Raw genomic sequence first — 72089 nt, forward strand, 5'->3', positions numbered from 1 at the left:
ACCTCTGGATGGACAAAGGTCACCGGCACAAGTGTCTTGCCCCTCTTAGAAGGAGGCCACCTGCCCGAACCCGGAACCACTGGAGGTTCCGACGTGGTGTTCGGCTGAGGGCCGAACTCGGAGCTCTCAGGGGCCCCGTCCCCTCGGCTCCCGAAGTCCAGAAGGTCGCCTTGAGGCGCCTCCAGGACTGTCTCCCCTCCACCTTGTGCCTCTTGAGACAGCACCTCGGCGTCGTCAGCAGGATGAGGGGAGGTGGCGGTGGGGACTGGATCGCTATCCATGTCCGACGAGCCCAGGGAGCCGTCCGATGATACATTGATACTGGCTCGTGGGGGCCTACATAATGTTCAGTGTTAGGGAAAGCAGTGCGATAAAGGAATACTATGTGTTACTCTGGTACCCGAATACTTACGATCTCCCCAGGGGCTTGGCCCTGGGCAACCACTCGTCTTCATCTTCATCGGCGGCAGTGGAGCTGTCCAGAAGGAGAGTCCTTCCCTTCTTGGACCCTTCGGCCCCCTCAGTAGGGACGACCTTCCTTTTCTTGTCTCCCCCGCGTGGAGGGGGAGCATCTTCTTCCTCCTCCTCGTCTTCGGGGGAGGAGTGTGCCGCAGAGTTATCGGACGATGAGTCCGATAACACCTGGCGCCGGCAACTCTTTCGAGTTCCCTTGGCCTTCTTGGTCTTCTCTGGCACCTTGTAAGGAGCCGGAGTCAGCATCTCCGTTAGGAGAGCACCCGCAGTGTCTTCGGGCAAAGGGCCGGACAGTTAATCTGCCCCGATGTCTCCACCCAGTCATGTCAAAGGCATGGAGATTAGACCCTGCACATGGTTAAGCTAGGGGAAATAAATGTCCTACGGGACGTATTAAACTCACCGAACGTGCTAGGCGCTTTGCGCTTAGTCCGCGGTCCTCGGTGAGAGAAGGAGGGACCTCGGCGCCCTTTAACAGCACCTTCCAGACGTCCTTGTGCGTCGTATCAAAGAGCTCGCTCAGAGTATGGTGCCGGGCCGGGTCGAACTCCCACAAGTTAAAATCCCGTTATTAACACGGGAGGATCCGGCGGATGAGCATAACCTGGACTATGTTGACAAGCTTGAGCTTCTTGCTTTCCATACTCTGGATACATTTCTAGAGTCCAGCCAGCCCCACCGATGAACCCCACGACAAGCCCTTCTCTTTCCAGGAAGTGAGCCATGTAGGGAATCCGGATCGAAACTCGGGGGCTGTCGCCCATTTGGCATCGCGCGGCTCGGTGATGTAGACCACGCCGATTGCCATCCCTTTATTGTCTCCACAAAGGAGCCTTCAAGCCATATAATGTTGGGCATCTTGCCCACCATGGCTCCGCCGCATTCTGCTTGTTGGCCTCATACCACCTTCGGCTTGATATTGAAGGTCTTTAACCACATGCTGAAGTGGGGCCGGATGCAGAGGAAAGCCTCACACACGACGATGAACGCCGAAATGTTGAGGACGAAGTTCGGGGCCAGATCATGAAAGTCCAGCCCGTAGTAGAACATGAGACCACGGACGAATGGATGGAGGGGAAACCCCAGTCCGCGGAGGAAGTGGTGGAGGAAAACTACCCTCTCGTGAGGTTCCGGGGTAGGGACGATCTGCCCCGCAGCGGGCAGCCGATGCGCGATATTCGCGGCTAAGTATCCGGCTTCACGCAGCTTCTTGACGTCTCCCTCCATGACGGAGGAGACCATCCACCTGCCTCCCGCTCCGGACATGGTTGGAGAAGGTGGAGGTGGGAAGTGCGGACTTGGGCGCTAGAGCTCAAGTGTGCGAAAATGGATGAGCAAAGGAGGAAGAAGGCGTGGATGAAAAGGTGAATCCTTATCCCTTTATATGGGCAGACGAAACTATGCACTCCCCACTAGCCTGGTAAAACTCGCTTATCCCCCAAGCGCCGTAATCGATGGCGCGGTTGGGTTACCCATGCCCGTATTGATGAGAATCCCGTAATAAGGGGACACGATCTCTGCTTTGACAAGACGTGTTAAAAAACTGCCTCGCATTATGTGCGGGGCTAGTTAAAGGAAACGGTTCGAATAATCATCGGGCCATGACATAACATCATGCTGCCAAAACAAGTCAGCAAATTAGATTTGCGAAAATATTATTCTCTCTACGGTGGTATGTGGAACTTATTTTGCAGGGTCGGACACTATCCTTGTATTCAAATCCTTCCATGGTGTATTCGGAGGAGGAACCCGCCTTGCAATGCCGAAGACAATACTGCGCGCCGGACTCATCGTCATTGAAGCCTAGTTCAGGGGCTACTATGGGAGCCCTGGATTAGGGGGTCCCCGGACAGCCGGACTATCTCCATTGGCCGGACTGTTAGACTATGAAGATACAAGATTGAAGACTTCGTCTCGTGTCCGGATGGGACTCTACTTGGCGTGGAAGGCAAGCTAGGCAATACGGATATGAATATCTCCTCCTTTGTAACCGACCTTGTGTAACCCTAACCCTCTCCGGTGTCTATATAAACCGGAGAGTTTTAGTCCATAGGACACAACAACTACAACAGACAATCATACCATAGGCTAACTTCTAGGGTTTAGCCTCTCCGATCTCATGGTAGATCTACTCTTGTACTACCCATATCATCAATATTAATCAAGCAGGACATAGGGTTTTACCTCCATCAAGAGGGCCCGAACCTGGGTAAAACATTGTGTCTCCTGCCTCCTGTTACCATCTGGTCTAGACGCACAGTTCGGGACCCCCTACCCGAGATCCGCCGGTTTTGACACCGACACCTCAACTTTGGGAAAAGGTAACTTGGTATTGTTTATCTATTTTCCTACTCACCTCTACTCGAGTCTTGTGATGGATAGGTAAGGCATTTGACCTACGGTCTATAACAATAATGACGAGTTCGATGCCATTAACAACTCCAACGACGCCAAGATGCAAGCTCAAATGGAGGAGATCAAAGCCCTCATCAAGTCCTACAAGCGGTCTTCCTCATCTTCGAGAAGACGCTCAAGAGCACATGTCTCCGAGCTACCATCTCTGGCAAAATCACATCAGCATCGACACCATCACCAACAAGAACATGAAGGTCAAGAGCTCAACACCAACAACCGCTCAACGACTTCACCATCTCCCTTGGAATCTTCACCAAGCAACTTCAAGCCATCTTCTCCTAGGGACATACGACATCTTCACCCACAAGCATCTCAAGAGAAGCTCCCCAAGCTCAAGTCCGCGACTTCCACGAGCTACTACGACCTCGACATCGACCACGCAATTCCTTTCTATGGGACTCAAGAACCCAAGGAGTATCTCGAGTGGGAGCAATTCATGGACGACTACCTCAAGCTACATCAAGTTCCTCCCAAAGATCAAGTGAAGTGTGCCACAAGGAACTTCAACGACTACGCGTCCACATGGTGGCTTCACGCACCTTCGGAGACCTACGACATGAGTTGGCCCAAGATGAAGAGAGATTTGCGGCGAGAGTTTGTGCCTCCAACCTACATGGAACAACTTCTACACCAATTGGAGAACACCATCCAAGGATCCAGGTCCATCGGCGAGTACTTCAAGGAGATGAAGATTGCCTTGCGACGAGCCGGCGTGGATGACCCCATTTCATGAAGTTCCACTTCATGATGGGATTGCACAATGACATCTCCAAGACGATCCTCCTCGAGAACTACAAGTCCCTCGATGACAAATACATTGGTGCTCTCAAGGCGGAACAAGAACTCATGACGGCCAAAGCTTCTCCACCCCAAGCTCACTTCGTGATGACCAAGCTCCATGAGAACGAGCATGAGGCTAGTACCACCATGATGTCCAAGCCCGACGAGCTCCAAGACGATGCTCCCAAGTTCGACTTCACCGCCATCCCTCTTTGTGGTATTGATGATGCCGAGTCTACTTCAACTCTTTTTCAAGATGGTGCGGCGATAACTATGACTACGGAGACCATCAAGGACCAAGCTTTGGAGGCGAGCGACATGGTGATGAGTAAGGATGATGCTTCCATCTTAGGAGGTGAGAGTGATGATGTGCCATCTTCGGCCTTCTTCCACGGCGACGGCAATGAGATGGTTGAGCATGGGATTTTCCCTTCGACCACGGCGACATATGATGACTTGAGTGACTTTTGCCACCATATTGAGAGTGAAGTGACTTCACCACTAGCCCCATATATGATGTGTTACCACAATTCCCATGTGAGGAGAGCCACAACCCCCACCACTTGAGTGAGATGAGTGACTCCACCATACGTGAGATTGAGTGCACCTACCTTGAGGGAGTGAGTGAACCACCACATAGAGAGAGAGAGAGAGTGATAGTTGATAGGGCATGTGAGGCCATTTGCATTTCTAACAACTTGACCTCTACCTCTATTGTGTCTTCTCATTTGGTGCTAGGTCCCAAATATGATGACGCGCCGATTCGAGACAACTACGTCCTACCTTTGGATAAGACAATGGCCATGATGGAATATGATGCACCCCCACATGGTTCCATCAAGATGAAGATGACCACCATTTGGTCTTCCCCACCTCCCCTACACCACTTGAGTGGAATGAACAAGGTAACATAGGTGAAGGTGATGCTCTAGTCCCACTAGTGGACATTCTGGACATTGATTGCTTGCATGATGTTGATCAACCTATTACCATGCTTCATGCTAGTGCGACTTCCCCATGCGATGATTTACCCATTTATGATGAGTATGATGATTGCCATGTGGAGTCTATTAGTTGTGATGCCATGTTACATATGATTTCTTGTGCTAATTCTCTCGGTCACATCATGTTTGCCAATCTGCTTGACTTGTAATATGCTATGCATGTGATCAATCCTATGCCATATTTGCAATCTCTTCATAGTGACTATGCATATGCTATTAAAATAAACCCAATTTGCACATATGGCATAGATGATAAGCCTATGGTTATTGGCATTTGTTTCTCTTGTGATGATATTGACATGCTAACTTTGCATCATTTATCTCATATGCCATGCTGATGCGGAGCATACCACGATCATCCCCATGGACATACCTACACCTCCAACGACACCACTTGGACCAATGACAAGAGCCAGAGCCAAGGTTATCGAAGATAAGGAGAACTCTCTCCTCTACGAACTTCCACTTTCTATGCATGAGACATGGCTACTACCTAAGTCTGAGTTGTTGTGCATGATTAAGTACCAAGAGGACCCTCCCGAAGATGCACATGAAGATGTACAAGTCCCCAAGTTCACTGATGAAGAGGAACGCCAAGAGGAGAAGAAGGCAGCTCCAGGACCCGGACATCCGGCCCCAAGCCCAGACATCCGGCCGCTGGAGACCTCGACCACAACAGCCTACCAGCCACCGCGCATCTACAGGCCCCGGACATCCGGTCCGTCCCGGATATCTGGCCTCGAGCCCGGATATCCGGACACCACCTACCCGAGAGCGACATGGCTAGCTTCACCAGCCCGGAGATCCGGCCTCCACAGCCCGGACATCCGGCCCTCCGCGAACGCCCGGACATCCGGCCCGATGCCCGGACGTCTAGCCTGCCCTGTCTGCGCACAGTGTAAGGGTCGAGGCCCGTGTATCCCTTCACCCCCCTAGACTATATATACTCATCTCCTACCTACGTTTTAGGGTTAGCATTGGTTTAGCTCATATTTAGAGATAGAGCATTGCTCATCCACATCGGATCTACTCCACGAGAGAGACCGCGACCCCTCTTCGGAGAAGATCCCTTTGGATTCAAGACCCCGCTACGGGAAGATCCCCTTGTAGATTCAAGACCTCCTCACGGAGAAGACCGGCTACCTTTGTATCGTCCTTAGTTGTCCGTGGATCGTGTGATTTCCAATGTACTCGAGGATCTAGCACATGTGTGACTATTTCTTGTTGGTTTAGTGTTTCCCTTGCATTTGTTCGTGGATCCGCTCTTTTTGTGAAAGATCGGTCGATTAGGGTTCCACCCTACATCATCTTGGTATCTAGAGCCACGTTGATCATGATTTCGCAGCCTCCCCATTGTGTTTGATAGCCTTGTTTTTGTTGATTTTGTCCCTAATTCAAAAATTCCCCACAAAAATAGCCCCAATTTTTTTTGTGATTTCTTGGTGTGATGAAGTTTTGTTGGATTTGATCCGCGGATTTCGTGTGTTGCAGGTAGATCTAGCTTTCCTTCCACTTTTCCCCAATTTCCATCCACAAATTCCTCTGAATTTTGCCCGGATTTGACCTCCCCACGCGGTGTTCATCACATTCGTCCCTGGATCTCGAGCCCGAACATCCGGCCATCAAGCCCGGACATCCGGCCCCTCGCAGCATCACTTCCTCTCCACCGCTCGTTTTCCGTCCATATTTCACCAAATTTTGTTCCGGTGCCCACATATACTTCCGCATACCTCCACCACTTCCGCATAACACAACAATATACCACATACACAACCACCGCTTACTAACACCAACTCCAACAATTTTGGTCCAATTTTGCTTTGAAAATTTGAGTTGCGATTCCGTGTCCTACTTGTCTTTCGGCTATTTAGGTATGGTTCGACATCAACAGCACCGCCGCCCATCTTTGCCACGGATGCATCATCAACAACGACCACCTCGACTACATCTTGGTATTCGTGCCACAATTTTGACACAATACCGTAAGCAAGAATGGTAACCTCACCTTGGTATTGGACATATCACTCTTGCCATTACATTGATAGCCATCATAGCCTTACTCCTTTGCGTCGCTTACCCATCGAGACTAGCTTTTGAGTATTGCCGGCAACGAGACTTGTGAACATTAGTGATCATACTTCCCATAGCATACATACATATTTTTTGCATATCTTGGTATCATCTCTTGTGTCACAAGGTTGTCATCGCATACACAATTGCTATCTTGGTTCGTGAAGCATTGCATGAGAAAAGAGCTCAAACAACAAAGAGCCCAACAAGTTTTTAAGCAAAAGGGAGAGATAAACAAAGAGCTTTGAAGCAAGAACCATAGCATCATACAACAATAAGATTGTTATATTAGATCATCTTGGATCATCTCATAGAAACACCTTGCATACTTCGGATAGAAGTCATTGCATTTTTTTCTTAGTAGGTTGTGCACAAGTCTTTGTATCCGCCTATTGTGCAATCGTGATAGCGTCTCTCTAGTGTTGTGCAACAAGAGCATTTTTGTGGATTCCACATTTTGGCTCATCCTTGGTTGCACGACCCTACTTATCTTTTTGGTGTGTTTCCGTGTACCTTATCTTGCTTGGTCTACTTGTTGCATTGCGAACTTGCGACTCTTTTCCAACATTATTGAAGCTCACTTCCAATTGCATTAAATTTTGTGCCACCATCCTAACCAAGCTCCACCATAAGCTTTTACTTGTGTAGGTGTGAGAAACCAACAAGAATTGGTACCAATTGTGCCATTTCCTTGTCCACATTGGAGTGATCATTGATCCAATTTCAACTTCGGGCAAGGTACATTTGGTATTTGTTCTTCTCTTTCTACCACTCACATTTTTCTCTTGGAATGATGGATAGGCCAAGTACTTCTACCAACCCACTCTTCATTAAGCACGATGACGATATGAACTCCTACGTCACAAAGAGCCACCTCTTTGGTGCACAACTTGCTTTGCATCAAGAGCAACAAGAAATGAGTGAACGCATCAACAACCTCGCCGCCGACTTGCGCCTCACCATGCAACGTACAAGGGACTACTTCGACCACAAGCTCGACGATCACAAGCAAGAGAATGATGCAAGAATGGACAGGATTCGTGCTTTGTTGCTCAACCACTCTTCTTCCACTTTGTCTTCATCAAGAAGGAGCCGCTCAAGTCGATGCTTCGACTTCACCCTCTCCGGCTCAAGTACACCGACATCGAACACTCTTTGACGTGCCGCGCACAACGATCGTCAAGGAAGCCTCAATCCTCTATGTGACACCAACTCTCAAGAGCACCGACAACATCAAACCCAAGAGGCTTTTGCGCTAGCACAAGAACGACATCGACAACGCCAACATGAAGCGGAAGAGCGAGCGCGTCTACACCAAGAATCACAAGATGCCGAGGCACAATGTCAAGAGCAACAATTGCGAGATGCTCAAGCACTTGAGGTGCAACAAGCCCTCCAAGATGCAAGTCAGCCATACCCAACCGAGGCCGACAAGCTCGTGAACATGAAGAAGCACTTCGCGAAGAAGCCAACGAAAGAAGATTTCAAGCTCGCGTGCACCGTCAAGTTCCTCAAGTTCCTCCCCGAGATCAACAAGCTCCTCCACAAGCTCGCAAAGAACATCAAGAGCATGAAGAAAATGGAAATCCTCCACGACAAGAGCAACATGAGGTTGACAACCCTCCTCACCGAGAGCAACACGAGTTTGACAATCATCAACAACATGGCCGTCATCATCACCGACCCCAACACAATGAAGAGCAATGCTACGGCAAGATCAAGTTCACCATGCCCAAGTTCAGTGGAAGCAACGATCCCGAAGAGTATATTTCATTGGCATTGAAGATCGACAAAACCTTCCATTTGCACAACTATGAAGAAGAGAAGAAGATCGCAATGGCATCCCTTGAGATCCAAGACTATGTGCTCGTTTGGTGGGAACAAGTTATCAAGCGCCGAGAGGCAAGAGGTGAACCACCCATCACTACTTGGGCACAAATGAAGGATGTCATGAGAGCTCGCTTCGTGCCTACCTACTACAACAGCGACCTGTTCAACAAACTCCAACTACTCAAGCAAGGAACCAAAAGCATTGAAGAGTACTACAAGGACATGGAGATTGCCATGATATGAGCCAATGTCACTGAAGATGATGAGCAAACTATGGAACGTTTCTTGAATGGACTCAACCGTCCTATTAAGAAGATCGCCAACTTCCAAGCATACTCGAACCTCATCGAGCTAGTGCATCAAGCTACCAAAGCGGAACGTCAAGTGCAAGACGATTACAAGTATGCCAAGTTCTCATCCAAGTCATACGGCTTCTCCAACACCCAAGATTCAACAAATCCAACACCATCTACCAAGCCTTCTGCAAGCAACGTCGACAAGTCGAGTTCCAAGAAAGCTTCATAAACTCCAAGTCATCCTCCTACAACGAGAAACTTGAAGCCGAGGGGTTCATCATCCTCAACCCCAACCGATGAGACCGTCAAGACAAGTTCCTTCAAATGCTTCATATGGGGAGGCCGAGGCCACAAGTCCTATGAGTGCACCAACAAACGGACCATGATCCTCAATGATGATGTAACTTATGACTCAATGAGTGAAGGAGAAATGGACGCTCTTGAGCAAGTCGCCATGCACCGGCAAGTGAGCGGTGAAGTGGAACAAGTATTTTGCGATGAAGATTCAAGTCCCGCTCTTGTTGTCTCCAAGGTCTTGACTCTCCAACATCACCAAGAAGAAGACCAACGATGCCACATCTTTCATATGAAGGCCGGCATCAATGGACGATCCGTCAAGGTCATCATCGATGGAGGGAGTATTCATAATCTCGCAAGTGAAGAACTTTGCTCCAAGCTCCAATTGCCCAAGACGAAGCACCCACATCCTTACAAAGATCAATGGCTTAGCGACTCCAGCACTATCCAAGTCGAGCATCGAGTACAAGTCTCCTTCAAAATTGACGCCTATGAAGACACTTTGGAGTGCGACGTCGTTCCAATGACCGTTTGCCACCTTCTCCTTGGACGCCCATGGGAATTTGATAGAGGTGTCATCCACAACGGCCGACCGAACCACTACATCTTTAATATGAAAGGAAAAGAGTACGTACTTTGTCCCATGTCTCCCAGCCAAGTGATCGCTGACAAGGAAGCCACCCATCATGGAGAGCATAGTGAGAGAGTGAGCCACCAAAATGAGAGTGAGCACCACAAGCCCAAATCGAGCGCCTCTACGATGAGCGAAAAGAAAAACTTGGTCCTATTTCCCACCAAAAGTGAGATAAGAGGAGTGTGTGAGAACCCATCTAGTGTCCTACACTACGTACTTTTGTGCAAGGACAATGAAACACAAGCTAACACCTCTCACACTCTACTTTTAGTGTTATCTTCTCTTTTGCAGGAATTTCACGATGTTTTCCCCGACGATCTTCCTCCGGGACTACCTCCATTACGAGGCATCGAGCACCGCATCAACCTCATCCCCGGAGCACCTCTTCCGAACAAAGCTCCTTACCGCGTCAACCCCGAAGAAACCAGAGAAATACAGAGGCAAGTAAAGCATCTCATAGACCATGGACGTGTGCCTGAAAGTTTGAGCCCTTGTGCCGTCCCGGTCATTCTTGTGCCAAAACGAGACGGTAGCTTCCGCATGTGCTCTGATTGTAGAACTATCAATGCTATTACCGTTTGTTATAGGTATCCCTTTCCACGCCTTGACGATATGGTTGATGAACTTAGTGGTGCCACTATCTTTTCAAAAATTGATCTTAAGACTGGTTACTATCAAATCCACATACAAGAGGGTGATGAATGGAAAACTGCTTTCAAAACCAAGTTTGGCTTGTATGAGTGGTTAGTCATGCCTATGGGTCTATCAGAAGCACCGGGTACTTTTATGCATCTTATGAATCATGTATTTCACCCTTACATTGGTGTGTTTGTTGTTGTCTACTTCTATGATATCCTTGTTTTTAGCAAGTCTCTCAAAGAGCATGTCACCCATGTCCGAACCGTTTTACAAACTCTTCAAAAAGAGCGTCTCTATGCTAATATGAAGAAATGCCTTTTTGGCGTTGATAAGCTTGTTTTCTTGGGTTTTGTTGTTTCTTCTAAGGGTGTTCATTTTGATGAGTCCAAGATCAATGCTATTAAGACTTGGCCACAACCAACCAACTTGCAACAAGTGCGTAGCTTTCTTGGCCTTGCGGGTTTCTATCGTCGCTTTGTGAAAGATTTTAGCACCATTGCTTTGCCTTTGCATGCTTTGAGCAAGAAGAATGCGACTTTTGTTTGGGGACCATCCCAAGATACATCTTTCAATGAGCTTAAGAATTTGCTTACTCATGGTCCCGTGCTTGCATTACCCAACTTTGACAAACCCTTTGAGATTCATTGCGATGCTAGCGGTAATGGCATAGGAGGTGTGTTAACGCAAGAGAAGCACCCCATAGCTTACTTTCATGAGAAACTTTCTGGAGCGCAACTCAATTACCCCATCTATGACAAAGAGCTATATGCTTTAGTCCGCGTTTTGCATGAATGGGAACACTATCTTTGCCCTCATGAATTCATCATTCATACCGATCATGAAACGCTCAAGTACCATAAGGGCCAAACCGAGTTGAACAAGCGTAATGCTAAATGGAGTGAATTTATTAAGTCTTTTCCTTATATCATCAAGTACATCAAAGGTAAGGAAAATGTTGTGGTGGACGCCCTTTCCCGCATATGCATGCTTGTTACTCAACTTGAGTTGAATGTCATTGGCTTTGAGCACATAAAAGACTTGTATGAGTGAGGGAGTCCTGGATTAGGGGGTGTTCGGATAGCCGGACTATACCTTCAGCCGGACTCCAGGACTATGAAGATACAAGATTGAAGACTTCGTCCCGTGTCCGGATGGGACTTTCCTTGGCGTGGAAGGCAAGCTTGGCGATGCAGATATTCAAGATCTCCTACCATTGTAACCGACTCTGTCTAACCCTAACCCTATCCGGTGTCTATATAAACCGGAGGGTTCTAGTACATAGGACAACTTCATCATACAACAATCATACCAGAGGCTAGCTTCTAGGGTTTAGCCTCCTTGATCTCGTGGTAGATCTACTCTTGTACTACCCATATCGTCAATATTAATCAAGCAGGCGTAGGGTTTTACCTCCATCGAGAGGGCCCGAACCTGGGTAAAAACATCGTGTCCCTTGTCTCCTGTTACCATCCGCCTAGACGCACAGTTCGGGACCCCCTACCCGAGATCCGCCGGTTTTGACACCGACATTGGTGCTTTCATTGAGAGTTCCTCTGTGTCGTCGCAATCAGGAAGGATGCCTCTTCCCATCTTTAAAGACGACACCGTTGCTAAGGGAGCTTTGGCTATCGGCCAAACTCTCCGACTCGGCGGTTTTCTTATGACCGCCTGTTCGGCGGTTGCACCGACGATGACCTCTCGGGTCATCAAAAGCAATCTTCACGTCAGCTCGAAACTCGCCAAGCAGTTAGATCCAATGGAGCTCTCTTCCGTAAACGAGCTCTTGGATCGCATCGCCGCCCTGGGGGTCACTACGGATTACGACCAGGTTGGGCTTAAACCCGATCTAAGAGAAATTAACTCTCCCCAGGCCACCCACCACGTCGCCGTGGTAGAGGCGCGGTGCGGCGACCCTTCATCAATTTTAAGGACTAGTTACGTCCGAATTCCTGACCCCTCCAAGCCGGATACCCGTGGAGGGGAGGATGTAACTCGAGACTTGAGCTTAAAATCAAGCAACGGGCTAGACTCATTGGACAACATCCAAGAATCCGGACCTCAGAGTTCGGAAGCTCTTCAGCCTCTGAATCTTAGATTGGGCGAGGTTTCAGAATCAACGCCAGCCGCCCACCTGAACATAAGCGATCTTTCCCAAATCAGGCAAAAGCCTGAGGAAACAGTACATCATTACTGGGCCAGATTCCTCCTGGTTATGAACAGGATAAAGGATTGCCATGAGGGAGATGCAATATCAATCTTCTGCAGTAATTGCACGGACGAGGGAATCCTTAACGCCATAAGTCATCGTGATATTACACGCTTCGCTGACTTGGCATCCATAGTACAAAAGTACTGTGCGATGGAAAGTGCCTGGAAAACCGAAATAAAATTTTGGGATAATCCGGCCTTGAATAGCAATCCCGTCCGCACTAAGAGGGTGCATCATCATAAGACACCCGGGTTAAACACCAAAAAACCAAAACCCTCTACAGAGCATGGAACCGTACTGGAAAGATGGCTTGATGGACCCTGTAAAATTCACAGTACAGAGGACGCCACACCAACTCACAGCCTTAGAGCATGTTGGATACTCCGGCAGGTGGCCAAAATTGGCGAGGACCTCTTAATTTCGGAGGCCACAGAAAACCACCCCGGAGACACCAGTACCGTTCTCATAGTCTTCGAGACCTTTGCATCAAATAATACGCGAAAAAGAACACTCCACAGCCTTGCCGAAGTCTATCAAGTAGCAACAATAAACCCATGGAGCGACATGGCTATTACCTTCAACGCAAGCGATGAACCAAAATTCTGAATAGCCCAAGCACCAGCCGCATTGGTCCTCAGTCCGATAGTGGATGACTTTCGCCTCACCAAGGTACTCATGGATGGAGGCAGCGGATTGAACCTCATTTATGAGGAAACTCTTCAAAAAATGGGACTAGACTGGAGCCGCGTTGAGCGAAGTAGCAACCTTTAGAGGAATAATCCCCAGTCAGGAAGCGCACTGCACAGGAAAAATCACACTAGATGTGGTGTTCGGCATGCCGGATAATTACAGATCCGAAGAGGTCACACTTCTGGTGGCCCCGTTCAGTAGCGGATATCACGCCCTACTAGGGCGGGAAGCATTTACAATTTTCCAAGCAATACCCCATTACGGGTACATGAAGCTCAAGATGCCCGGGCCGAACGGTATTATCACTCTCGCTAGTGATCCGTACATAGCACTCCGCGCCGAAAACAAGACAGCCGCATTAGCCCTGGAGGCATGTAACACCCTCGATGCGACTATATCTCCCACGTGTCGAGGCACGACTTAGAGGCATAATCGCATTGAAGGCATATGTCGCAAGTTAGGCAATCTTCACAACATCCCATGTAATATAAATCATAAAGGGGAGATAACATAGTTGGCTTACACTCGCCACGTCAATCAAGTACATAAATAACATTACATCAACCAAACACTCATGGCCCGACTACGGCGCCAAAATAAAAGATAACCCAACATGCGACATGGTCCCGATCACCCCCAACTATGCACCACTACTGATCATCAGGAAAGGAAACATAGTAACATTGAGAGTCTTCATCGAACTCCCACTTGAGCTCAAATGCGTCTCCTGGAGCGGAATCATCAGGCCCTGCATCTGGTGTAATAGTAATCTGTGAGCCACAGGGACTCAGCAATCTCGCACCCTCGCGATCAAGACTATTTAAGCTTATAGGTAAGGCAAGGTAAAAATATGTGGAGCTGCAGCAAGCGACTAGCAAATATGGTGGCTATCCTGTTCGCAAAAGAGAGCGAGAAGAGGAGGCAAAGCGTGAGCGAGAAACTAGAGAGCAACCTGCGCAAACATTACTCCAACACCGTGTCCACTTTCCGGACTCCGCCGAGAAGAGGCCATCACGGTAACACACTCAGTTGGTTCATTTTAATTAAGTTGAGGTTCAAGTTATCTACAAACGGACATTAACAAATTCCCATCTGCCCATAACCGCGGGCACGGCTTTCGAAAGTTCAAATCCCTGCAGGGGAGTCCCAACTTAGCCCATGACAAGCTCTCATGGTCAACGAAGGAATAGACCTCCTCCCAAGACGTTCTGATCAGACTCGGTATCTCGGTTCTTCAAGACATTTCGACAGGTTAAAACAAGACCAGCAACACCGCCCGAATGTGCTGACAAATCCCGATGGGAGCTGCACATATCTCGTTCTCAGGGCACACTCAGATGAGCAAGACGTTGGGTAGGCCAGCCCAGAGTTGCCCCTGGTAGCCCCGGACATCGCTCGGTTGGACCAACACTCAGAGGAGCACTGGCCCGGAGGGGGGCTAAAATAAGATGACCCTCGGGCTCCGGAAACCCAAGGGAAAAAGAGGCTAGGAGGCAGATGGTAAAACCAAGGTTGGGCATTGCTGGAAAAGCTTTAATCAAGGCGAACTATCAAGGGGTTCCCATTATAACCCAACCGCGTAAGGAACGCAAAATCCGGGAACATAACACCGATATGACGGAAACTAGGGCGGCAAGAGTGGAACAAAACACTAGGCGAGAGGCCAAGCCTTCCACCCTTTACCAAGTATATAGATGCATTAAGATAACAAGATAATATAATGATAACCCAACAAGTAAATAAATGTTCCAACAAGGAACGGCCTTCAATCTTCACCTGCAACTAGCAACGCTATAAGAGGGGCTGAGCAAAGCGGTAACATAGCCAAATAACGCTTTGCTAGGACATGGTGGGTTAGAGGTTTGACATGGCAATTTGGGAGGCTTGAAAGCAAGTGGTAGGCATCATAGCATTGGCATAGCAAAAGAGCGAGCAAACTAGCATAGCAAAGATAGTAGTGATTTCGAGGGTATGATCATCTTGCCTGCACAGTTGTGAGAGTTGACTGGATCCTCGAAAGCAAACTCAACGGGCTCCTCGTTAGCGAGCTCGTCTCCCGGCTCTACCCAAACAAGACAAACAAGCAACAAGGACACAATCAACCACGTGCAAGGATCAAACAAGATGATGCAAAGATGGTATGCTATGCGGGATGCGATGCGGGATGCAAATGCAAGATCTGACAAGGAATGCATGAACCTGGCCTCAACTTGGGAATCCAAGTGTGCCACTGGAAATATGAGATGAAATCGCTTGAAAACGATATAAAGAATGCCGGAATCAGAGTTACGGTTTGGAAATGGCGAGCGATTCAAATATGACACCGGTCTGCGGTTTACAGCAAGTAGCCATCTAAATGCAATGAGATGAACATGCTACAGCACCCAAACATGACAAAAAAATACATGGCAGGGATGCATACAAGATGCTTAACAAAAGTCTAGCACTGAGCTACGGCCAATTCATCCATTAACAGGTTCAAACAAGCATGGCAAAAATGCATATGGCAAACAGATCTCAGACTTAGTGAAATTAAAACTTGTCTGGAATTTCAGATCAGGTAGCACTCTTCGGAGCAACAAAACTATATGCTACAGGACCTGAACATGGCAAAGTAAAGCATGGCATGGAGCTACTCAAAGAGCTTAACAAAAGGCCCTTAGTGACCTTGAGCCAAAAGGGATCCGAAAATACAATTGCAAGCATGTGAACATAGCAAAAACATAATCAGATCACAGACTTAGTGAAAACTGGAGCATGCTGAAAACAGATATCAAGTAGGCATGTTTACGAGCTCGATGCACTCACTACGGTGCAAGTCATGATAATCTAAGCATACACCCATCAAGATTACACAAAATGCAAACTAGACATGGCAAGAACAATAGCATAGCATGCACGGATCAACTACAACATCATCGGCAAAATTGCAAACAAGTTGACAATCTGCCAAGATTCACAAAGTAGCAAAAGTAGAGCTCGATTGACTCAAGCTAGGGTGATCCATAATTGCAAAAAAAGACATGGATGGAAAGAGCACTACAAAATTAACAAAACATCCTTACTGATCATCCTCAAAAGAGGCACAGATCACTAGGAAACAACATGAAGATATGGCCATATGAGATAAACAGATTAATGACTTGGTGGAATTGCTAAGTCCCTGAAATCAGAATTATCAAGTGCACCACATTGCAAGCTTGTGCTAGTTACCACACACATCACAAAAATACATGGGTTGCACCTATTGAAAGATGACAAAACCCTTAACAAAATATATGTAGAACATCAGGGCATATCATGCACACATTAATCATGGCAAAAATGACAAAAGGCTAAATAGAGTAGCAGATCTGACAATAATCTCAAGTAGCCCTCTTCTAACAGCATTTCGGGCATCAAGATGAACTCAAATGAAAATGACACAATGGAATGAAATGATGTACTCTCTGAGGTGAACATTTTGATATGCTATATGCCAAAAACGGAGCTACGGATGCAAAGTTACGGCATGATGAAATGGGCACTTGAAACGGAAAATATCAGGGACTTAGTAGAATTTTCGACCTCCGGATCTAGGGTTCGTCCGGCGCGCGAACCGAGGTGGCGGCGCGGCTTGCCGGAGAGGGGTGCCGGCGCCGGATCCAGGCGTGGGGATGCCGTATCTGGCCGGCGGCGGGGCGGCGACGGCGGAGCGCGGCGTCGGCAGGGGCGGCGCGGTCGAGGCGGCGGCGCGGGGCGGCGTGGCGATGCGGCAGCGCGGCGGCGGAGCTCGGGCGCGGCGGCGGAGCGGCGAAGGAGGCGGGCAGCGGCTCGCGGGCTCGCGGGGGCCGGCGTTGGGCCTGGCGGGCCGCGGCGGTGGAGGTGGTGGCGGCGCCACTTGGCGCGACGGGAGTGGGCAGCGGCGATGTGTCCGGCCAGGGCGGACGTGTCCGGCCGGCACGGAGATGATTTTTAGGGTTTCAGACGAGGGGGATCCGGATTTTCGGGGAGAGGCCTTTAGATAGAGGTAGAGGGAGCTAGGAGAGTCCAAATGAGGTGCGGTTTTCGGCCACGCGATCGTGATCGAATGCTCTAGATGATGGAGCAGGTTTAGGTGGGTTTTGGGCCAAATTGGAGGGGTGTTGGGCTGCAACACACACGAGGCCTTTTCGGTCCCTCGGTTAACCGTTGGAGTATCAAACGAAGTCCAAATGATACAAAACTTGACAGGCGGTCTACCGGTAGTAAACCAAGGCCGCGTGGCAAGTCTCGGTCCAATCCAGAAATGTTTAATCCCCACACACGAAAGAAAGGTAGAAATGACCACCGGAGGAGAACGAAGCGCCGGAATGCAAAACGGACAACGGGGAAAATGCTCAAATGCATGAGACGAACACGTATGCAAATGCAATGCACATGATGACATGATATGAGATGCATGACAACGATAACAACACACGGAGACAAAGACCCAAACCCGAGAAAATATAATAACTTAACGCCGGAAACGGCAAGAGTTGGAGTACAAATTGGGAAAGTTACATCCGGGGTGTTACAACACTCCACCACTACGAAAGGATCTCGTCCCGAGATCTAGGACTGAAAGAACGCCGGGTACTCAGAACGGAGGTGATCCTCGTGTTCCCAGGTAGCTTCACGGTCGGAATGGTGTGACCACTTGACTTTGAGAAATTTGCTTGACTTGTTGCGAGTCTTGCGTTCAGTCTCTTCAAGAATAGCAACTGGGTGCTCAAGATAGGAGAGATCTTCTTGGAGCTCAATGTCCTCGAAGTTGATGGTGCGGTCAGGAGTCTTGAAGCACTTTCGAAGCTGAGAGACATGGAACACGTCATGAACATCTGCAAAGTTTGAAGGAAGCTCGAGTTGATAGGCGAGGTCGCCTCTCTTGCTGACAATCTTGAAAGGTCCCACGTATCTAGGGGCAAGCTTCCCTTTGATACCGAAGTGACGAGTACCTTTCATAGGAGAGACGCGGAGGTAAACATGATCTCCGATCTCGAAAACCAAATCATGGTGCTTACTGTCATAGTAGCTCTTCTGACGGGATTGGGCTGCTTTGAGGTTGTCACGAATGACTTTGCACATTTCCTCTGCCTTTGTGATTAAGTCATTACCCAAAAGCTGACGTTCACCGGTTTCAGACCAGTTGAGAGGGGTATGGCACTTCCTGCCATACAGAATTTCAAATGGGGCCTTGCCTGAACTTGCTTGAAAACTGTTGTTGTAGGAGAATTCAGCATAAGGAAGACAATCCTCCCACTTCATGCCGAAGGAGATCACACAAGCCCTGAGCATATCTTCAAGAATCTGGTTGACACGCTCGACTTGACCACTAGTTTGAGGATGGAAAGCTGTGCTGAAGCGGATGTTGGTGCCCATGGCCTTCTGAAAAGAATCCCAAAACTTTGAGGTAAAGATGCTGCCACGGTATGAAGAGATCACTTGTGGAATACCGTGCAGAGAGACAATACGAGAGGTATAGAGTTCTGCCAATTGAGCTGCAGTGATTGACTCTTTGATAGGCAGAAAATGAGCCACTTTAGTGAGTTTGTCGATGACAACGAATATAGCATCATTGCCACGCTTGGAGTTTGGAAACCCAGTCACGAAGTCCATTTCAATGTGGTCAAACTTCCATTCTGGAATGGCAAGAGGTTGGAGGAGACCAGCTGGCCTTTGGTGTTCTGCCTTCACTCTTCTGCAGACATCACATTCATTCAAGAATTGAGCAATCTCGCGCTTCATTCGAGTCCACCAATAAGCCTGCTTAAGGTCCTGATACATCTTCGTACTCCCAGGGTGGATGGAGAGGAGAGAATTGTGAGCCTCGTTCATGATCACTTTACGAAGTTCACCTTTGGGTACAACAATACGATCCTCGAAGAAGAGAGTGTCCTTGTCATCAAGGCGGTAGCACTTGTACTTGGGTTGACTCTTGGCAATCCCAATCTTCACCTTTTTCACCATAGCATCAAGAAGCTGGGCTTGGCGAATTTGGTCTTCCAAGGTAGGAGAGACTTCAAGGTTGGCGAGGAAACCTTGAGGAACAACTTGCAGATTAAGTTTGCGGAAAGCTTCACAAAGCTCAGGTTGATAAGGCTTAATAATCAGACTATTGCAGTAAGCCTTTCTGCTCAATGCGTCAGCAATCACATTGGCCTTTCCTGGAGTATACTCAATAGTCGGATTATACTCTTGAATCATTTCGACCCATCGAGTTTGCCTGAGGTTGAGATTAGGCTGAGTGAAGATGTACTTGAGACTCTTGTGATCAGTGAAAATGTCCACTTTTCTTCCCAATAGAAGATGTCTCCAAGTCAAAAGAGCATGCACAACTGCCGCCAACTCGAGATCATGAGTGGGGTAATTCTTCTCATTAGGCTTCAACTGGCGAGAAGTATAAGCAACAAATTTCTTCTCTTGCATCAATACTGCGCCAAGACCTTGGAGAGAGGCATCACAAAATACCTCATACGGCTTGGATTCATCAGGTGGAGTCAGAACTGGAGCAGTGATCAATTTATCTTTCAAAGTGTTGAAAGCAATGTCACACTCTGGAGACCAAACGTACTTGACGTGTTTCTGGAGAAGATTAGAGAGAGGCTTCGCGATCTTAGAAAAGTTTTCAATGAATCTTCTGCAATAGCTTGCGAGACCGAGGAAGCTACGGAGTTGCTTCACGTTCTGAGGAGGTTCCCAATTCACAATTGCAGACACCTCAGAATTCACCGCAATGCCCTTGGCGGAGATGATATGACCAAGATAAAGAACCTCATCGAGCCAAAATTCGCACTTGGAGAACTTGGCGTAGAACTGGTGTTCCCTTAGCTTATCGAGTACCAAACGCAAGTGCTAGGCATGATCTTCCTTGTTCTTCAAGAAAACTAGAATGTCGTCGAGATAGACCAAAATGAAGTCATTGGTGTAGGCGTTGAAGATGAAGTTCATCATGCGAGAGAACATCGGAGGAGTGTTGACGAGGCCAAAAGACATGACAGTGTATTCATATGAACCATAGCTTGTCCTGAAAGCCGTCTTGGGAATATCTTGTTCACGGATTCGAATCTGATGATAACCCATACAAAGATCAAGCTTGGAGAATACTTGGGCACCTTTGAGTTGTTCGAATAGCTCATTGATGTTGGGAAGTGGGTATTTGTTCTTGATGGTCTTCTTGTTCAATGGACGATAATCAACACAAAGCCGGTCCGTTCCATCCTTCTTCTTCACAAAAAGAACACCACAACCCCACGGAGAAGAACTAGGCCGGATGAGACCCATTTTCTCTTGAATATCGAGTTGCTTCTTCAGCTCCTTCAACTCTTCAGGTCCGAGCTTGTAAGGACGCTTGCAAACAGGTTCTGTGCCAGGCTCAAGATCAATAACGAATTCAACTGGCCGGTGCGGAGGCATTCCTGGAAGCTCTTCTGGAAAGACGTCTTGATATTCACAAATGACTGGAATTTGCGAGATAGCATCGAGTTCACCCTTCTCATTGAGAGAAAACAGACGGATTGTATCATCAGAGCGGCAAAGACAATTACATCCTCAGACGAATGAGTCAATTGAATCTGCCTGGCTGCACAATCAAGATGCGCCTTGTGCTTAGAAAGCCAATCCATTCCGAGAATAAGATCAATATCCAAGTTACCAAGAACCATTGGAGAAGAAAGAAACTTGTAATCGCCCAATGTGATAGTAACCTCCGGGACGCAGGTGTTAGCTGTCACCTGCTTGCCCGATGACACAATTTGCAAGGAACTTTGCAGATACTGATAATCGCACTCATACTTTGATGCAAAAGGTTTGGAAATGAAACAATGCGATGCACCAGTGTCAAAAATAACTCTTGCGGGAATGTCATTAACAGGAAGGTTACCCATGATCACATCTGGTGAGTCCTCTGCATGAGCTACATTCAGCAAGTTGACCTTGGCAGACTTGGTGTTATGCTTGACCACAGCTGTACTTGCCGATCTCACAGGAGGAGGAGGGGGAAGACGCCTCTGGTTGAGACACTTGTGGGCATAGTGACCCTTCTGTTGGCACTTGTTGCACGTGACCTCTGAAAGCGGACGGTGATACGGAGCACTCGATCTTGGAGCTTGAGACGAAGTCTTGTTCTGAAAGCCAGGGTTGGGTGGGTGGGAAGAACCACTGCCACCTTTGCTCTTCTGCTGATACGGCTGACGGAACGGAGGAGGAGGAAGCCAATACTTCTGCTGCTTGACCACTTGAGTAGAGGAAGAAGGAGTAGCATCTCTGACTCGCTTCTTGGAAGCATCACACCTCAACTGAGCAGCCTCTTGCTTTAATGCCATGTTGTAGAACTCATCGTATCTCAAGGGCTCAAAGAGAACAAGAGCTAGCTAAATTTCTTCTCTGAGACCACCCCTGAACTGATATATCCTGCTCTTCTCATCAGGGACGTCCTACTTGGCAAAGCGGGCGAGCTTCTGAAACAACTTGTTGTAGTCATAGACAGACAAAGAGGCTTGCTTCAGGTTGCGGAATTCCTCATGCTTGCTTTCAACCACGCTTTGAGGAATATGATGAGCTCGGAAATCTTGACGAAATTCATCCCAGGTGATAACACGTCCACCTCTGGAATCCTTGTACTGCTGGAACCATTCTGCAGCTTGATCTTTGAGTTGGAAGGAAGCGAACTTGACAAAGTCCTCAGTCCTAACGTTACTGCACTCGAAATGCTTGCACAGATCCACAAGCCAATCGTCAGCATCGGTTGCCTCAACACAATTGCTGAAAGTCTTTGGCCCGTTAACAAGGAACTGGTTGATTGTAGCATAGTGATTCTGATTGTTGCCTTGATTCCCTTGGTTGCCTTGATTGCGCTCTTGAAGAATTTGCATGATCACTGTGTGTTTGCATTGGTTGCGGACATCACAGCTTGCCATGCCTCCGGAGGAGGGGGAGGTGGTGGCGGATTAGGATTCGGAGTCGTGCGTGTTGGAGTAGCCATCCTGAAGAGGTTGACATCCATTAGCACATTGATAGACAAATATTGAAGCTGAATCCAACGAAATGAAAATTGCAACATATAGTCTTCACATCCGAACAAAATGAACGAATGCATTCCTCTTGAAATGGTCACATATCCATAAATTGAGAAGCCACGTAGAATTAAGGTAGAGAAATAAATCAACAAGGTACGGATCAAGAACGAATAATCGGTAAGAAATCCCAATCTCAAACCAATATCCATGGAAGAAGAACTAGAGCTACTAGAATCCCCACCTATGAAACTCTCGAACCTTTCCGATTATGCAATCAGGTGTTGGGGATACAGGGGAAGCATAAAATCTCACCCAAACTAGCAAATCCTACATCCAGCTGTATCCATCCTTCAACACATAACCATGAAACCTTCGGAAACCATCTACCTCAACCTTTGAAAAGCATCCATTATACAAGTTATGGCGATACTCCCGAACTCCCGCCCCAGTACTGGGTGGCGTCGAGGTTATCTCACCAACGAACTGCATAAAAGAGATTTTCCATGTCAGCGTACTAAACTCAGGTATTCCAGAACTGCAACGATAAAATTATGATGACAACACCTCAGAGCTCAACTCCCCGGGACACTTCCACAAAACCCCTGACAGGAGGCACCAAGACAATGTTCTCATCATAAAACCATCGAAATGATTCCAAGATACCCGCGTGATCCTAAATTTTTTTAGTGAAATTTGAGAAGAGAAGAGTCAAAACTCTACGTCAGGATGCCTTACCAGAGCGATGAGGAGACTGGGAAGTAAAAAGAATTCCTAAACTCTCTGATATATAATTCCTAAATGACTCAAAACATTTTTCTAGACACAACTCGGCTGCTAAAAACGATCAAGCAATGGGGCTCCTAAGGTCGGGGAAGGCTCTGATTACCAATTTGTAACACCCTCGATGCAACTATATCTCCCACGTGTCGAGGCACGACTTAGAGGCATAATCGCATTGAAGGCATATGTCGCAAGTTAGGCAATCTTCACAACATCCCATGTAATATAAATCATAAAGGGGAGATAACATAGTTGGCTTACACTCGCCACGTCAATCAAGTACATAAATAACATTACATCAACCAAACACTCATGGCCCGACTACGGCGCCAAAATAAAAGATAACCCAACATGCGACACGGTCCCGATCACCCCCAACTGGGCACCACTACTGATCATTAGGAAAGGAAACATAGTAACATTGAGAGTCTTCGTCGAACTCCCACTTGAGCTCAAACGCATCTCCTGGAGCGGAATTATTAGGCCCTGCATCTGGTGTAATAGTAATCTGTGAGCCACAGGGACTCAGCAATATCGCACCCTCGCGATCAAGACTATTTAAGCTTATAGGTAAGGCAAGGTAAAAATATGTGGAGCTGCAGCAAGCGACTAGCAAATATGGTGGCTATCCTGTTTGCAAAAGAGAGTGAGAAGAGGAGGCAAAGCGCGAGCGAGAAACTAGAGAGCAACCTGCGCAAACATTACTCCAACACCGTGTCCACTTCCCGGACTCCGCCGAGAAGAGGCCATCACGGTAACACACTCAGTTGGTTCATTTTAATTAAGTTGAGGTTCAAGTTATCTACAAACGGACATTAACAAATACCCATCTGCCCATAACCGCGGGCATGGCTTTTGAAAGTTCAAATCCCTGCAGGGGAGTCCCAACTTAGCCCATGACAAGCTCTCATGGTCAACGAAGGAATAGACCTCCTCCCAAGACGTTCCGATTAGACTCGGTATCTCGGTTCTTCAAGACATTTCGACAGGTTAAAACAAGACCAGCAACACCGCCCGAATGTGCCGAAAAATCCCGATAGGAGCTGCACATATCTCGTTCTCAGGGCACACTTAGATGAGCAAGACGTCGGGTAGGCCAGCCCAGAGTTGTCCCTGGTAGCCCTGGACATCGCTCGGTTGGACCAACACTCAGAGGAGCACTGGCCCGGAGGGGGGCTAAAATAAGATGACCCTCGGGCTCCGGAAACCCAAGGAAAAAGAGGCTAGGAGGCAAATGGTAAAACCAAGGTTGGGCATTGCTGGAAAAGCTTTAATCAAGGCAAACTATCAAGGGGTTCCCATTATAACCCAACCGCATAAGGAACGCAAAATCCGGGAACATAACACCGATATGACGGAAATTAGGGCGGCAAGAGTGGAACAAAAAACTAGGCGAGAGGCCGAGCCTTCCACCCTTTACCAAGTATATAGATGCATTAAGATAACAAGATAATATAATGATAACCCAACAAGTAAATAAATGTTCCAACAAGGAACGGCCTTCAATCTTCACCTGCAACTAGCAACGCTATAAGAGGGGCTGAGCAAAGCGGTAACATAGCCAAACAACGGTTTGCTAGGACATGGTGGGTTAGAGGTTTGACATGGAAATTTGGGAGGCTTGAAAGTAAGTGGTAGGTATCATAGCATTGGCATAGCAAAAGAGTGAGCAAACTAGCATAGCAAAGATAGTAGTGATTTCGAGGGTATGATCATCTTGCCTGCACAGTTGTCAGAGTTGACTGGATCCTCGAAAGCAAACTCAACGGGCTCCTCGTTAGCGAACTCGTCTCCTAGCTCTACCCAAAGAAGACAAACAAGCAACAAGGACACAATCAACCACGTGCAAGGATCAAACAAGATGATGCAAAGATGGTATGCTATGCGGGATGCGATGCGGGATGCAAATGCAAGATATGACAAGGAATGCATGAACCTGGCCTCAACTTGGGACTCCAAGTGTACCACTGGAAAGATGAGATGAAATCGCTTGAAAACGATATAAAGAACGCCGGAATCGGAGTTACGGTTTGGAAATGGCGAGCGATTCAAATATGACACCGGTCTGCGGTTTACAGCAAGTGGCCATCTAAATGCAATGAGATGAACATGCTACAACACCCAAACATGACAACAAAATACATGGTAGGGATGCATACAAGATTCTTAACAAAAGTCTAGCACTGAGCTACGGCCAATTCATCCATTAACAGGTTCAAACAAGCATGGCAAAAATACATATGGCAAACAGATCTCAGACTTAGTGAAATTAACACTTGTTTGGAATTTCAGATGAGGTAGCACTCTTCGGAGCAACAAAACTATATGCTATAGGACCTGAACATGGCAAAGTAAAGCATGGAATGGAGCTACTCAAAGAGCTTAACAAACGTCCCATAGTGACCTTGAGCCAAAAGGGATCAGAAAATACAATTACAAGCATGTGAACATAGCAAAAACATAATCAGATCATAGACTTAGTGAAAACTGGAGCATGCTGAAAACATATATCAAGTAGGCATGTTTACGAGCTCGATGCACTCACTACGGTGCAAGTCATGATAATCTAAGCATACACCCATCAAGATTACACAAAATGCAAACTAGACATGGCAAGAACAATAGCATAGCATGCACGGATCAACTACAACATCATCGGCAAAATTGCAAACAAGTTGACAATCTGCCAAGATTCACAAAGTAGCAAAAGTAGAGCTTGATTGACTCAAGCTAGGGTGCTCCATAATTACAAACAAAGACTGGGATGGAAAGAGCACTACAAGATTAACAAAACATCCTTACTGATCATCCTCAAAAGAGGCACGGATCACTAGGAAACAACATGAAGATATGGCCATATGAGATAAACAGATTAATGACTTAGTGGAATTGCTAAGTCCCTGAAATCAGAATTATCAAGTGGACCACTTTGCAAGCTTGTGCTAGTCACCACACACATCAAAAAAATACATGGGTTGCACCTATTGAAAGATGACAAAACCCTTAACAAAATATATGTAGAACATCAGGGCATATCATGCATACATTAATCATGGCAAAAATGACAAAAGGCTAAATAGAGTAGCAGATCTAACAATAATCTCAAGTAGCACTCTTCTAACAGCTTTTCGGGCATCAAGATGAACTCAAATGAAAATGACGCAATGGAATGAAATGATGTACTCTCTGAGATGAACATTTTGATATGCTATATGCCAAAAACGGATCTACGGATGCAAAGTTACAGCACGATGAACATGGGCACTTGAAACAGAAAATATCAGGGACAGTAGAATTTTCGACCTCCGGATCTAGGGTTCGTCCGGTGCGCGAACCGAGGTAGCGGCACGGCTCGCCGGAGAGGACCCGGAGCTCACTGGAGAGGGGTGCCAGCGCCGGATCCGGGCGTGGGGATGCCGGATCTGGCCGACGGCGGGGCGGCGACGGCGGAGCGCAGCGTCGGCGGGGGCGGCGCGGTCGAGGCGGCGGCGGCGGGGCGGCGACGGCGGAGCGCGGCATCGGCGGGGGCGGCGCGGTCGAGGCGGCGGCGGACGTGTCCGGCCAGGGCGGACGTGTCCGGCCGGCGCGGAGATGATTTTTAGGGTTTCAGACGAGGGGGGTCCGGATTTTCGGGGAGAGACCTTTAGATAGAGGTAGAGGGAGCTAGGAGTGTCCAAATGAGGTATGGTTTCCGGCCACGCGATCGTGATCGAACGCTCTAGATGATGGAGCAGGTTTAGGTGGGTTTTGGGCCAAATTGGAGGGGTGTTGGGCTGCAACACACACGAGGCCTTTTCGGTCCCTCGGTTAACCGTTGGAGTATCAAACAAAGTCCAAATGATATGAAACTTGACAGGCGGTCTACCGGTAGTAAACCAAGGCCGCGTGGAAAGTCTCGGTCCAATCCGGAAAGGTTTAATCCCCACACACGAAAGAAAGGTAGAAATGACCACCGGAGGAGAACGAAGCGCCGGAATGCAAAACGGACAACGGGGAAAATGCTCAAATGCATGAGACGAACACGTATGCAAATGCAATGCACATGATGACATGATATGAGATGCATGACAACGATAACAACACACGGAGACAAAGACCCGAACCCAAGAAAATATAATAACTTAACGCCGGAAACGGCAAGAGTTGGAGTACAAATTGGGAAAGTTACATCCGGGGTGTTACAAGGCACTATCCGAAGCCTTAGCAGCTGAGGAACTGACTGTGCTGCGCTCCATAGTTAACAGGGATGATGTGATACTCGACAAGAGATCCAAGTCCACATCCTTTAAGCCAGCAGATGAAATAATCAAGTTCCAGGTCCATCCAACGGACCCCAATAAAACAACATCCATCGGGGCACGATTAAACCCTGATATGGATGCCGCACTGTGAGAATTTCTACGTGAAAATTGGGACATCTTTGCCTGGCACCCTTCAGACATGCCAGGAATCCCACGCAAGCTGGCCGAACACAGCTTAAATATCCTAAAAGGATTCAAACCTATCATACAAGCCCTTCGGCATTTTTCCGAACCCAAGAGACATGCTATGGGAGAGGAGCTAGCCAAGCTATTGGAGGCCGGATTCATTAGAGACATAAAACATCCGGACTGGCTAGCAAACTTGGTGATGGTACCAAAGAAGGACAAATCCTGGCGCCTGTGTGTCGATTTTAATGACCTTAACAAGGCTTGCCCAAAGGATCCCTTCCCCCTCCCCCGTATCGATCAAATTATTGATGACACCGCAGGACATGATTCGTTGTGTTTCCTCGACGCATACTACGGTTACCATCAAATTAAGATGGCAGAATCAGACCAAGCCGCAACAGCATTCATCACACCATACGGCCCATTCTGCTTCAACACAATGCCCTTCGGGCTGAAAAACACCGGCGCAACATATAAGCATATGATTCAGACATGTCTGGCAACCAGATCGGCAAGACAGTGGAGGCGTACATGGATGATGTGGTCGTCAAAACAAGACATGTCAAATCTCTAGTAGACGACTTGAGGCTAACATTCGACAACCTCCGAAAATACGACATCAAGCTCAACCCGGAAAAATGCGTCTTCGGCGTTCCAGCCGGAAAGCTTTTGGGCTTCATTGTATCCGGTAGAGGAATTGAAGCAAATCCGGCCAAGATCCGAGCTTTGTCACAACTGGATATCCCAAAGGACCTCAAACAAATACAAAAATTAACCGGATGCGTGGCGGCTCTAAGCCGCTTTATCTCTCGCTTGGGAGAAAATGCACTGCCCCTTTATCGCCTCCTTCAGTGCACCGAACACTTCGAGTGGACGGATGCTGCCACGGCCGGACTTGATGAAATAAAAGCCATATTGGCAACAAACCCAGTCCTGGCTGCGCCAAACACCGGCGAACCAATGCTATTGTACATTGCAGTAACCCATCAAGTTGTCAGCACAGTACTCGTCGTCGAGCAGGAAACAGACGGACACAAACTCCCCCTTCAAAGGCCGGTCTACTACGTGTCCACTGTCCTCACTCCATGTAAATCACGGTACCCGCATTATCAAAAGATTGCATACACGGTATTCATGGCATCCCAGAAGCTACGACATTACTTTCAAGAGTGCTCCTTAACAGTAGCCTCGGAAGTACCACTCAACGATATTATCAACAACCGCGACACAACGGGACGGATCGCAAAATGGGCCATCGAGCTCCTCCCATTCGATATAACCTATAAGCCATGGCGAGCTATTAAATCGCAAGTTTTGGCCGACTTCGTCGCAGAATGGACGGAGGCCGAGCTCCCTAAAGAGTACGGCACATATTCAAACTGGATCATGCATTTCGACGGCTCCAAAATGTTGGCCGAACTAGGGGCTGGCGTTGTCTTGACGTCCCCCATAGGAGACACAGTTCAATATGTGCTCCAGATCATGTACACGGACTCCAACAATGCAGCCGAATATGAGGCCCTCCTGCATGGTCTCCGGATGGCAGTATCCATGGGCATTCAACGCCTAGAGGTACGCGGGGACTCAAACCTCGCGATATCCCAAATAAACGGAGACTTCGACGCCAAGGATCCAAAAATGGCAGCTTACCGCAACGCCATCCTAAAAATGTCAGCTCGGTTCGAAGGGTTGGAGTTTCATCATATAGCCCGAGAAAACAATCAGGCAGCGGACGTCCTGGCACGCATTGGAGCAAAACGCGATGCAGTCCCCCCAACATCTTTTTAGAAAGACTGTTCAAGCCATCCGTAGCATGGGAGGGGGAACCCGCAGATAACAGCCCGGACCTAACCGCACCACTCGACGCCGAACAATCTGACATAATTGGAGGCCCTGCCACCGAAATTACACCTTCAGCCCATGTAATAATGGCGGTCATCGCCCGATGGACAGAACCGTTCCTAGCCTACCTTACTAGGCAGGAACTCCCAGAGGACCAAAACGAGGCATGCTGCATAGTGCGGCGATCTAAAGCCTATAAAGTCCACGAGGGAGAGCTTTATAAGACAAGCACTACCGGAGTCCTTCAAAGGTGCATCTCCGAAGAGGAAGGGCGGAACTTGCTGGCTGAAATTCATGCCAGACTCAGTGGCCACCACGCTGCAGCTCGGTCCCTTGTAAGCAAGGCTTTCCGTAAGGGCTTTTATTGGCCGAGGGCCCGAGAAGACGCTCAGGACTTGGTCCAACGATGCATCGATTGCCAGCTTTTGCAAACCAAAGCCATATGCCACCCACCGCCCTCCGAACTATCCCCATCACTTGGCCCTTCGTGGTCTGGGGGCTTGACATGGTTGGACCCCTTAAAGGCGGAACCCACAAGAAAAAATACTTACTGGTCATGGTGGATAAGTTCACCAAATGGATAGAAGCTAAGCCTGTTAAGACGGCCGAATCCGGACCTGTGATAGACTTCATATCCAGGGTTGTACACCGTTACGGCGTCCCCCACAGCATCATCACTGATAACGTCACAAACTTCACCTCCGACGAGGTAAAACTTTGGTGCAAAAACATGGGCATCAAGCTCGACTATGCTTCCGTCGATCACCCACAAACTAACGGCCAGGTCGAATGTGCAAATTGTCTTATCATGAGCGGCATTAAACCCAGACTAGTGCGGTCCCTCAAGGAATCTAACACGCACTGGGTAGAGGAGCTCGACTCCATACTCTGGGGACTGCGGACCACGCCGAATCGCACCACCGGATACACACCATTCTTTATGGTGTACGGCACAGAAGCAGTTCTGCCCTGCGACATAATTCACGACTCACCTCGAGTGCGCATGTACGAAGAAAGAGAAGCCGAGCTCGATCGGCAGGACAACTTGGACGCCTTGGAGGAGGAGCGTGACATGGCAAAAGCCCGTTCCGCATTTTATCAACAGCAGGCTCGAAGATATCAAAGCAGAGAAGTACGGGCCAAAAATTACAATGTTGGCGAACTAGTTCTACGCCTGTCGGATAAGAAAAAGGACAAACTCAAGCCCAAGTGGGAAGGTCCATTCATAATCGACCAAGTCCTGACTGGTGGAGCGTACCGCCTGCGAGATGCGTCGGATAACCGACTCGAGCCGAACCCATGGAACGCCGCCCGTCTCCGAAGATTCTATGCCTAGCGCCGGACTTTGTGTTTGTCTCCTTCCTCTGTCCATTTTTTACATTTTCTGTCTTACATTTCTCTCCTTCCCCTCTTTTATCTTATAGCCCTTAAAGGCTCATTAAGTGACGCGCTACCCGCGCTCATTAGACCTGGGGGATTCTTTAACAGAAGCTTATTTATATGGGCTTCACGCCCAACACATGCGTCAAACTTCCGCAATGACCTTTTCTTCACCATTATATGCATCGATATGACTTAAGTTTTGGCCAAGCTGGGTTGCCTGGCTCCTGTGCTTACCCCTACGTTCCCAATTGTTTGGCTAGGCAGTAAAGGGAGCACCTCTGCGATTGTTACTGCCGGATCAGCCGGATGTGTACCTCAGACTGGGTGAAGCCGAAAGCTAGCGTTCTTAAGGGAATATTCGGTCGGTGAACTAAAAGACGACCTTTTTTACTTATTTATATACATGCCCCCAGATGATTTTCCTGCATTTGCTGTCCGAACATGCACTTTAGGGCATGCCTCCCAGAGAAAGGAACCCCTAACGGAACTATTCTCTCTGGAAGATGTTTCTTACTAACCATGTAATATAACATAACTAGTTGGGCACTTGTCTAATAAAGCACTAATGACCCCTATGCCTGGTCTCCATGCATACCCCGGTTCGTACATAACCGGTAGGGTATTCGGACACACGCCGGACCGTCAGGTCCCGAGGTAGAAGCGAAAAGGTCGGCAATGCCAAACGATCTACAATCCGGCTAGAAGGCATTACACATGTCAATTAACAATTACATAGTCACTCTGACTGATTGTATTCCTCTTCTATACCATCTAACAGGCTGTCTAATTTACAGTCCTATTGGGAATACTTTGCGGCCAATTCTACTTGGCCGTATACTAAGCTTACAGGGATCTCCTTCCCATCAGGCCCCACAGGTCCGACTTCGGCCATGTGGTTTGGGTCAGACCTCGTAAACCGGGTCTTCACCATGGCCCAGGCCTCCCTAGCACCTTGCCGGCAGGCCGATATCTTCCACAATCGGAAGCGCCACCGAGCTCCCTTAAGCTTCTCCGCAAGCTCTCCAAGGCCCTCGGGCATGGAGCGGGACGACCATAAGGCTTGGGCAACGCCTCGCATTGCCTGCCGAACTCGCTCGTGCAGTTGCAATAGCTCGGGAAGAAGGTCACCCGTAGAACCGGGCATCTCCTCTGCAGGACGACCTGTTAGCATACCTATAGACATTACTCTGTTACTCGACTTCCTCGCCGAACTCTTTTTTCAAAAGATTCGCTTAAGCACTTACTAAATATGCCGCGTCGAAGCCGCTGATTCTCCTTAGTGGAGTCCGACAGCTGGCCACGAACATCTCTAAGTTCAACATTCAGCTTGGTGTTGACATCCCGAAGATCATTCTTCTCGCCTCACCTTTGTCAGCGTACTCTCACCGGCCTTTAGCCGATGTAAGAGTTGTTATCTCTCCGGATCGAGTCCGGCGCCATCTACAATATGATTTGTCAGATTTGCACCCACGCCGCAAAATACTAATCTTTCGAAGTGTATCTTACTAGAGGGGGTCTCTTTGGGCTCCCCTGCCGCGGCTAGTGCGGCCTCCAGTTGGGCTTTGCACTCTTCCAGCTCCTAGGACAATACGGTATTCTTCTCTATAAGAACCTGCATAACAAATGATCCTTAAATCAGTTACTCTAACTGTTTCAAGTCTCAGGGGCTACTGGTATATATATATATATTTGACCAAAATTTTCTTACCCGTATGTCTTTTACATACTGCTCCGTGGCTCTGGCTAAACCATTTTGAGCGGCACGGAGGTATGCATCTCCCGAATTGAAGGCATCTAACGCCTCTTGGGAGAAACAAGCGTCACGAAGAACTGTCCGGCGACGCCTGTGGTTCATGGCACTCTCCACCTCAGAATTCGTGGCAGAAAGCCTGTCCGCATCCTCTGTCGGAGGAGCGTCCGGTGCGCGCCTTGTGCTCGCCTCCGCTTCCGGGCCAGACGTTGGAGCCTGGCTGGTGGAGGCGCGATTGGCAACCTCTCCGGATATAGTCCGGCGAGGTTTCTTCATCCTGAAGATAGCACGAATGTTAATATGCCTTGAAGGAATAACACCAGGGAAAAAGAGGGTGCGCTATACCTTTGCGCCAGCATCTCAGTCCGGACCACATTCCTTTTTACCCCATGGGGCCCTGCGGCCCCTCGTTGGCTAGCCGCCGCAGGTTCGGCCTCCCGCCTCAGAAATCTTTCTCAAGGGGATCCTTCTCAAGGGGATGAGGCTCCGGTCTCTATCACCTGGGAGGCCGGGATTAACCCTGGGTAATCAGCGGTAATGGCCAACAAGGTATTGTCCTTGCTTAGCTGATGGAACACCCCGTCAATAAGCTCCACCGATATGTCCGGATCCTCTGCAGAGTCTGGATCGAGGGACCGTTCTGGATCCTCGGGCTGTGGAGGACGGCTGTTTATATCCTTTACGTCCTGACGCAGTTCCTGCGTTGAAGTTGTTAGACTATGTATTTAATCATGGGAATATAAAATGAACGGGCAAGCACAATTGTGCACTTACACAACTTGGAGGGTTGTACATAGTAAATCCGCCCTGCGGGTTGACGTGACGGAATTCCTCCTCTTCTCCCTTGTACAAAGAGGATAAGATCTTTACTAGAGCGGCAGCTGAGGCTGGCCCCTTACGACTGTAACGGGTGGCGTCATCCTCCCCGTTAAAATCCCAGATGGGGTGGCCTCTATATTGAAGCGGCTGCACCCCCCGCATGATGCATGCAGCCATGACTCCAATCATGGTTAGTCCGGAATGAGCCAATAGTCTTATCCGGCCCATCAGGTAAAGGACGTCTCTGTCGCTTTCTCTCTGAGAGCTCCGCGGACGCCAGCTCAAACGTTTCTTTAATGGAGCATTGCTGAACTCAGGGAGACCAACCCGGATAGGGTCCGGTAGCGAGACATCATCTATATAAAACCATTCCGAAGGCCAGTCCTCGGACGCCTTCTTTGGGGTCCCGGATAGGTATCCGGTCCCGGCGATGCGCCACACTTCGGCTCCGCCCACTTGATATATAGACCCCTCTTGAGAACGGGGCACCAGGCAGAATATCCTCTTCCACAGCGCGAAATGAGCCTCAACACCCAATAATAGCTTGCAAAGGGCGACGAAGCCCGCGATATGCAATATAGAGGCGGGCGTGAGATTGTGCAGCTGGAGGCCGTAGAACTCCAGAAGCCCATGGAGAAACGGATGAACTGGAAATCCCAGTCCCCTTACTAGATAAGGGACGAAGCACACCCGCTCTCCCTTAGAGGGATTGGGGGTGCTCTCCGCTTGTTTTCCGCCATTATAGGTGGCGAGTCCGGCTCGGACCGGGACCATATAAGCCTGAGGGAGAAATCCCTTGGCCTGAAGCGACACTAACTCGCTGTCCGGGACAGAGCAACTCTCCCAGTCTCCGGGTTTAGGACTGGAAGGGCGTGGAGAGGAGCTGCGACGGCTGGCCATGTTGGAATGGACCTTTGCTGGAGGCGCTCTGATGATTACTCGCGGAGAGGAGAAGGTGTGGTTTGGATCTGAATCCCCATCCCGTTAAATAGGTGGCTCGTTTATGCGGCTAGGGGTGTGGATGTAAAAACGCCCCGGCTTTTCGCATTCGTTTGACACGTGGAAGACGGCCATTATTGGGCGTGGAAGCCAAGGAGCACTACATTACAAAATTCGGACATTATTCCTACAGGAACATAGAATTTGGAGAAGAACCCGCCTTGCAATGTCGAAGACAATCTGCGTGCCGGACTCGTCGTCATTGAAGCCTGGTTCGGGGGCTACTGAGGGAGTCCTGGATTAGGGGGTGTTCGGATAGCCGGACTATACCTTCAGCCGGACTCCAGGACTATGAAGATACAAGATTGAAGACTTCGTCCCGTGTCCGGATGGGACTTCCCTTGGCGTGGAAGGCAAGCTTGGGGATGCGGATATTCAAGATCTCCTACCATTGTAACCGACTTTGTGTAACCCTAACCCTATCCGGTGTCTATATAAACCGGAGGGTTCTAGTCCATAGGACAACTTCATCATACAACAATCATACCATAGGCTAGATTCTAGGGTTTAGCCTCCTTGATCTCGTGGTAGATCTACTCTTGTACTACCCATATCATCAATATTAATCAAGCAGGAGTAGGGTTTTACCTCCATCGAGAGGGCCCGAACCTGGGTAAAAACATCGTGTCCCTTGTCTCCTGTTACCATCTGCCTAGACGCATAGTTCGGGACCCCCTAACGGAGATCCACCGGTTTTGACACCGACAATGAGCATGATCCCACTTTTGCTACTCCTTATGCCAAATGTTCGATGCATACATCTTGGGAACGCTATTACATCAAAGATGTATATCTTATGGGAGCTAACAAGCTTTGCATCCCCGAGTCTTATCTTCGTTTGTTGCTTTTGCAGGAATCTCATGGAGGAGGCTTAATGGGACATTTTGTACGAGATAAGACGTTCGCTACGCTCTCAAAGAACTACTATTGGCCCAAGATGTTTCGTGACATCAACCACTTCACCAACCGATGCCCTACATGTTGCAAAGCTAAGCCTAAAGCTCAATCCCATGGCCTTTACATGCCTCTACCAATTCCATACCAACCATGGGAAGATATTATCATGGATTTTGTACTTGGATTGCCTAGGACTCTCGATGGAAAGGATTCAGTATTTGTCGTTGTGGACTGTTTCTCTAAGATGGCACATTTCATTCCTTGCAACAAGATAGATGATGCTTCACATGTTGCTAATCTCTTTTGTAGGGAAATATTGTATCTACATGGAGTGCCTAAGACGATCTCTCGGAACGCGATGTCAAGTTCCTTAGCTACTTTTGGAAGACCCTATGCGCCAAGCTCGGAATCAAGCTACTCTTCTCCACGGTGTATCATCCACAAACCGACGGCCAAACGGAGGTGACCAACCGCACACTCTCCGATCTACTTCGAGCACTCATCAAGAAGAACATCAAGGAGTGGGAGGAGTGTCTACCTATCGCTGAGTTTTCCTACAACCGCGCAAGACACTCAACAACCGGCAAGTCCCCCTTCGAGGTCGTCTACGGATTCAACCCTTTGTCCCCATTGGACATTCTCCCTCTACCACTTCAAGAGCGCATCAATATGGACGCAAGTGCACGTGTGAACCATCTCAAGAAGGTGCATGAGGATACAAGGCACAACATCGAGCGCCAAGTACAACGACTTGCGACCAAGCTCAACATCAACAAGCACCCATGTTCAACATCGAAGATCTTGTGTGGCTACACCTTCACAAGGACTGCTTCCCCAATGAATGCCAGTCCAAACTTCGACCACGAGCGGATGGACCTTTCAAGTTGCTCGAACTCTACAACAACAATGCCTACAAGATCAACATCCCACGTGACAAGTACTTCGTGAGCGACATCTTTAACGTCAAAGATCTCTCGCCCTACCATGGTGATGAGGATTTTCATCCGAGGTCGGATCTTCCCCAAGGGCGGGGAGATGATGCGGAGCATCCCACGATCATCCCCATGGACGTACCTACACCTCCAACGACACCACTTGGACCAATGAAAAGAGCCAGAGCCAAGGCTATCGAAGATAAGGTGAACTCTCTCATCTCCGAACTTCCACTTTGTATGCATGAGACATGGCTACTACCTAAGTCCGAGTTGTTGTGCATGATTAGGTACCAAGAGGACCCTCCCAAAGATGGACATGAAGATGTACAAGTCCCCAAGTTCACGGATGAAGAGGAATGCCAAGAGGAGAAGAAGGCAGCTCTAGGACCCTGACATCCGGCCCCAAGCCCGGACATCCGGCCGCTGGAGACCTCGACCACAACCGCCTACTAGCCGTTGCGCATCTACATGCCCCGGACATCCGGCCCCATCCCGGACATCCGGTCCGGCCCGGAACTCCAGCCTCGAGCCTGGATATCTGGACACCACCTACGCGAAAGCGACATGGCTAGCTTCACCAGCCCGGACATCTGGCCCTCCGCGAACGCCCGGACATCCGGCCTCCCCTGTCTGCGCACAGTGTAAGGGCCCAGGCCCGTGTATCCCTTCCCCCTAGACTATATATAATCTTCTCCTACCTACGTTTTAGGGTTAGCATTGGTTTAGCTCATATTTAGAGATAGAGCATTGCTCATCCACATCAGACCTACTCCACGAGAGAGACCGTGGCCCCTCTTCGGAGAAGATCCCTTTGGATTCAAGACCCCGCTACGGGAAGATCCCCTTGTGGATACAAGACCTCCTCATGAAGAAGACCTGCTACCTTTGTATCATCCTTAGTTGTTCGTGGATCGTGTGATTTCCTGTGTACTCGAGGATCTAGCACATGTGTGACTATTTTTTGTTGGTTTAGTGTTTCCCTTGCGTTTCCCCCATGTTTTCCTTCACTTCCCTCCTCGTGTTCTTTGTGTTCATCGCGGGATCCGCTCCTTTCGTGAAAGATCGGCCGATTAGGGTTCCACCCTACATCACATGCCATAACCACCTAGCTTAAGATATGCATTGTTTTGGATGTTGTCCATTTTCTCCATATGATATTTCCAATATTGCTCATGAGGAGACCCCCATAGTTTCCTCATACATTTTAGGAGATTTTGATCACTCCCATCCATTGCATGATCCTCATACTTATGTGCACAATATGCTCCTCATGAATAAACATTCTATTGATGTGCCATATACTTGCATTCTCAATTTGTGTCCCCATCGTGTTATACACAATAACTATTATTTCATGATGGATGACATGTTCTTATACCATGCATCAAATTCATTTGAGCGATGCTTATCTCGTACTAACTCACATGTGCACATACACATCATGATGGATGATGTGTACATTTCCCACGCGCACAATTTCTTTGGTTTGTGTCTCTTTTGTGTAGGTACCCATGAATAATTGTCAACCTCGCAATCCCACGAGTTGACAAAACGAGCTCTAGAGAGCAATGATGACTTGGGATCCCATGGATTATCCTTCCCACCGCTCTCTTCGCGCAAAGACTTCACGCATTTATTCTACATGTCCCTCACATGGTTATGGATTATTGTCCATTACATATTCTAAACGAGCTCTAGAGAGCAATGATGACTTGGGATCCCATGGATTATCCTTCTCACCGCTCTCTTTGCACAAAGACTTCGCACATTTATTCTACATGTCCCTCACATGGTTATGGATTATTGTCCATTAAATATTCTATGCCCATGTTGCCATGTTCACTTTGCATGATATGCTCATTCCCCTCCCTTTGCCATGCATTTGTGACCCATGCTTTGCATTACACATGATGATTGATTCTACTACTTGTATGTGTATTTGCAATCTTGGTGGAGATATCACTTGTTATTGCCATATTTGCTTTGTTCCCCATGCCTATGATTATACTATGATCTTGCTTTGTGTTCGTGCTTGCGATATGTCATGTGTATTGTCTATGTCTATTATTTGCTCACATGACATGATTTCCATGATTTCCTCTAGTATGTTGCATCTTTGCACTACTAGCTTGCACAACTTCATTACTATGATTTCTTACCTTGTTGCATCACTGATGATTCATACTTGCTCATTTCATGCGGTTGATGACAACCATCTACATGCTTTGCACATGATTGTTATTGCTTGCCATCATATATCTCCATATGTTGCCTCTCTCATGCGAGATGATTTTCAATGTATTGAGCAAACCATGATTTTAGTCTTGCTAATGAGATTGCCCCCATAGCATTCTCACATATGTTTCGAGATTTTGACATATTCCTTGTGAAGCATGCTTGTCTTGCCTCTTTGCACCATATACCTAGTGCCATGAATATAGCCATTATTGCATCATATTATTCATGCACTTGTGCTACTAATGGTTATGTGCAAGAGCGGAGAACCATCATGATGGATGATGTGTTTATCTACCATGCGCATACTTTCTTTGTTTTGTTTTGTGCATGTGTAGGATACTTCGACTTGGTGTCAACTTCCACTTCCCGCGAGTTGACCATTCGTGCTCTTGAGAGCGAGCCTCATACATTCTACCACGACTCGCTTCTACACTGCATTTGCTTGTGTTTCGGCATTGTGAAGGACGCACAAGGACACGCCTTCAAGGTGACATCTTTCTTGAGCATGGATATTGTGGATCATACTACTTGTGTTGCTTGCACCATCAGACTTATTGTTCATCTTGGACCACTTGATTGCACACATGTTAGAGATCTTGCTTCAACTTGTCATTTTCATCGTTCCATGCATCATGATATATATGCCTTGTGTGTTGCATCCAATTCTTGGATTATTTGCTCCTATCACATGCTTGTATGCAACAATATCATTTCTTCACATATGCCATGTCTCATTGATTGCTACATGCTTGCCTTGATTGCCTCACACATGATGAACAATTTCTCTTTCTATTGTGTTGAGTGCCACAGTATATTCACTACACCCTATGCACATTATGCTTGGATTGTCTTGCACTTGTCCCATGTGTTTAGACATTTCATTTTATTTGGTTTTGTGAATGCTTCCTATGCCTACCATAGACCTTTCATTGAGCGCTTTATGCATGCTTGCTATGACCATGAGATAGATGCTTCTTCTCTTGTCACACACATTTGCGTCACTACCTCACATTTACATGATTGTCCCCATGATATCCTTGATTATGCTCAACTTATGTGCTTACACGCCATGTCACAATCCTTTGTAAAACCATATGTTTTGCATGATGATGACACTTGTTTGGTGAATCACCTCTTGAATGCTTGGTTTTGCAATAATGCTAACCACATTTGTTTTTCCAAGTGTTTGTTGTCTTTGCCCCTTTTGAAGGAATCACTAGACGGTGCGACATTGGAGAGTGCCCATTGCGAGCTTGAAGATGATGAGTACTTGGTGAATGTTCACTACTACACGACGAAGCCATCTCTTTCCCATGGTGATTTGGTTTTCGATCCGAGGTCGGATCTTTTCCAAGGGGGAGGGGATGATGCAGAGCATCCTACGTACATCACCATATCAAGAGTCCATTTGGCAAGTGACACATGCGGCATCTACTTCTCATACCTAAAGGTGAATCTTCTCCTTTACACGTGTTCACTTGACCCCTTCAAGGATGGCATACTACTTGACACTCCACTCATGTGCATGCATAGGTATTGCCGGAGCTTCATGGATGATGAGGAGGAGTGCAAGTGCCAAGGAACTCCTACGCCGTCCGCGAGGGAAGCGTGGAAGCAAAGACGGAAGAAGACGGAGCTGCAGAGTCCCTAGCGGCCGGACGACCGACATGCCACCAGACGTCCGGCAATCTACAGCGACCAGATGGCCGGACTACGCCGGACGTCCGACACCTGGAACTCCAGCCAGCCCAAGAGTCCAGCCGACGAGATCTACAGCGACCGGACGACCGACCGACACCGGACATCCGACGAGTCCCAGCGCCCGGACGACCGGCGCTGATCGGACGACCGGTGCCACTACACCTGAGAAGAATCAACGGACATCCAACGCGCGCCGGACGTCCGGACCGTCCTAAGCCACCGAACGTCCGACCCCCACCAGTCGTCTGGTACCTGCCTATGCGCAGCCGCGGGCCTTTGGCCTTGTACCTCTCTCCCACTTACCCCTTCGTGGCTAAGACTATAAATAGACCACCTCCACCTCCTTTCTAAGTAGTAGCTCATTTAGAGATAGAGCTTTGCTCATCCATTACAGATCTACTCCATGAGAGAGACTGCGGCCCCTCTTCGGAGAAGATCCACCTTGGATTCAAGACCCCTTCAAGGGAAGATCCCCTTGTGGATTCAAGACCTCCTCACGGAGATGAACTTTACCTTGTATCTTTCCCTTTGTTGTTCATGTACCTTGTGGATCTTGTGTGTTTGATTGTCTAGTGGATGTGTGATTGGACTTGTTCTTGAGTGTTTCCCTGTGTGTTTTCTCTTCGTTCTTCCCGTGTTCTTCGTGTTCTTCAAGGTATCCCGCTCCTTTCGTGAAAGATCGGCCGTATAGGGTTCCACCCTACGTCATTCATGCATATCAACCAAAGTATCCCAAATTTCCTTTGCATTCTCAAGGCGACTTATTTTGTTGAATTCTTTGGGGCACAATTCATTGAAGAGGATATCGCAAGCTTGAGCATTGTATTGCAACATCTTCAATTCTTCCGTGGACGCTTCATGATCCGGTTCTCTTCCTCGAAGTATTCACCTTGCAAACCAATACGCACAGTAGGTCAAACGGCGGGGTTATGACCAAGAATAAGCATTTTCATCTTATGCTTCCAACTAGCAAAATTCGTACCATCAAAGTAAGGACCTCTACAGTGGTAATTTCCCTCGCTAGATGCCATACTGTCTTAGGTTGTGAAACCTAGGCTATGATCACCAAAGCTATGGAAATCAAGGCAAATGAAGACAAAAGCTCTGATAGCACTTGTAGGATCGAAAGTAGGTCTAGAGGGGGGTGATTAGACTACTTGACCAAATAAAAATCTAGCCTTTTCCCAATTTTAAGTCTTGGCAGATTTTAGCAACTTAGCACAAGTCAAGCAATCAACCTACACATGCAATTCTAAGAGTGTAGCAGCAGAAAGTAAAACACTGCATATTAAGGTAAAGGGAAGGGTTTGGAGAAGGCAAATGCAATGTAGACATGGAGTTTTTTGGCGTGGTTCCGATAGGTGGTGCTATTGTATGTCCACGTTGATGGAGACTTCAACCCACAAAGGGTAACGGTTGTGCGAGTCCATGGAGGGCTCCACCCACGAAGGGTCCACGAAGAAGCAACATTGCCTATCCCACCATGGCCATCGGCCACGAAGGACTTGCCTCACTCCGGTAGATCTTCACAAAGTAGGCGATCTCCTTGCTCTTACAAACTCCTTGGTTCAACTCCACAATCTTGCCGGAGGCTCCCAGGTGACACCTAACCAATCTAGGAGACACTACTCTCCAAAAGGTAATAGATGGTGTGTCGATGTTGAACTCCTTGCTCTTGTGATTCAAATGATAGTCTCCCCAACACTCAACTCTCTCTCACAGATTTAGCTATGGTGGAAAAATGATTTGAGTCGACAATAACTTGGGGAAGGCTAGAGAACAAGATTCTTGTGGTTGGATTGGAATGTCTTGGTCTCAACACATGAGTAGGTGGTTCTCTCTTAGAAAATGAGTAGTGGAAGTGTAGGCACATTCTGATGGCTCTCTCTTGAATAGAGAATGGGGTGGAGGGGTATATATAGCCTCCACACAAAGTCCAACCGTTACACACATTTGACCCAACTCGGCCAGACGGAATAGGAGAACTCTGTGAGACCAATTCAGTTCAAAATGTGAATGTTAGGAGTCTCGGTGGGAGCGACATGCTCAACTTGGTGGGACTGGTGTGCTAGGGCTACGGCAAAACCTCATCTCGGTGTGACCGATTGCATGAACTCGGTGAGACCAATTTCATCAATGAGTTAACAGAGAGTTGTTCAGGCAAACTCGATGGGACCGATCGCTCATTTCGGTAGGACCGAAATGTTACCAAGGGAAACAAAGAGTTTGCATTGCGAACTCGGTGGGACCGATCATTCATTTCGGTAAGACCGAAACGTTACGAAGGGAAAGAGAGAGTTTGCATTGCGAACTCAGTGGGACCGATCGCTCATTTCGGTAAGACCAAAACGTTACAAAGGGAAACACAGAGTTTGCAATGCCATCTCGGTCAGACCGAATTGTCTAGGGTTTCTGGCAGTGGCTATGTCAAAAGAACTCAGTGGCGCCGAATAGATCAAATCGGTGGGCCAATTTTGACTTTGGGTTTTGGACATATTTGGAAATGAGAAAGTGGCTGAGGGTTATGGAGTAATATCACTAAGCACTTTGAGCAAGTAGACCATTAAGCAACACCTCATCCCTCTTAATAGTATTGGCTTTCCTATGGATGCATGTGATCTTGGATCACCAAAATGAAAATGAAGAGTATTGAGCTTTTGCCAAATCTTTGTCCTTAGCATTTTGAGGGGTCCACATCTCTAGTCCATGCCATGCCAATCATTGAACTTTCTGAAATATTTAACTTGAATGGATATTAGTTCAATGAGCTATATGTTGTTATGAATTACCAAAACCACTCGGGGATTAGTTGCACTTTCATGCCGGCTGACATGTGGGGCCGCGCTGGGCACCGAGGGGACACGTGGCACAAATTTGGGTCGGAAATTGGTCCGAGCGGATGGGTTTTTGGAATGGGTCGGTGTGTTGGGCCATCGTTTTTGTCCGTGGTGACCCAAACGGACGCGTGCTATCTTCATTTTTCATATGTTTGTGTAAGACATGAAGACGCCCATGTCTGGTTTTGCGGTTGGGTCAGCACTTGCGTCCAACACTGGCCCGACCCATTTTTTGTGTGCGCGCGAAAAAGAATGAAAAAACCGAAATATGTTGAAACTAAAACGTTAATTAAACATAATGCCAGCCTGAATGGCCGGCGAGAGTCCACATTACATTAATTAAAACATTAATAAATAGAAAAGAAAATGTGGCGCACGCTGCCCTAGGCGTCCTCGTCGTCGGGGCCTGTGAGGTCGATGAGTGTCGGTGGCGGGCTAGCTCAGGGGAACCCCGTCTCCCAGGCTTTGGCGACGTCCAAAGCTGCCGGCTGGGCTGCCCCACCACGTGGGCACTGCACTGCACTCCTCCTCCTCCACCTCATGCTCCAACTGCATCCAGTGCTTATCGTTGGCGCGCTCCTCCACCAGCTAGCACGTCCACCACTGTTCGAGGTAAAGCTACTCCTGCCTTAGTGTCGCCCCAAGCCAGATGGGGGCGCATTGACCCACTCGCGCACCACACCATACCAGGTGAACCGCTGGGTCGCCAGCACAGGGGACGGCGTCGGCTCAGCCTTGATAGGGATGATAGCATCAGCGGTGGCAAGACATAGTTGCGAGAAGCGGAGAGCATGATGGCCTCCTGCAGTCACGCCTGGAATGCCTCCTCCTCCCCCACCTTGTGTCGCTCATCCTCTACACTATTCTGCATGGCGACCGTCATGGCCGCCTGGTAGGTGGACTCCTCGTCCAGGTCCTCCTCACGCATGACGGAGGGTAGCGGGATGCCAGCACGAACGTGATGGATGATGCGCTGGTGCTTCTCCTCGTGCTTGAGGGCAAACCAGACCTTCCGATCAGGAGAGTCTCGCGCGTAGGCCGGGTTGAGGCGGTGCTCTGGCATCAGCAGCACCCGCCGACGCTGGCACGTCTCCAACATATCTATAATTTTTGATTGTTCCATGCTATTTAAGTATCAATCTTGGATGTTTTATATATATTTACAAGCAACTTTATATCATTTTTTGGGATTAACCTATTAACCTATTGCCTAGTGCCAGTTATTGTTTTTTGCTTGTTTTTGGTTTCAAAAAATATCAGTACCATCCAAATGCCACAATACTTTTTGGAGATTTTTTTCTGGACATAAGGAATACTAGAAGCTTCAGGAGAAGACCAGACGTGGGAGCATGGACCCACCACCCACCAAGGTGCACCCTGATGGGTGGTGGGGCCCCTAAGGCTCCGTTTGACCTACCTTCGCCTCTATAAAACTCTAAAATCCCAAAACCCTCAGGGGAATCCATGAAATACTTTCTCCACCGTGCAAGTTCCAGAACCACGAGATCCAATCTAGAGTCCTTTTCCGGCACTCCGCCAGATGGGGAAACGATCACGGAGGGGTTCGTCATCATCCTTGTTGCCCCTCCGATGATGTGTGAGTACTTTACCATAGACCTATGGGTCCATAGTTAGTAGCTAGATGGCTTCTTCTCTCTCGATGTTTTTCAATGCAATTTTCTCCTTGATGTTCTTCGAGTTCTATCTGATGTAATTCTTTTTTGTTGTGTGTTTGTTGAGATCTGATGAATTGTGAGTTTATGATCAGATCTATCGTTGAATAATATTGGGGTTTTCTCTGAACTCTTTTATTCATGATTAATATAGCCTCATATTTCTTCTTCGATTAATTGGTTTGGTTTGGCCAACTAGATTGATTTATCTTGCCATGGGAAGAGGTGCTTTGTCATGGGTTTGATCTTGTGGCGCTCAATCTAAGTGATAGAAAGGGACATGATAAGTATGTATCGTTGCCATTAAGTGTAAAAAAGATGGGCTTTATTCATACGTGAGTTTATCTTGTCTACATTATGTCATCTTGCCTAATGAAGTACTCCGTTTTTCCATGAACTCACTACACTATATGCATGCTGGATAGCGGTCGATGTGTGGAGTAATAGTAGTAGGTGCAGAATTGTTTTGGTATACTAATCTTGGATGTGATACCTCTGTATGATCATTGCCTTGGATATCGTCATAATTATTTGCTTTTCTATCAATTTCTCAATAGTAATTTGTTTACCCACCGTATGCTATTTTCTCGAGAGAATCCTCTACTGAAAACTATGGCCCCTAGGTCTATCATTTATCATATAAAAATCCTAAAAATACCTTGCTGCAACTTTCTTTTATTTATTTTATTTTGTAATTTAGTTAGATCTATTTATCAAATCCTATACAATTTAATCTTGTTCATAACTGTTGAGGGATTGACAACACCTTTGCGCGTTGGGTTGCAAGTACTTTTTGTTTGTGTGCAGGTGTTGTTTACATACTATTGCTTGGTTCTCCTACTGGATTAATAACCTTGGTTTCATAACTGAGGGACATACCTACCTCTGTTGTACTGCATCATCCTCTCCTCTTCGGGGAAATACCAACATAGATCAAAAGTAGCAGGCGCTGCACGTCCTCCACATGCGCCCACGACGTCCGCGGCACCACTGGCACCGAGATCCGCGCTGGATCCAAATGCTAGTCGTGTGGTAGCATCACGTCGGGGTACAGGAGGGGCATGCGGTTCTCCCAGTGCCACCTCGCCTAGTGCACTCACATGTGTAGCTGCTGCCTCGCCGAGCGGACAGTCACCGACGGAGGTGGGGGGAGCGCGTGCGAAGAGCCGGAAGGGGCCTTGCCCTTGTTCTTGCCGGTGAATAAGCCCATGGTGGTTGCTAGATGGGGACGAGAGGCTGGAAGTGGATGAGCCCCCCTCCTGCGTGCATGCTTGGATTAAAAAAGGATACCCGTTGTCACTGACGCGTGGGCCCACGGTAGGTGGTCGCCATTAATTATGACCACATGGGGTAGTTGGGTGGCTGACATGTGGGGTCGCAGCGGACACCGAGGGGACATGGCCTGAAATGCGTCGGCGCGGACATGAAGCAGATGCATTTTGGGTTTGGGTCAACGCATTTGGCCGACGTTTTTTCTACCGCGTCCCAAACGGACATGGGCGGACGAAATGGGTCGCACTGTTAGAGTTGCTCTAAACGCCTGAGCCGTAGTGGCGTAAACGTCCATGGACATGTGCGTGCATTAGAAATTCCGCAAAACGGACTCGTGCCACATACGCTCCACCCGCTCGGTCCCATTCAAAGTCATCATCATGCGTCCTGATTTAGAACAGTCGCCTTGTGTCCCATTCTAGAACATTCGTCGTGCATTCATGTCGGTCTGCCGCTCCAGATCGGACGTGAGTGGACGATGTCGACCAAACCACTAAAGGGGAGTAATATTTTTCTGAAAAAGAAACGTCTCTCAAGAATGAATAAATGATTCACTAATTTATGTGTCTAAACATAGTCCTCACAGAATACCGAGCGGCCAGCTTGGTAAGCAACCAACAAAAATTTAGCCCTCATAGAATGTCATAATATTACACTTGATTCTCATAATAAGACTATCCTACCTCCAAACAAAGGCTCTATGAAGATCTTACTAATATAAAAAATTCCAACAACACCACACTTATGCTCAATGAAAGCTTCCCTGCTCGACCTATGGGCCCATTTCCTTTCACATCAAGTCATTCCATGAACAACATGGGCCAGCTTACCAACATAAATCTAAAACGGCAAAGTGGTGGCATCTAGTAGTATCAGGTAATCGGCATGTGTTACATGAAAATTAGTTATTGTAATCATGAGGCGACAACAGTTATTGTTTTCAAACAGAAGTAGGTGTTCAAGTCTAAGCCACAAATAAACAATAACACACCCTTAAGAGAAGTTACCATCGTGCATGAGCACTCGATCTAATATCATGAGTATGAAATGGAAAATTGGGCTAGTTAGAGGATATAATAGGAACATACATAGCAATCAATAAAAAAGACCATAGGATCATATACACCAAAGTGAATCATCCTCCCTTCTTAAAAAGAATAATCACCTTCAGTTTAAAGATCAGTGCTTGCATAGAATTGTAGTTGGAGAGGAACTTCACTTTTAACAAATTTGAAGATTTTATTTTTCAAATAATTCACTTGTTGCAAAAGGCCTCTTCCCGCATGTAACAGATTGACAATTTATATTTCAAATAATTCAATTATTCCAATAGCTCAGTTTCTCAAGTTCAGCATAACTAAAAAGGGATCACAAGTATAGATGACAAATTCTTGACCTTAAAATATGTGTCTTATGTGATGATGGAGTAGTGACTCTATGAACAGATTATTCACAAACTAAAGAGGGATACAACCTACATTTTCACTTGTTCTCTGAAGCGATTAACAATGCAATTTTTTTAGCCAAATAATACATGGTAAATCCGGCAGGCAACCTAAGGAACTGAACATGGATAAACTGGATTATGTGGACGTGGTGATATGTCCATGACAGTTCATGTAGAGAAATATTATGATGTATTCCACTTCATCGTGACTAACAAGCTGAAAATACACACCTCGGTCATGCACTCCATGTCATCATGAGGTGCTACCACTAATTACTTCAGTGAACCACCCCATTCCCAAAGTCATTTCACGTGAACTACTTGAGCTAGCAAAACAAAAAATACATCAAAAAAGATGCTAAGTGCGATGGTCACAAACTCAAAGTTATTCAAATCTGGCAAACATGCATAGATCAAGTGCAATTATACACCTCCTGATTTTGTAAATCTTCTCTTAATATACTGAAGCAGCGCTACTGCCTACCATCTTCCAAAAAGTGTAAGCACACCCAATGCAGATCATGAGGGCAATGGCTGATGGGTTGAACACTTGACCACGAACAATCACATGTGCTACAAGAATTGACAACAAAACCATGTTTCATACCCTCATGCATAAGAAAGAATTCATATGCTCAGTACTTTGAAGCGATCAACTTCTTGATCCCCAATTTTTATTAAGGCCTATGTGGAAAAAATGGATCAGAAAAAGGAATAAAAAGAGCACATCAATTGGTGAGGCAGTTGTTGCTGCCTACGAAGTGGAGACCAACACATGAGCTGCTTCACCATGAACCTGTGTTGGCATTGGTCCATGTTTGCCGTTGACGTCTGCTCGCATTTGTCCCGCCCGTCGCACATCTCACGGTTGCTTAGATCAATCAAACATCGTTGACCAACAAATTACCTCTTAGGTCAACTATTGGTTATCTAAACCCGACAAAGGAGTAGGACATGACCCGCTAGCCTAACCGCCGGAGCAGAATCACATGTGATCATCGATGCTCGACTGTCATACCCGCAACCCCTCCGGAGGCCTCCACTCACTGCACCACTCGGGGTCCAACTTCCATCGCATCGAGAACCCTTCCCTGACCGCGTCCTTACTGGTGGCTGCTACCTCTTGAGCATGCGTTGGTTTTCCCTTGAAGAGGAAAGGGTGATGCAGCAAAGCATCGTAAGTATTTCCCTCAGTTTTTGAGAACCAAGGTATCAATCCAGTAGGAGACCACGCGCGAGTCACCTCGTACCTACACAAACAAATAAGAACCTCTCAACCAACGCGATAAAGGGGTTGTCAGTCCCTTCATGGCCACTTGCAAGAGTGAGATCTGATAGAGATGATAGTAATAAGATAAATATTTTTGGTATTATTATGATATAAATTGAAAGTAAAGATTGCAAAATAAAATAGATTGGAAACTTGTATGATGGAAAATAGACCCGGGGGGCATAGGTTTCACTAGTGGCTTCTCTCAAGATAGCATAAGTATTACGGTGGGTGAGCATAGTTATGAGAATATCTAGGTATGATCATGTATATAGGCATCACGTCCGTGACAAGTAGACCGACTCTTGCCTGCATCTACTACTATTACTCCACACATCGACCGCTACCCAGCATGCATCTAGAGTATTAAGTTCATAAGAACGGAGTAACACTTTAAGCAAGATGACATGATGTAGAGGGATAAACTCATGCAATATGATATAACCCCCATCTTTTTATCCTCGATGGCAACAATAAAATATGTGTCGTTTCACCTACTGTCACTGGGATCGAGCACTGCAATATTGAACCCAAAGCTAAGCACTTCTCCCATTGCAAGAAAGATCAATCTAGTAGGCTAAACCAAACTCATAATTCAAAGAGACTTGCAAAGATAACCAATCATACATAAAAGAATTCAGAGAAGATTCAAATATTGTTCATAGATAATCTTGATCATAAATCCACAATTCATCGGATCTCGACAAACACACCGCAAAACGAGTTACATCGAATAGATCTCCAAGAGAATCGAGGAGAACTTTGTATTGAGATCCAAAGAGAGAGAAGAAGCCATCTAGCTAATAACTATGGACCCAAAGGTCTGAGGTAAACTACTCACACATCATCGGAGAGGCTATGGTGTTGATGTAGAAGCCCTCCGTGATCAATGCCCCCTCCGGCGGAGCGCCGAAAAAGGCCCCAAGATGGGATCTCACGGGTACAGAAGGTTGCGGCGGTGGAATTAGGTTTTCGGGGTGCCCTCTGATGTTTTCAGGGTATGTAGGTATATATAGGAGGAAGAAGTAGGTCGGTGGAGCCATGAGGGGCCCACGAGGGTGGAGGGCGCGCCCAGGGGGGTAGGCGCGCCCCCTGCCTCGTGGTCTCCTCGTTGATTGCTTGACGTCCTGTAACGCCCCGAGACCGATGTGCCAGGTGTCCTCCAGTTATTCGCTGTTGTTGCCTTGTCATTGCTTGCGTGTCATGCATTGCATATCATGTCATCATGTGCGTTTCATTTGCATACATGTTCGTCTCATGCATCCGAGCATTTTCCCCGTTGTCCGTTTTGCATTCCGGCGCTCCTATCTCCTCCGGTGGCCCTTTCTACCTTCTTCTCATTTGTGGGGGTTAAACATTTCCGGATTGGACCGAGACTTGCCAAGCGGCCTTGGTTTACTACCGGTAGACCGCCTGTCAAGTTTCATACCATTTGGACTTCGTTTGATGCTCCAACGGTTAACCGAGGGACCGAGAAGGCCTCGTGTGTGTTGCAGCCCCACATCCTTCCAAAGTGGCCCAAAACCCACCTAAATCCCCTCCATCACCTCGGTGGTTCGATCACGATCGCGTGGCCGAAAACCGCACCTCATTTGGACTCTCCAAGCTCCCTCTACCTATAAATATGTGTCTCCCTCCGAAATTCTCGCGCATATAAACCCTAACCTTCATCCACCTCGCGCCTCCGGACAATTTCCCAGCCGACGGACATGTCTAGCTGCCACATCGCTCCATCCAATGGGAGCGCGACACGTCAGCCTCTCCGCCTCTCGCGCCCAACCGCATCGCGACACCTGACCTCCTGTTTTCCCCACCTCGCCGCGCCGCCAGGCCCGCTGGGCCCAGCCGCGCGCCCTCCCGGCCCAGTCGGCCGCCCGCCGCCGCCAATCGAACCCATGCCTCGCGCCCGGCGTCTCTCCGCCTCCAGTCGCCGGCCGGATCGCCAGCGCCGCCGCCGTCCGTCCCCGCCGCCTGCAGCGCGCCGCCCCGCCGCCGTGTGCTCCTCGCCGGTGCCCCGCAGGACACGCCGCCCGCCGCCGACATGCTCCGCCGCCGCTGCGCCCGGTTCTCCTCCGGCCCCGCCGCCATTCGCCGAGCTATGCACCACCGCCGCCTTCAATCGCCGGCGTCGCCCCGCTCCTCGCCTTGCCGGATCTCCGGCGAGCCGCCGAACGCCGCCCGCCACGGATCCGGACGGGTGGGATGAGATCCACCCGTCCCACGAACCAAATGGCCCCTCCCGATCCAGATCTCGCCATCCCACTTCATCCGGCCCCGTTGACTTTCTCAGAGTGGTAATTTCTACCAAGTCCCTGAAATGTCCAGATTCAAATGCTCATGTTCATCAAGCCGTAACTTTGCATCCGTTGCTCCGTTTTGCGCATGCAGCATATCAAAATGTTCGCCTCAGAGAGTACATCATTTCATCACAATGCATCATTTTCATTTGAGTTCATCTCGATGCCCGAAATGCTGTTGGAAGAGAGCTATTTGAGTTAATTGTCAGATCTGCTGCACCAAATAGCTATTTGTCATTTTTGCCATGATTATTGTGTGCATGATATGCCCCTGAGCTCTACATGAGTTTTGTTATATGCTTTGCCATCTTTCCAGAGGTGCTATCCATGTATTTTTTTGATATGTGTGGTGACTAGCACAAGCTTGCAAAGTAGCGCATTCGTTAATGCTGATTTCAGGGACTTAGGATTTCTCTAAGTCCTTGATTTGTTTTTATCAATATGCCATATGTTCATGTTGTTTCCTAGTGATCCGTGCCTCTTTTGAGGATGATCATTACAGATGATTTGTTAATCTTGTGGTGCTCTATCCATCCATGTCTTTGTTTGCATTTATGGATCACCCTAGCTTGAGTCAATCGAGCTCTACTTTTGCTATTCCGTGAATCTGGGCAGATTGTCTACTTGTTAGCGATTTTGCCGAGGATGTTGTTGTTGATCCGTGCATGCTATGTTGTTGTTCTTGCCATGTCTAGCTTGCATTTTGTGTATTATTGATGGATGTATGCTTAGCTTGTCACGACTTGCTCCGTAGTGAGTGCATCGAGCTCGTAAACATGCCTACTTGATATCTGTTTTCAGCATGCTCCAGTTTTCACTAAGTCTGGGAACTGATTATGTTTTTGCCATGTTCACATGCTTGCAATTGTATTTTCTGATCCCTTTTGGCTCAAGGTCACTAAGGGACTTTTGTTAAGCCCTTTGAGTATCTCCATGCCATGCTTTATTTTGCCATGTTCAGGTCCTGTAGCATGTAATTTTGTTGCTCCAAAGAGTGCTATCTAATCTGAAATTCCAGACAAGTGTTAACTTCACTAAGTCTGAAATCTGTTTGCCATATGCATTTTTGCTTTACTTTGAGTATCTAGCTTATATAACATTTATTCTTGATGGGTGTATGCTTATATTGTCATGCCTTGCTCTATAGTGAGTGCATCGAGCTCGTGAACATGCCTACTCGTTAACAGATTTGCATGCTCCAGTTTTTCACCAAGTCTGTATCTGTTTATGTTTTTGCCATGTTCACATGCTTGCAATGGTATTTTCTGATCCCTTTTGGCTCAAGGTCACTAAGGGACTTTTTTTAAGCACTTTGAGTAGCTCCATGCCATTCCTTGATTTGTCATGTTAAGTTCCTGTAGCATCTAGTTTTCATGCTCCAATGTGTGCTACCTGATCTGAAATTCCAGACTAGTGTTAATTTCACTAAGTCTGAAACCTGTTTATCATTTGCACTTTTGCCATGCTTGTTTGAACCTGTTAATGGATTAATTGGCCGTAGCTCAGTGTTCCTATTTTGTCAAGCATCATGAGTGGATCCCTGCCATGTATTTTGTTGCCATGTTTGAGTGCTGTAGCATAATTATCTTGATGCATTAAATGTCTACTTGCTGTTTATCGTAGACCGGTGCCATATTTGTTTTGCTTGCCATTTCCAAACCGTGCATCCGATTCCGGTGATCTTTATATCGATTTCAACCGAAATCACCTCACCTTTCCAGTGGCCCACTTGGATTTCCAAGTTGAGGCCAGGTTTAATCATTCCTTGTCAAATCATACATATGCATCGCATACCGCATCCCGCATATCATACCATGTTCATGTGTTGGTTGTTTACTATGTTGTGTGCTCCTTTCCGGTGTTTGCTTCTTGGGGTTGGTTCTGATAACGTCACGTTTGTGAGGACCCGTTCGTCCATGTCCGTTTGTCTTCTTCATGGACTCGTTCTTCTTCCTTGTGGGATCTCAGGCAAGATGATCATACCCTCGAAATCACTTCTATCTTTGCTTGCTAGATGCTCGCTCTTTTGCTATGCCTATGCTATGATGACTACCACTTGCTTATCATACCTCCCATATTGTTTAACGAAGCCTCTAACCCACCTTGTCCTAGCAAACCGTTGTTTGGCTATGTTACCGCTTTGCTCAGCCCCTCTTATAGCGTTGTTAGTTGCAGGTGAAGTTTGAAGTTTGTTCCTTGTTGGAACATGGAGATTCTTTCCTTGTTGGAACATTGCTTACTTGTTTGGATATCACAATATCTCTTATTTTAATTAATGCATCTATATACTTGGTAAAGGGTGGAAGGCTCGGCCTTTTGCCTAGTGTTTTGTTCCACTCTTGCCGCCCTAGTTTCCGTCATATCGGTGTTATGTTCTCGGATTTTGCGTTCCTTACGCGGTTGGGCTATTATGGGAACCCCTTGACAGTTCGCCTTGATTAAAACTCCTCCAGCAATTCCCAACATTGGTTTTACCATTCGCCACCTAGCCTTTTCTTTCCCTTGGGTTCTGCAGACTCAAGGGTCATCTTTATTTTAAACCCCCCCGGGGCCAGTGCTCCTCTGAGTGTTGGTCCAAACTAGAGTCCTGTGTAGCGCCCCCTCAAGGAAACTCGAGGTTTGGTTTTAGTTGTATGGAGCGCTCATCTGAGTGTGTCCTGAGAACAAGATATGTGCAGCTCCTATCGGGATTTGTCGGCACATTCGGGTGGTGTTGCTGGATTTGTTTTGACTTGTCGAAGTTGTCTTGTAGAACCGGGATACCGAGTCTGATCGGAATGTCTCGGGAGAGGTATATCCTTCGTTGACCATGAGATCTTGTCATGGGCTAAGTTGGGACTCCCCTGCAGGGATTTGAACTTTCGAAAGCCGTGCCTGCGGTTATGGGTAGATGGGAATTTGTTAACGTCCGGTTGTAGAAATCCTGAAGTTGACCTTAATTAAAATACATCAACCGCTTGTGTAACCGTGATGGTCTCTTCTCGGCGGGGTCCGGGAAGTGAACATGGTGTTGGAGTAATGCTTGACGTAGGTTGTTCTAGGATCACTTCTTGATCATAGTTGTTCGACCGTGCTTTTGCCTTCTCTTCTCACTCTCATTTGCGTATGTTAGCCACCATATATGCTAGTCGCTTGCTGCAGCTCCACATATTACCTTGCCTTACCCATAAGCTTAAATAGTCTTGATCGCGAGGGTGCGAGATTGCTGAGTCCCCGTGACTCACAGATACTTCCAAAACCAGCTTGCAGGTGCCGATGAGTTCGTGCAGATGACGCCACCAAGCTCAGGAGGAGCTCGATGAAGATCTTGTCCTTTGTGTTGTTTTGTTCTAGTTGATGAGTAGTGGAGCCCAGTTGGGGTCGATCGGGGACCTTGTCGCATTTGGGGTTCTTCTTTTATTTTGGTTCCGTAGTCGGACCCTGATTATATCTGGGTGATGTAAGGCTTTATTCATCTAATTGTGTGAAGTCGCGATTATAAGCCAACTATGTATCTTTTCCCTTATTGTATTACATGGGTTGTTTGTGAACATTACCTCACTTGCGACATTGCTTTCAATGCGGTTATGCCTCTAAGTCGTGCTTCGACACATGGGATATATAGCCGCATCGAGGGCGTTACAAGTTGGTAATCAGAGCCTTCCCCGACCTTAGGAGCCCCATTGCTGGATCGAATTAGCGGACGAGTTGAGTCTAGAAAAATGTTTTGAGTCATTTAGGAATTATATATCGGAGAGTTTAGGAATTCTTTTTACTCCCCAGTCCCTTCATCGCTCTGGTAAGGTATCCTGACGTAGAGTTTTGACTCTTCTCTTCTCAAATTTCACTAAACTTTTTTTAGGATCACGCGGGTATCTTGGAATTGTTCAGATGGTTTTGTGACAAGAACATTGTTCTTGGTGCCTCCTGTCATTTAGGGGAGTGGAGCTCCGAGGTGTTGTCGTCAAAATTTTATCATTGCAGTTCTAGAATACCTGAGTTAAGTTTCGTCGACATCGAAAATCTCTTTTATGCAGTTGTTGGGGAGCTAACCTCGACGCCACGGAGTACTGGGGCGGGAGTTCGGGAGTATTGCCATAACTTGTATAATGGATGCTTTTCGAAGGTTGAGCTAGACGATTTCCGAAGTTTTCACGGTTATGTGTTGAAGGAAGGATACACCTAGATGTAGGATTTGCTAGATTTGGGTGAGATATTATGCTTCCCCTGTATCCCCAACACCTGATTGCATAACCGGGAAAATTTCGGGAGTTTATAAGTGGGAATTCAAGTAGCTCTTAGGATATCTTTCTGACAGATGTATGATATGAAATTGGGGTTCGATGTCTAGTGGTCCGCCTATTCACGGTCGATTTTACAGTGGTCTCGTTGTGTCTTAAAGAGTCCTTGGCTATGCCGACTCGGGGATGCTTCATATGTCATGTGCACTTCCTTGTACGTGATGGTGTTATACGATCGAGCCCGTGTAGGCCCCACCACGAAAACTTCGGACGAAATCTCTATCATATGTTTGTTCCCGCTTATTCTGCAAGCCAATCCTTTGTTTTGTTTTGAGTTGTGGTATTCGAGTTGCTTCGAAGTCAAATGTTGATTCCATACCTTTTCCTAAGATGTATTCTCATACTCCGATGTGGATACCAATCCTTCTTGATCATCAAGATTGTTTTGCCAATCCTTTTTAACTGACGTGTTTCTCTTCAAGTGGATCCAATCTTGTCAACATTCACAAGATCAATTATCAGTTCTTCTCAATGGTGTTTGTTTCATCCGTCCCCAAGTTGCCTTTGTTTTCCCGCCCACCCACCCTTTTTCTTGAAGGACTCAGATTTCTTAATCAAGTATCCTTTTATTCATGTGAAGTCTCTCCATTCTTTTCCGTCAATATTCTTATCCGGTGATTCTCATGAAGATCCTAACATAACCTCAAGTTCATCATTATTCATTCTCTTTCTTCTCCGGTGGGACCAATTCAAGCTTTGTGGATCATATCCTTTTCCTCGTTTCAAATACCCTCTCATGCCGGTGCACCTCATAATCATTCCACGCTCGCTATTCTATTGTTCCAGAGTGCTCAAGATATCTCGAAGATTCATGTTTCCACTCTTAATCCGTTCAAGCTATTTTGAGGATGTTATCTCATTCAAGCCATTTAATTCAACCGGTGGTTTCTCTCTTTTAAATCATTCAACGGTGTATCTTTTGAGTGGGCCCTAACCCACAGGTCTTTTCCCAGGATCTTACCTGACTCTTCTTATTTTCCCGGTGTTACTCTCAAATTCTTTTCGAAGTGTGACGTAAGAATGAATTTTCATCAGTCAGAGGGTTTCTCCAAGATCTTTCAAATTCTTTTCATCGTTGGCTCAACCTCTTCGTTTTGATTCTTCCGGAATGCCTAAAGTAGTCATGATGGTATTTCTTGTCGTCATCCTCAGATTATGAAGACCGAAGAAGATTTTTCTCTTAATCTTGCTCCATTCTCTTCAAGATTCGTGGTTCTAGTTCAAGGCCATCCTCTCATAATTGTTTTCGATTGTCAGAATTCTTTTCACCCATCCGGAGTAATTCAGAGTATTTTCAGTTTGATTCTCCGGAGCCCACCATCTCATAATTATTCATTCCCAGCTTTTAGTTATCGTTCTCCTAATCTTACCGGTGCATCGTTCGAATATCCTCTAATCAGTTCATGATCTCTTTGTTCCCATGGATCTAAACCCTCTCATGTATCTAAATCCTCTCAAGCGTCTTCGTTCATTTTATAATTCTTCCCGGTGTTTCTCTATCTTCTCTTCGTTCATTTTCAATTCTTACGGTGGTTCGTTCAAGAGTTCTCGTCTTTCGTTATCAGATCAATTCATTCCTTCTTTCCAATCCTACCGGTGGTCCATCGAGTTTGTGCTATATCTCTTTTAATCCTTTCTACGAGAATAAGTAGCATGCCAAATCCATTGATTGTCATCAATTTAATTGGTGAAGGATAAGCATAATGTAATTCTTATTCTTGTTTCATCCAAGTGATTAATTCCTTATTCCGAAGGCTCATCAAGCTCTCGGTTTTCAATTGTTTCATCTCCTCTTTTTCCCGGAGTTCCAAGCTCTTTCAATTATATCACCACGAGGATTCATCTAAATCATTACAAGGTTTCACCTTGTGTTTCCAACTTTTCTTTATTTTCGTTATTCTTTTCGTTTACGGAGTTCTTCATGAAGGTTCTACATGATGGTTCATAAAGGATTTAATTCCTTCTCGAAGTGTTCATCAACATTCTTTTCTAAGAAGCTCAAGTTTTTCTTCATCTTGTTATCCTGAGTGCAATTCTTTCTACCATATTATTGGAGGTGATATTATGTCATTCTTGATAACGCGAGCTCATGTTTCATGATTCTCATGTTGTTAAGAATGAGGTATTTTAAATCCATCAACCTTTTCGTTGGAGTTATCTTGTGTCATGTTTCACCTAAAGCCTTTCCTAAGGACTGTTGCTATTTATGGTGCTCATAAATGACCCAAGTTCTTCATCTATCCTCCCGGTGTAATAGTTTCTCGTCTCCTCGTGCATATCAATCCAATTCTTTTTCCCGTGAGTGCCAGGTGGTCACCTCATAATTTGAGATGTTTTCCATAAGCCCACAACAAGCATAATCTTTTTGTTGTTGGTTTTCCAACAACTCCGTTTAATTTTCTTGGAAGGGTGATCTTCAAGCTCTTTTGCGACAGAAGTTGGCTTTTCTTCTACATTTTTTTATTTCTATGATCTAGCTTCTATTTCTCTCTTCCGGAGGCATTGCGATATTGTTCTTTTCACCCATCTTTTCATTTTTGTCAAAGATCATGTTCTTTTCATACTTATCCTTTTAACCAGAGTGTGTGCCCGCTGCTCAAGTTCTTTTCGCCTTATCAAGTCTTGCATCCCTTTTCGACCGAAGTGCTGCCCAAAGTTGTTCTTTCTTGTTCCTCTTTGCTAACGGAGTGCTTTCAACTTAATTTATCTCCGTTGTATTCTTTTCTCGGAATGGCTAAATCTTTTCAAGGTTCGTGGTTTCACTCGTTTGTCAAGGAAGCAACTTAGTTTTACCTCTTCTCTCTCTCTCTCTCTTCCGTTTTCCCTCCGGTGCCATTCTAGATCTCAGGACGAGATCCTCTCGTAGTGGTGGAGTGTTGTAACGCCCCGAGACTGATGTGCCAGGTGTCCTCCAGTTATTCACTATTGTTTCCTTGTCATTGCTTGCGTGACATGCATTGCATATCATGTCATCATGTGCATTTCATTTGCATACATGTTCGTCTCATGCATCCGAGCATTTTCCCCGTTGTCCATTTTGCATTCCGGCGCTCCTATCTCCTCCGGTGGCCCTTTCTACCTTCTTCTCATGTGTGGGGGTTAAACATTTCCGGATTGGACCGAGACTTGCCAAGCGGCCTTGGTTTACTACCGGTAGACCGCCTGGCAAGTTTCGTACCATTTGGACTTCATTTGATGCTCCAACGGTTAACCGGGGGACCGAGAAGGCCTCGTGTGTGTTGCAGCCCAACACCCTTCCAAAGTGGCCCAAAACCCACCTAAACCCCTCCATCATTTCGGTAATTCGATCACGATCGCGTGGCCGAAAACTGCACCTCATTTGGACTGTCCAAGCTCCCTCTAGCTATAAATATGTGTCTCCCTCCGAAATTCTCGCGCAGATAAACCCTAACCTTCGTCCACCTCGCGTTGCCGGACAATTTCCCCGCCGACGGACATGTCCAGCCACCACGTCGCTCCATCCAATGGGAGCGCGACACGTCAGCCTCTCTGCCTCCCGCGCCCAACCGCATCGCGCCACCTGGCCTCCTATTTTCCCCACTTCGCCGCGCCGCCCTCCAGGCCCAGCCGCGGCCCTCCCGGCCCGGTTGGCCGCTCGCCGCCGCCAATCGAACCCGCGCCTCGCGCCCGGCGTCTTCTCTGCCTCCAGTCGCCGGCCGAATCGCCAGCGCCGCCACGGTCCATCCCCGCTGCCTGCAGCGTGCCGCCCCGCCGCCATGTGCTCCTCGCCGGCGCCCCGCGGGACGCGCCGCCCGCCGCCGACATGCTCCGCTGCCGCCGCGCCCGGGTCTCCTCCGGCCCCGCCGCCGTTCGCCGAGCTATGCACCACCGCCGCCTTCAATCGCCGGCATTGCCCCGCTCCTTGCCTTGCCGAAGCTCCGGCGAGCCCCGAACGCCGCCTGCCACGGATCCGGACGGGTGGGGTGAGATCCACCCGTCCCACGAACCAAACGTCCCCTCCCGATCCGGATCTCGCCATCCCGCTTCGTCCGGTCCCGTTGACTTTCTCGGAGTGGTAATTTCTACTAAGTCCCTGAAATGTCCAGATTCAAATGCTCATGTTCATCATGTCGTAACTTTGCGTCCGTAGCTCCGTTTTGTGCATGCAGCATATCAAAGTGTTCGCCTCAGAGATTACATCATTTCATCTCATTGCATCATTTTCATTTGAGTTCATCTCGACGCCCGAAATGCTATTGGAAGAGAGCTATTTGAGTTAATTGTCAGATCTGCTGCACCAAATAGGTATTTGTCATTTTTGCCATGATTATTGTGTGCATGATATGCCCCTGAGCTCTACATGAGTTTTGTTATATGCTTTGCCATCTTTCCATAGGTGCTATCCATGTATTTTTGTGATATGTGTGGTGACTAGCACAAGCTTGCAAAGTAGCACATTCATTAATGCTTATTTCAGGGAATTAGGATTTCTCTAAGTCCTTGATCTGTTTTTATCAATATGCCATATGTTCATGTTGTTTCCTAATGATCCGTGCCTCTTTTGAGGATGATCATTAAGGATGATTTGTTAATATTGTGGTGCTCTATCCATCCATATCTTTGTTTGCATTTATGGAGCACCCTAGATTGAGTCAATCGAGCTCTACTGTTGCTATTTCGTGAATCTGGGCAGATTGTCTACTTGTTAGCGATTTTGCCGAGGATGTTGTTGTTGATCCGTGCATGCTATGTTGTTGTTCTTGCCATGTCTAGCTTATATAACATGTATTATTGATGGGTGTATGCTTAGATTGTCATGCCTTGCTCTATAGTGAGTGCATCGAGCTCGTGAACATGCCTACTCGTTAACAGATTTGCATGCTCCAGTTTTTCACTAAGTTTGTATCTGTTTATGTTTTTGCCATGTTCACATGCTTGCAATGGTATTTTCTGATCCCTTTTGGCTCAAGGTCACTAAGGGACTTTTGTTAAGCTCTGTGAGTAGCTCAATGCCATGCCTTGCTTTGCCATGTTAAGTTCCTGTAGAATCTAGTTTTCATGCTCCAAAGTGTGCTACCTGATCTGAAATTCCAGACTAGTGTTAATTTCACTAAGTCTGAAACCTGTTTATCATTTGCACTATTGCCATGCTTGTTTGAACCTGTTAATGGATACATTGGCCGTAGCTCAGTGTACCTCTTTTGTCAAGCATCATGAGTGGATCCCTTCCATGTATTTTGTTGCCATGTTTGAGTGCTGTAGCATAATTATCTTGATGCATTTAGATGGCTACTTGCTATTTATCGCAGACCGATGCCATATTTGTTTTGCTTGCCATTTCTAAACCGTGCATCCAATTCCGGTGATCTTTATATCGATTTCAACCGAAATCACCTCACCTTTCCAGTGGCCCACTTGGATTTCCAAGTTGAGGCCAGGTTCAATAATTCCTTGTCAAATCATGCATATGCATCGCATACCGCATCCCGCATATCATACCATGTTCATGTGTTGGTTGTTTACTATGTTGTGTGCTTCTTTCCGGTGTTTGCTTCTTCGGGTTGGTTCTGGTTATGTCGCGTTTGTGAGGACCCGTTTGTCAACGTCCGTTTGTCTTCTTCATGCACTCGTTCTTCTTCCTTGCGGGATCTCGGGCAAGATGATCATACCCTCGAAATCACTTCTATCTTTGCTTGCTAGATGCTCGCTCTTTTGCTATGCCTATGCTATGATGCCTACCACTTGCTTATCATGCCTCCCATATTGTTGAACCAAGCCTCTAACCCACCTTGTCCTAGCAAACCATTGTTTGGCTATGTTACCGCTTTGCTAAGCCCCTCTTATAGCATTGTTAGTTGCAGGTGAAGTTTGAAGTTTGTTCCTTGTTGGAACATGGAGATTCGTTCCTTGTTGGAACATTGCTTACTTGTTGGGATATCACAATATCTCTTATTTTAATTAATGCATCTATATACTTGGTAAAGGGTGGAAGGCTCGGCCTTTTGCCTAGTGTTTTGTTCCACTCTTGCCGCCCTAGTTTCCGTCATATCGGTGTTATGTTCTCGGATTTTGCGTTCCTTACGCGGTTGGGCTATTATGGGAACCCCTTGACAGTTCGCCTTGATTAAAACTCCTCCAGCAATGCCCAACATTGGTTTTACCATTCGCCACCTAGCCTTTTCTTTCCCTTGTGTTCTGCAGACTCAAGGGTCATCTTTATTTTAAACCCCCCCGGGCCAGTGCTCCTCTGAGTGTTGGTCCAAACTAGAGTCCTGTGCAGTGCCCCCTCGAGGAAACTCGAGGTTTGGTTTTAGTTGTATGGAGCGCTCATCTGAGTGTGCCCTGAGAACGAGATATGTGCAGCTCCTATCGGGATTTGTCAACACATTCGGGCGGTGTTGCTGGATTTGTTTTGACTTGTCGAAGTTGTCTTGTAGAACCGGGATACCGAGTCTAATTAGAATGTCTTGGGAGAAGGTACATCCTTCGTTGACCATGAGAGCTTCTCATGGGCTAAGTTGGGACTCCCCTGCAGGGATTTGAACTTTCGAAAGCCGTGCCCACGGTTATGGGCAGATGGGAATTTGTTAACGTCTGGTTGTAGAAAACCTGAAGTTGACCTTAATTAAAATACATCAACCGCGTGTGTAACCATGATGGTCCCTTCTCGGCGGGGTCCGAGAAGTGAACACGGTGTTGGAGTAATGCTTGACGTAGGTTCTTCTAGGATCACTTCTTGATCATAGTTGTTTGACCGTGCTTTTGCCTTCTCTTCTCGCTCTCATTTGCGTATCTTAGCCACCATATATGCTAGTTGCTTGCTGCAGCTCCACATATTACCTTTCCTTACCCATAAGCTTAAATAGTCTTGATCGCGAGGGTGCGATATTGCTGAGTCCCCGTGACTCACAGGTACTTCCAAAACCAGCTTGCAGGTGCCGATGAGTCCGTGCAGATGACGCGACCAAGCTCAGGAGGAGCTCGATGAAGATCTTGTCCTTTGTGTTGTTTCGTTCTAGTTGATCAGTAGTGGAGCCTAGTTGGGGTCGATCGGGGACCTTGTCGCATTTGGGGTTCTTCTTTTATTTTGGTTCCGTAGTCGGACCCTGATTTTATCTGGATGATGTAATGCTTTATTCATGTAATTGTGTGAAGTGGCGATTGTAAGCCAACAATGTATCTTTTCTCTTATTGTATTACATGGGTTGTTTGCGAAGATTACCTCACTTGCGACATTGCTTTCAATGCGGTTATGCCTCTAAGTCGTGCTTCGATACGTGGGAGATATAGCCGCATTGAGGGCGTTACAAGTTGGTAATCAGAGCCTTCCCCGACCTTAGGAGCCCCATTGCTTGATCGAATTAGCGGACGAGTTGAGTCTACAAAAATGTTTTGAGTCATTTAGGAATTATATGTCAGAGAGTTTAGGAATTCTTTTTACTCCCCAGTCCCTTCATCGCTCTGGTAAGGCATCCCGATGTAGAGTTTTGACTCTTCTCTTCTCAAATTTCACTAATTTTTTTTAGGATCACGCGGGTATCTTGGAATCGTTCCGATGGTTTTGTGACGAGAACATTGGTCTTGGTGCCCCTGTCATTTAGGGGAGTTGAGCTTCGAGGTGTTGTCGTCACAATTTTATAATTTCAGTTCTGGAATACCTGAGTTTAGTTTTGCCGACATCGAAAATCTCTTTTATGCAGTTGTTGGGGAGATAACCTCGACGCCACCGAGTACTGGGGAGGGAGTTCGGGAGTATTGCCATAACTTGTATAACGGATGCTTTTCGAAGGTTGAGGTAGACGATTTCCGAAGTTTTCTCGGTTATGTGTTGAAGGATGGATACAGCTGGATGTAGGATTTGCTAGATTTGGGTGAGATATTATGCTTCCCCTGTATCCCCAACACCTGATTGCATAACCGGAAAGGTTCGGGAGTTTATAAGTGGGAATTCAAGTAGCTCTTAGGATATCTTTCCGACAGATGTATGATATGAAATTGGGGTTCGACGTCTAGCGGTCCGCCTATTCACGATCGATTTTACTGTGGTCTCGTTGTGTCTTAAAGAGTCCTTGGCTATGCCGACTCGGGGACGCTTCATATGTCATGTGCACTGCCTTGTACATGATGGTGCTGTACGATCGAGCCCGTGTAGGCCGCACCATGAAAACTTCGGACGAAATCTCTATCATATGTTTGTTCCGGCTTATTCTGCAAGCCAATCCTTTGTTTTGTTCTGAGTTGTGGTATTCGAGTTTCTTCGAACTCAAATTTTGATTCCATACCTTTTCCTAAGTGGTATTCTCATACTCCGATGTGGATACCAATCCTTCTTGATCATCAAGATTGTTTTGTAAATCCTTTTTAACCGGCGTGTTTCTCTTCAAGTGGATCCAATCTTGTCAACATTCACAAGATCAATTATCAGTTCTTCTCAACGATGTTTGTTTTATCCGTCCCCAAGTTGCCTTTGTTTTCCCGCCCACCCACCCTTTTTCTTCAAGGACTCAGATTTCTTAATCAAGTATCCTTTTATTCATGTGAAGTCTCTCCATTCTTTTCCGTTAATATTCTTATCTGGTGATTCTCATGAAGATCCTAACATAACCTCAAGTTCATCATTATTCATTCTCTTTCTTCTCCGGTGGGACCAATTCAAGCTTTGTGGATCATATCCTTTTCCTCGTTTCAAATACCCTCTCATGCCGGTGCACCTCATAATCATTCCACGCTCGCTATTCTATTGTTCCGGAGTGCTCAAGATATCTCGAAGATTCGTGTTTCCACTCTTAATCCGTTCAAGCTATTTTGAGGATGTTATCTCATTCAAGCCATTTAATTCTACCGGTGGTTTCTCTCTTTTAAATCATTCAACAGTGTATCTTTTGAGTGGGCCCTAACCCACAGGTCTTTTCCCAGGATCGTACCTGACTCTTCTTATTTTCCCGGCGTTACTCTCAAATTCTTTTCGAAGTGTGACATAAGAATGAATTTTCATCAGTCAGAGGGTTTCTCCAAGATCTGTCAAATTCTTTTCATCGTTGGCTCAACCTCTTCGTTTTGATTCTTCCGGAATGCCTAAATAAGTCATGATGGTATTTCTCATCGTCATCCTCAGATTATGAAGACCGAAGAAGAATTTTCTCTTAATTTTGCTCCATTCTCTTCAAGATTCGTGATTCTAGTTCAAGGCCATCCTCTCATAATTGTTTTCGATTCTCAGAATTCTTTTCACCCATCCGGAGTAATTCAGAGTATTTTCAGTTTGATTCTCCAGAGCCCATCATCTCATAATTATTCATTCCCAGTGTTCAGTTATCGTTCTCCTAATCTTACCGGTGCATCGTTCGAATATCCTCTAATCAGTTCATGATCTCTTCGTTCCCATGGATCTAAACCCTCTCATGTATCTAAATCCTCTCTAGCATCTTCGTTCATTTTATAATTCTTCCCGGTGTTTCTTTATCTTCTCTTCGTTCATTTTCAATTCTTACGGTGGTTCGTTCAAGAGTTCTCGTCTTTCGTTATCATATCAATTCATTCATTCTTTCCAATCCTACCGGTGGTCCATCGAGTTTGTGCTATATCTCTTTTAATCCTTTCTACGAGAATAAGTAGCATGCCAAATCCATTGATTGTAATCAATTTAATTGGTGAAGGATAAGCATAATGTAATTCTTATTCTTGTTTCATCCAAGTGATTAATTCCTTATTCCGAAGGCTCATCAAGCTCTCGGTTTTCAATTGTTTCATCTCCTCTTTTTCCCGGAGTTCCAAGCTCTTTCAATTATATCACCACGAGGATTCATCTAAATCATTACAAGGTTTCACCTTGTGTTTCCAACTTCTCTTTATTTTCGTTATTCTTTTCGTTTACCGGAGTTCTTCATGAAGGTTCTACATGATGGTTCATAAAGGATTTAATTCCTTCTCGAAGTGTTCATCAACATTCTTTTCTAAGAAGCTCAAGTTTTTCTTCATCTTGCTATCCGGAGAGCAATTATTTCTACCATATTATTGGAGGTGATATTATGTCATTCTGATAACGTGAGCTCATGTTTCATGATCCTGATGTTGTTAAGAATGAGGTATTTTAAATCCATCAACCTTTTCGTTGGAGTTATCTTGTGTCATGCTTCACCTAAAGCCTTTCCTAAGGACTGTTGCTATTTATGGTGCTCATAAATGACCCAAGTTCTTCATCTATCCTCCCGGTGTAATAGTTTCTCGTCTCCTCGTTCATATCAATCCAATTCTTTTTCCCGTGAGTGCCAGGTGGTCACCTCATAATTTGAGATGTTTTCCATAAGCCCACAACAAGCATAATCTTTTTGTTGTTTGTTTTCCAACAACTCCGTTTAATTTTCTTGGAAGGGTGATCTTCAAGCTCTTTTGCGACAAAAGTTGGCTTTTCTTCTACATTCTTTTATTTCTATGATCTAGCTTTTATTTCTCTCTTCCGGAGGCATTGCAATGTTGTTCTTTTAACCCATCTTTTCATTTTTGTCAAAGATCATGTTCATTTGATGCTTATCCTTTTAACCAGAGTGCGTGCCCGCTGCTCAAGTTCTTTTCGCCTTATCAAGTCTTGCATCCCTTCTCGACCGAAGTGCTGCCCAAAGTTCTTCTTTCTTGTTCCTCTTTGCTAACGGAGTGCTTTCAACTTCATTTATCTCCGTTGTATTCTTTTCTTGGAATGGCTAAATCTTTTCAAGGTTCGTGGTTTCACTCGTTTGTCAAGGAAGCAACTTAGTTTTACCTCTTCTCTCTCTCTTCCGTTTTCCCTCCGGTGCCATTCTAGATCTCAGGACGAGATCCTCTCGTAGTGGTGGAGTGTTGTAATGCCCCGAGACCGATGTGCCAGGTGTCCTCCAGTTATTCGCTGTTGTTGCCTTGTCATTGCTTGCGTGTCATGCATTGCATATCATGTCATCATGTGCATTTCATTTGCATACATGTTCGTCTCATGCATCCGAGCATTTTCCCCGTTGTCCATTTTGCATTCCGGCGCTCCTATCTCCTCCGGTGGCCCTTTCTACCTTCTTCTCATGTGTGGGGGTTAAACATTTCCGGATTGGACCGAGACTTGCCAAGCGGCCTTGGTTTACTACCGGTAGACTGCCTGTCAAGTTTCGTACCATTTGGACTTTGTTTGATGCTCCAACGGTTAACCGAGGGACCGAGAAGGCCTCGTGTGTGTTGCAGCCCAACACCCTTCCAAAGTGGCCCAAAACCCACCTAAACCCCCTCCATCATCTCGGTCGTTTGATCACGATCGCATTGCCGAAAACCGCACCTCATTTGGACTCTCCAAGCTCCCTCTACCTATAAATATGTGTCTCCCTCCGAAATTCTCGCGCAGATAAACCCTAACCTTCGTCCACCTCGCGCCGCCGGACAATTTCCCCGTCGATGGACATGTCCAGCCGCCACGTCGCTCCATCCAATGGGAGCGCGACACGTCAGCCTCTCCGCCTCCCGCGTCCAACCGCATCGCGCCACCTGGCCCCCTGTTTTCCCCACTTCGCCGCGCCGCCCGCCAGGCCCGCCGGGCCCAGCCGCGGCCCTCTCGGCCCAGTCGGCCGCCCCCCGCCGCCAATCGAACCCGCGCCTCGCGCCCGACGTCTTCTCCGCCTCCAGTCGCCGGCCGGATCGCCAGCGCCGCCGCCGTCCGTCCCTGCCGCCTGCAGCGCGCCGCCCCGCCGCGTGTGCTCCTCGCCGGCGCCCCGCGGGACGCGCCGCCCGCCACCGACATGCTCCGCTGCCGCCGCGCCCGGGTCTCCTCCGGCCCCGCCGCCGTTCGCCGAGCTATGCACCACCGCTGCCTTCAATTGCCGGTGTCGCCCCGCTCCTCGCCTTGCCGGAGCTCCAGCGAGCCGCCGAACGCCGCCTGCCACGGATCCAGACGGGTGGGATGAGATCCACCCGTCCCACGAACCAAACGGCCCCTCCCGATCCGGATCTCGCCATCCCGCTTCGTCCGATCCCGTTGACTTTCTCGGAGTGGTAATTTCTACTAAGTCCCTGAAATGTCCAGATTCAAATGCTCATGTTCATCATGCCGTAACTTTGCATCCGTAGCTCCGTTTTGCGCGTGCAGCATATCAAAGTGTTCGTCTTAGAGAGTACATCATTTCATCTCATTGAATCATTTTCATTTGAGTTGATCTCGACGCCTGAAATGCTGTTGGAAGAGAGCTATTTGAGTTAATTGTCAGATCTGCTGCACCAAATAGCTATTTGTCATTTTTGCCATGATTATTGTGTGCATGATATGCCCCTGAGCTCTACATGAGTTTTGTTATATGCTTTGCCATCTTTGCAGAGGTGCTATCCATGTATTTTTGTGATATGTGTGGTGACTAGCACAAGCTTGCAAAGTAGCGCATTCGTTAATGCTGATTTCAGGGACTTAGGATTTCTCTAAGTCCTTGATCTGTTTTTATCAATATGCCATATGTTCATGTTGTTTCCTAGTGATCCATGCCTGTTTTGAGGATGATCATTAAGGATGATTTGTTAATCTTGTGGTGCTCTATCCATCCATGGTTTTGTTTGCATTTATGGAGCACCCTAGCTTGAGTCAATTGAGCTCTACTGTTGCTATTTCGTGAATCTGGGCAGATTGTCTACTTGTTAGCGATTTTGCCGAGGATGTTGTTGTTGATCCATGCATGCTATGTTGTTGTTCTTGCCATGTCTAGCTTATAACATGTATTATTGATGGGTGTATGCTTAGATTGTCATGCCTTGCTCTATAGTGAGTGCATCGAGCTCGTGAACATGCCTACTCGTTAACAGATTTGCATGCTCCAGTTTTTCACTAAGTCTGTATCTATTTATGTTTTTGCCATGTTCACATGCTTGCAATGGTATTTTCTGATCCCTTTTGGCTCAAGGTCACTAAGGGACTTTTGTTAAGCTCTTTGAGTAGCTCCATGCCATGCCTTGCTTTGCCATGTTAAGTTCTTGTAGCATCTAGTTTTCATGCTCCAAAGTGTGCTACCTGATCTAAAATTCCAGACTAGTGTTAATTTCACCAAGTCCGAAACCTATTTATCATTTGCACTTTTTCCATGCTTGTTTTTTTAATATACACCATCCGGACCATCACGGATTGTGCTCCTGCTGATGTGGCGTACATGCCCATTCGTTGGTCCACATGTTGGTCAGACCAACTCAAGAAAATAAAACTGTGAGGATACGTGTGGGTGTTATTGGACACATGATAATGTATTTTGCGTTATGTTGCTTCCCTTAAAAAAGTAGTGGAGACTTTCTTTTCCCTGATTCTCAATCCTCCAGATCCCGTCGACCACCGCTGCCGCCGCCAGTGCCACCGATGACTGCCCGGGCAAGGGTGGTTAGATCCGGCGGGGTGGTCCATCTCAGCCTCTTGCCTCGCCGCTGGGCGCTCTTGCTACATCGACAAGACAGCGTCCGCCCGCCATTGCCACGCCAACAATCCAGCCGCCGCACGGACGAGCCAGTCGCTGCACGCACTTGCTCACCGGAGAAGCCCCCGTTCTTTCCCTACATCAACGTCAGCCAGGAGCGAGCGGCATGTCTCCGGCAGAAATCATCTCTCTCTCCTTCGGAATTTGTTGACTAAATATTCTGATTTGCAATTTTCCCCTTCAGAATTTGGGGTGAACTTTATCCCTTTAGGTTTCAGCCTATTTAGATCTAGATGTATGATGCAGAGCAAATGCTTCTGGGATTCATTTCCCTGCTGGGTGAACTTTTTCCCTTTAGGTTTCAGTCTATCTAGATCTAGAGGTATGATACATGAGTTGTTGGTCCTGCTAGCTTCAGCTTTTCAGAAAGATATAAACTGATAAATCAACAACAGCTTGAGTAGATAATTTGGATTTCATAATCTGCCACGGCCGAAAATCAGCACGGTGGCCCATTGAATTCGTTGCCACGGCAATGAAGTTACACAATCTGTAAATAACTTTGTGCACTTTATATCAGCAACATTTTTTACATGAGCTGTGATTCCTACTACAGTTTCAGCCTTCATCCAGCAAAGCTGATGAATTAACATCTCAAGCTCCAGGACATGTATTCCTTTGTTTTGGGGTGGTCCAAAGGACATGTATTCCTCTATTTTAAAATTTTATAACTAAATCAACCCTACACCAAGAGACAAGATGAGTTTATAGTAAGTAAATTATGAGAGGATCATGCCTATAAATTTCCTTGCATCCAACTACCCAAGATCATTACCCTTGTACAAACATTTTGTGCAAACAGGTGTGTACAAAATGTGTACTACGGATTTGTAGACCTCTTTAATGTGGAATAATCAATGAAATATTATCTAATGGTGAATGTTCCTTTGTTAGAGCAAAAGAAACATCTTTTGATGAACTGTGTTCACTATAGTGTGAAGTAGTATAATTATAATTCTGAACATATTTTAGTTTTCTATACTGTACATTTTAATTTGATGGCCGGGGTAAACCTTTGATTGAGTTGGTTCTTTTTTTGTAATGCATATGGATAGACGTTGGATTCGTGGTACATTGTTTTCCCGTGAGTACATCGAAGGTGTCAAAGAATTTATGAAATTCATTCAAGAGAAATTCAGTGAGGATGATAAAATACTCTGCCCATGTAGAAAATGCCTTAATAATAACTACCAGCATCAGACCGTTGCGAACACGCACATACTGACGTATGGCATGGAAAGTACATATACTCGCTGGATATATCATGGAGAAGACTTTGACGTAGATGTTATTGAACATCCTGTTGATGTGCATGACACTGAGGATGGTGACAATGGCGCTGACCGGTTTGAAGAGATGTTTGAAGACCTACGCACAGCAGTAGAACAAGCTCAGAGTGAAACTGAAAATCAAGATGCTAACAATGGTGGAAACCCTTCTGAGAATGAGTCTTTTTTGAAGAATGTGATGAAGGAGGCAAAACGACAGCTTTATCATGGTTGTACCAAGTTTTCAAGGTTCTCCTTTGTGGTAAAGCTTCTTCACTTGAAGTCATACCATAGGATCCCGAATAGTGCATTTACTGAAATTTTAAAGCTATTAGCCGAAGCATTCCCTGAACCCAATACACTCCCAAAATCGTATAAGGAAGCAAAGAATCTTCTAAAGGAATTAGGCCTTGGGTATGAGTCTATACATGTGTGCTTGAATAATTGCATTCTGTTCAGAAAGCAATATGCCAATCATGACAACTGCCCAGTTTGTGGACTATCAAGGTGGAAAGACCCTGCTAGAAAGAAGATTCCACAGAAAGTGTTGAGGCATTTTCCATTGGTGCCTAGGCTAAAGAGGATGTTTCTTTCCAAAAAAGGTGCAGAAGAAGCACAATGGCATGAGCTAAAGAGGCAGCTCCAATGAGAAGGAACTGAGTCATCCAAAAGACGGTGATGCATGGAAAGATTTTGATGAAAAATTTCCAGAATTTGCAAAAGATGCCAGAAACTTTAGGCTTGGCATTGCCACTGATGGGTTCAATCCTTTTGGAAATTTTAACACAACCTATAGTATGTGGCCTGTATTTGTTATACCATACAACCTTCCACCTTGGGCATGCATGGATCAGTCAAATTTTATGATGGCTTTGCTGATTCCTGGTCCCAAATCACCTGGCAAGCACTTCGATGTCTTTCTGCAACCACTTGTAGAAGAATTACTTGAGCTCTGGGAGGGTGTGCGTACATATGATGCTCTTAGTGGAAAAATGTTTGATCTTCATGCTGCAGTTCTATGGTGCATTCACGATTACCCAGCTCTGAGCACTCTTTCAGGGCGTACCACAAGAGGCTATTTTGCATGTATTCATTGTGACAAACACCCTCTTTCTTACAGCCTAAGGAGTAAAATTGGGTATATTGGTCACTACCGTTTCCTTCCAAGGGGTCATCGTTTACGGAGAAACAATGAATTTGTTGGTCTTCATGAAAGCAATGATGAGCCAGGTAAATTCTCTGAGAAAGAGTTGCAAGCAGAATTGGAGAAGGTTAGACCTGGGAGACACCAAGAAAGTAGGAAAAGGAAGCGTTCTGACCTGGGCAGCAAGAAGGATCATGTGCCAATTTGGGGCTAGAGGGTTTGTTTGTGGGATTTGAAGTATTGGGCAAAGTTGAAGCTGAGACACAATCTTGATGTCATGCACATTGAGAAAAACATTTGTGAAAACCTCATTGGGACAATTCTGAATCTGGAGGGTAAGACAAAGGACACACTTAATGCTAGGATTGATCTGAAAGATTTGAATATTAAAGAAGAGTTGCAATTGAGGAAGGAGGGAGACTCATATGTGATGCCTCGGGCCCGATATACCTTGCCCAAAGAACAAGTGGTTGAATTTTGTCAATTTTTACGAGAGTTAAAGTTTCCAGATGGGTTTGCTTCCAACATCTCAAGATGCACAAGTGCTGATGGAACCAAGGTACAAGGCCTGAAAACACATGATTGTCACATTCTTTTGCAGAGAATCTTACCTGCCGGCATGAGAGGATTTTTGGACAATGATATATATGAAGCAATAGCTGAGTTAGGCAAGTTTTTCAGAGAACTATGAAGCAAAACTCTTAATAGGGATGTCTTGGCTGAAATGAAGAAGGAAATCCCTGTAATTTTGTGCAAGCTTGAGAAAAAATTTCTGCCTGCATTCTTTGATGTGATGGTGCACCTTGCCACACACTTACCTGAAGAGGCATTGCTTCGAGGTCCCGTATAATATGGGTGGATGTACCCAGCTGAAAGAAGGCTATATACTTTAAAGCGCTATGTGAGGAATAGGGCGCGACCAGAAGGTTCGATTGCTGAGGCATATATTGCAGATGAATGCCTGACATTTTGCTCCAAGTACATGGATGATGTTGAAACAATATTTAATCGAAAACCAAGAAATGTAGGTTTTTCAGATGAAGAAGCCTATGGTGTT

This window comes from Triticum aestivum, chromosome 2A (assembly GCF_018294505.1).
Source record: "Triticum aestivum cultivar Chinese Spring chromosome 2A, IWGSC CS RefSeq v2.1, whole genome shotgun sequence".
In the NCBI taxonomy this organism is placed as follows: domain Eukaryota; kingdom Viridiplantae; phylum Streptophyta; class Magnoliopsida; order Poales; family Poaceae; genus Triticum; species Triticum aestivum.